The sequence below is a fragment of the Loxodonta africana genome, chromosome 12 (assembly GCF_030014295.1).
Source record: "Loxodonta africana isolate mLoxAfr1 chromosome 12, mLoxAfr1.hap2, whole genome shotgun sequence".
NCBI lineage: Eukaryota > Metazoa > Chordata > Mammalia > Proboscidea > Elephantidae > Loxodonta > Loxodonta africana.
Genome location: NC_087353.1, coordinates 50,684,220 through 50,756,308, shown reverse-complemented (window position 1 = coordinate 50,756,308; position 72,089 = coordinate 50,684,220). Strand labels below are relative to the sequence as shown.

The window sequence follows — 72,089 nt, the reverse complement described above, 5'->3', positions numbered from 1 at the left end:
GTTCTTTGAAAAGATCAACAAAATCAATAAACCATTGGCCAAACTGACAAAAGAAAAACAGGAGAGGAAGCAAATAACCCAAATAAGAAATGAGATGGGTGATATCACAACAGACCCAACTGAAATTAAAAGAATTATATCAGATTACTATGAAAAATTGTACACTAACAAATTTCAAAACCTAGAGGAAATGGACAAATTTCTAGAAACACATTACCTGCCTAAACAAACACAAACAGAGGTAGAACAACTAAATAAACCCATAAAAAAGAAAGAAAGAGAGATTGAAAAGGTAATTTAAAAACTCTCAGCAAAAAAAAAAAAAAAAAACGAAGCCCTGGCCTTGACGGCTTCACTGGAGAATTCTACCAAACTTTCAGAGAAGAGTTAACACCACTATTACCAAAGATATTTCAAAGCATAGAAAAGAATGGAATACTCCCAAACTCATTCCATGAAGTCAGCTTATGCCTGATACCAAAACCAGAGAAAGACACCACAAAGAAAAGTACAGACCTATATCCCTCAAGAACTTAGACACAAAAATCTTCAACATAATTCTAGCCAATAGAATTCTACAACATATCAAAAAAATAATTCACCATAACCAAGTGGGATTCATACCAGGTATGAGGGGATGGTCTGACATTAGAAAACCAATCAGTTTAATCCATCATATAAATAAAACAAAAGACAACAACCACATGATCTTATCAGTTGATAGAGAAAACACATTTGACAAAGTCCAACACCTATCCACAATAAAAACTCTCAGCAAAACAGGAATAGAAGAGAAATTCCTCAGCATGATAAAAGGCATATATACAATGCCAACGGCCAACATCATCCTAAATGGAGAGAGTCTGAAAGCATTCCCCTTGAGAACAGGAACCAGACAAAGATGACCTTTATCACAACTCTTATTCAACATTGTGTTGGAGGTCCTAGCCAGAGCAATTAGGCTAGAAAAAGAAATAAAGAGCATCCAAATTGGTAAGGAAGAAGTAAAAGCATCTCTATTTGCAGGTGACATGATCTTATACACAGAAAACCCTAAAGAATCCAGAAGAAAACAAGTGAAACTAATAGAAGAGCTCAGCAGAGTATCAGGATACATACATAAATCAGTAGGAATCCTCTACACCAACAAAGAGAACATCGAAAGGAAAATCACCAAATCAATACCATTTACAATAGCCCCCAAGAAGATAAAATACTTGGGGATAAATCTAACCAGAGATATAAAAGACCTATAAAAAGAAAACTACAAGACACTACTGCAAGAAACCAAAAGAGGCCTAACCCACCCCAGTGCCCTTGAGAAGGGGCCTACATAAGTGGAAAAACATACCTTGCTCACGAATAGGAAGGCTCAACATTGTGAAAACGTCTGTTCTACCCAAAGTGACCTGTAGATACAATGCAGTCTCAAACCAAATTCCAATGACATTTTTTTAATGCGATGGAGAAACAAATCACCAACTTCATATGGAAGGGAAAGAGGTCCCAGACAAGAAAAGTATTACTGAAAAAGAACAAAGTGCGAGGCCTCACATTACCTGATTTTAGAACCTATTATATGGCCACAGTAGTCAAAACAGCCTGGTACTGGTACAACAGATACATAGACCATTGGAACAGAATTGAGAATCCAGATATAAATCCATGCACATATGAGCAGCTGATATTTGACAAAGGCCCAAGTCTGTTAAATGGTGAAAAGACAGTCTCTTCAACAAATGGTGCTGGCATAACTGGACATTCATCTGCAGAAAAAATTAAACAAGATCCATACCTCACACCATGCACAAAAACTAACTCAGAATAGATCAAAGACCTGAATATAAAATCTAAAACAGTAAAGACCATAGAAGAAAAAATAGGAACAATGCTAGGAGCCCTAACACATGGCATAAAGAGAATACCAAACATTACTAACAATGCCCAAATACCAGAAGAGAAACTAGATAACTGGGATTGCCTAAAAACCAAACACTTGTGCTCATCCAAAGACTTTACCAAAAGAGTAAAAAGACTACCTACAGACTGTGAAAAAGTTTTTGGCTACAACATATCTGATCAGCATCTGATCTCTACTGCAAAAATGCAACAACAAAAAGACAAATAACCCAATTAAAAAATGGGCAAAGAATGTGAACAGGCACTTCACCAATGAAGACATTCAGGCGACTAACAGATACATGAGGAAATGCTCACCATCATTGGCCATTTGAGAAACGCAAGTTGAAACTACAATGAGATACCATTTCACCCCAACAAGGCTGGCATTAATCCAAAAAATACAAAATAATAAATACTGGAGAGGTTGTGGAGAGACTGAAACACTTATACACTGCTGGTGGGAATGTAAAATGGTACAACCACTTTGGAAATCAATTTGGCATTTCCTTAAAAAATAGGGCACAGGAATCCCACTCCTTGGCATTTATCCTAGAGAAAGAAGAACCCTCAAACAAACAGATACAGGCACACGCATGTTCATTTTAGCACTGTTTACAATAGCAAAAAGATGGAAGCAACCAAGGTGCCCATCAACAGATGAATGAATAAATTATGGTATAGTCACATAATGGAATACCACGCAACGATAAAGCACAATGATGGATCCATGAAACATCTCATAACATGGAAGACTCTGGAAGGCATTATGCTCAGTGAAATTAGTCAGTCCCAAAAGGACAAATATTGTATGAAACCACTATTACAAGAACTCAAGAAAAAGTTTAAACAGAGAAGAAAATATTCGTTGATGGTTACGAGGCTGGGGAGGGAGGGAGAAGGGTATTCACTAATTAGACAATAGGCAAGAACTATTTTGGGTGAAGGGAAAGACAACATGCAATACAGGGGAGGTCAGCACAACTAGACTAAACCAAAAGCTAAGAAGTTTTCTGAATACAACCAAATGTTTCAAAGGCCAGAGTAGCAGGGATTGGGGTCTGGGTACCGTGGTTTCAGGGGACATCTAGGTCAACTGGCATAACAAAATATATTAATATTCTGCATCCCACTTTGGTGAATGGTGTCTGGGGTCTTAAATGCTAGCAAGCCACCATCTAAGATACATCAATTGGCCTCAACCCACCTGGAGCAAAGGAGAATTAAGAACACCAAAGTCACAAGGTAGATGTGAGCCCAGGAGATAGACAGGGCCACATAAACCAGAGACTCCACTGGCCTGAGACTGGAAGAACTAGATGGTGCCCGGCTACGACCAATGACCACCCTGACAGGGAACACAACAGAGAATCCCTGATGGAGCAGGAGAACAGTGGGATGCAGACCTCAAATTCACATAAAAAGATCAGACTTAATTGTCTGACTGAGACTGGAGGGACCCCAAGGATCATGGCCTCCAGACCCTCTGCTAGCCCAAGACTGGAACAATTCCCAAAGCCAACTATTCAGACAGGTATTGGACTGGAATAAAAGACAAATAGATACTCGTAAGGAATGAGCTTCTTAGCTCAAGTAGACACATGAGACTATGTGGGCAGCTCCTGTCTGGAAGCAAGATGAGAAGACAGAGGTGGACAGGAGCTGTTTGAATGGACATCGGGAATACAGGGTGGAGAGGAGGAGTGTGCTGTCACGTTAGTGGGAGAGCAACTAGGGTTACATAGCAAGGTGTGTGTAAGTTTTTTATGAGAGACTGACTTGAAATGTAAACTTTCACTTAAAACACAATAAATTAAAAAATAAAGAGAGAGAGTAACAGAGAGGAGGTCTGACCATCGCCTCCTACTTCTACTCCCTGTTACTTGGAGAAATTGCTGCAGCCAATCCCCTGCCCCTTTCTTATTGATCTATCTATCTGAGCCTTTCCACTGCTAACGAAAAAGAAAAATGAAAAGACAAGTATATGATTTTACTAGGATATTTATTGTCACTAAATCACTAGCTAGTTTGTCAGTATCAATGCCTATAACACATTAAGCGGCATTACTTTTTGCTGGTAAATCAAAATAATTCAGGATTTCTATTGACTCTACAACCAGCAATGCCCAACAAATCAATTCAGTTCTTTCTTCAGATGCTTTGAGAAACAGTCTCAAAATAAAAGGGCTTATCGTCCCAAAGTTTTTAATTGAAACGGTCTGAAGCTTCTTTCCCTTTCTTCATCTGTTCACTCTAATGTTCAGTATCTGCAGATTCTAGTCCCAGAGTTAGATCAACCTGGAGAGCTTCTAATTTCTTGAACTCTCAGTTCTGGTCCGATTCCTGTTCCCAGAGAAATATAATGCTGCTTCTGGAATCTTTCTAAACCACACAAGGACATTTCGGTGATCAGTTTATGACTCAGAGCTTCTGAATATCTAAGTTCTAGTATCTGTTATGCTGCCTCTTGGTCAGGGTTGTCCTCCCCAGTTTCTTTATATTTCAAGTTATAGAAACTAGAACAAAGGATTGATGAGACAAATAATACTTGCAAATATAAAGCTGCAATGGTAAATTATGGTAATGGTATTTTAGAGAAGACAATAAATATGAGGGGGGTTAAATAATTCATATTTGGAAGCCATTTAGGAATTAACCCAGTGTTAACTAAGTACTTACTATATGCCAGGCAATTTCACATATATTCTCTAATTTAGTCTTTAAAGCAACCTTGTGACATAGACATTAATTATCTCTACTTTAAATGAGAAAATTTAGGTGAGGCTCAGAGGAGTAAGTCCCTTGCCCACTGGTAGCGAGTAGCACAGGATTTGAACTTGGGTCCTCTGACCCAAGTTCTTTACAACAGCAATTGAAATTTGTCATCAATCACCTATGAGCTTCACTAATATAAACCTAAGATAAATAATACATTCTTTTCTAATGTAACTTCAAAAGATTTCCTTATCTAGAAAAATGAAGTTGAGAGGGCCCTCTTATTCTTAGGATAGTTTCTCTGAAACAAAAACTGAGAAATGAGAAAGGTGGAATTTGTAGAGACTTGATGCTGTTTCCAATATCCTTTACATACAGAAATAAACCCCTATGTAATACAGACTACTTAATGCTCCCCTCCTTTTGGACTAAATGGGGCTCTTTTACTGAGGAAGCTGCTAATACGGCATCAAGCTATTAATGGGAAAACCATTTACTTTAGAATAAGAAGAGTGTAACATACAGTGGGGGCCCTCTGTGACTGGCTATTAGGGATGTTAATTAAATATTTATAATGTCTAAATTAGCATAGTGAAAGCTCAATTCATCAATTTGTTCTGGTCTGATCGTAATAGAAAAAAAAAATAAAACTCCAAATGCCCTTGAAGAAAGATGCTATGTGGGTCAATAGGAAGATGACTGAACACTTTATTATGATTCTGTGGTAGTTTTTATTTTTATTTTATTTAAAGGTACTTGCTGCAGCACCTTACCTTAAAGACGATTTACCACAGTCAATATACTGGAGGTCCGTGCATTATTCATTGCTACCCAGTGAAAAGTTTGCTAAGGTGCTTCAATGCTGAATGTCTGATTGATTAATTGACTGATAGTTACTTCCAAAAAGTAGAGACTAAGTTTAATGTTAAGAACTGGGAGCTAGAATCCAAAAGCCCTAGGTCTTTCCTCCGTTACTAACTAGCCTGCTAATAGACCTAGTTTTCCAAGTCTTAGAATGGTATCTTGCTAATAGAGCTGTTTTCAGGCTTCATGATTAATAATTGAGAGGAAAAGTTGGATCTTGCACTGAAAACTGCTATGTGTGGCTTCTTCTTCTCTGGTCTAGGGTGGGGAAGCCAAGCTCATTAACACCGAAATACCTACAGCCAGTGGATGCTTAATGAATGTATTTTATGAATTCCATTAATTATAATTATTTTTATCTTGTGGTATTATGGGATAGTCTCAAAAGGGAAAGGCCAATTGTCCAACCTATTTTCAACTACAAGTGAGGATGGCTGGAATATTTTTCATCACCCACACTTCAAATGGAGTTGTCTGTAGCTGGCTGATGATCATCACCACATCCTACAGTGTTTGGGTAAACATTCTTAATTATGGGAGGAAAGTCTGGAAATTTTTACAGATCCCTCCTTCCCACGTCTACTGGCCCAGTAGCGTACCTCTTCCCCAAAATTAAAAAATTACAAAATATAAGTTTATCACCCCCTTTTAGTTTGTTTTGCCTATAATAAACAGTTTATTGTTTTCTTTCATCTTATGGGTATATCGTTTGCTTGCCGATGGACAGGTGACAAGACATACGGTTTGGGCCCCTCTTTATATGGGTACCTCTGGTCACACTTTCCTCATTTGGACAAGCAGGATTTCCCCAGAGGGAGAGCTGGCGTGAAAGGGTTAAGGGCTCTCTGGTCAAAATGGCCCACCAGAAGGAGCCTGGCCAGAGTTGAAATCTAAGTGCTAATAACCGCTGCCCTCCACCCCTGTTGCTGTCCAAAAGCCGGACCTGCGGCCTGAGGCCCGGGGCTGGGAGGGGGGCACAATGTTCTGCATTTAACATTTGAACTTCTATCTGAGGCAGCAGGCCGTTTTGTCCTGGGGTCGCTGACCCCGGCTCCCCCATCAGCTGCCCTGAAACCTTAATTGAATGACAGATGGTCATCTTCACGGGCGCCAGAAGCTGCCGGCGGCCAGCAGCTCGGGGGCTGCGGCCCCCGGCCCAGGCGGTCTTGCCCGGGCTCTTCCAGCGAGGGGCGGGCGGCCGAGGCAGCAGGCGGCCTGCGGGAGTTAGCTGGCCTCCAAGGTGGGGCTGGGTTTTTGGCCTCCGCCAATTGCGCGGCCCCGCGCTCCCGGGGAAACCGGGCCTAAGCGCCGCCGTGGCGACAATTGCCTGCTCGTAGCGCCCCTACCTGCCTCCAAGGCTGCCGGTCTGACGCAGAGTAACCCCAAGGTGGGAAGCAGGGAGCCTCGAGGCCAGCCAGGAGCCGCGGCCTGGTCTCTGGCCTTGGAACGCGGCGGAAAAGGAACAGAACCTTTCCCCACCTAGGCCGGAAGTCCCGGATTCCAGCAGCCACCTGCCCTGGGCGCCAAGAGCAGGGGCCTACTCAACTCAGGCAAGTCGCCCAGCTCCGGGCCTGGCCTGCCGACTAGGGACCGCTAGCAGGCCGGGAAATAGCCGGAGCCCTAGCGGCACACCCCGCCGCACGCGGCCTGCCCGCAGCCTGTGCTTCCAAGACGGCTTTTCGCAAGCGCCATTCCCGGCCGGAAGCCACGCGGCCTCACGGTTCCCGGCCCGCCGGAGCTAGTTGCCACGCTCTCGAATCCCGCGCCCACCCCGTTGCGGAGAGTTTTCAGGGTTCCGGGGTAAAAAATGGGCGCCCCAGAAGGCCCCCGGAAGCATCGCGGCCCAGCCGCGCTGGAAGCGCTGCCTCAGCCGTCTGCCCGCGCCCTAGTGTCCTATTTCTTTTAAATAAAAGCTTCGAGCCCTACAATTACTGGGATTACAGTGCGGGAGTATTGATCTGCAGCCGGCATTGTAACATCAAGCGAGCAGGCGGAGACAGACATCGCCGCCCTCAGCCCCCGCCGCCGCCTAGTCCTGAAAAGCACTAGAAAAACCGTTTCTAAATGTAGTATTTCAGACGCGCCATCAACACCTGCTACAAAAGAATGATACCCCTCCATCCCCGCCCAAGCAGCCGCACCTCCTCCCTTTCTCCCTTGGGCCTTCCAGGCCCAAGCCAGCTACTCCGTCACCTTTAGCTTTTTTTTACTTTTTTTAATCACTGAGGGAAAATATACACATAAGCAGAAGAAGGTGGGGGAAAAACCTCCCTGGCAGGCGCTGGTGGGGGTGGCGAGGAGGCCGGCGAAGCGGTAATGCAACCCTAACGCGCAGATAAGCTGACATCAACTTCGGTCAGGCAGCTCCTGGAGATCGAACCTTTCGATTGTAACTGAACCATTTGCATAGTGATTCCCTTTCAGAGCTTTCCCGAGTCCATAACAAGCCCAGACAGCTATTCAAATGCAAGTTGCATCCCCAAATGCGAGGCTGGCCTGACCACAAAGAGGCACCAGACGCTTGGGAGAGGCGAGACCCGAGCTCAGGTTCTCATCCTCTTTTCTCCTTTTTTCTCTCTTTCTTTTAGGTTCCTGATTTAGCTGGGAGCTGTTTATTTATGGCTGCAAATGTGTGTGTGCGAGAGAGAGGAAACTCATCTATGCGTGGACTTAAACATGGAGCCGAAGGAGCTGGCGGAAATTTGGGTTTGTTTTTTAGGGCTAGCTCAGATCCTGGGCGCTAAGGGCGGGCCGCTCGGCAGCAAGCCCGAGATCTTTCTTCCCCGCACCTCTCACTCCGCGACCTTGCAGGAATCCAGGGGCTCAGGAGCGGCCAGGGGCCCGCCTGCACGAGGCCAGGCCGCCGAGGAAGGCTTCGCAGAGGGCACCCTCTGGTCCCTGTCTTTAAAATGAGCGCAATAAAAGTTACCACCTGCGACAGGTGCGGATTACTTTTTCTGTTGTGCTTTTGGAGGGGGTGATTGGTTGGGGGGGCAGGGATTAGGGGGTTCGAAATTCACCTTCCCAGTTTCCCTGTTTCTCATTTGAAATTATGCAGATTGACTCTCATTTACCCCCCTCTTCAGGACAAATCCTCCGCCGCGAACCTGACCGCGTGTCACAGAGGCAACCTGCCATGAAATCAGCTAATGCGCCGCTACTCGCCCACCGGGGTAAGCCAGCCTCACAGGAGCAGGCGCATGCGGCGCGGCGCGGCGCGGCGGGGCGGGTAGGGGGGAGGCCACGGCAGACGCTTCCTGGCGGACCACGCTAGTACTCGGCGGAGGTTGTGGTCACGCAAACGCTGTGGGAGCCAGAGGCAGGGGGTGGAGGGCAGCGGCTGCGTCTCCGCGGGGCAGCCGAATGAGGGCGCCCCCCTCCCAGCCTGCCTGCCCCGCCACCGCTGCTAACAAGTCCTCCCAGCGAGTTTAGCGTAGTGAAAAAGGGCGGAAAGGGGCCCTGCGCAGGGTGTAAATACCCCGGGCATTCCCAAAGCGGGTGGCAGATACGCAAGCACGCGTCTGTGGCTTGTGAGCGGTTCTACCGTGAGGCAGCTTGAGGCGGCCGAACCGCACCTGCATTTGTGGGCGTTGCAGAAATGAAGCCTGTGAGACTCACCGGAAAAAATCCCCATATTGGAACTTGTCTACACTTCTCTAAGCTGGTTCCTGGTTTCTGAATCTCCCAGGTTCCTAGGCTGTCTCTCCAGTATCAGTCCAAACCTGCCAAAGATGATCACAGGCCACTGACCTTGCAGCACTGACCGTTATTTTGGTGGCAGAACCAGCTCCTCTGGTCACAGGGCATTAAAGCGGCTGCTAAATTCGTGTCTCGTTTTTTTAATGGTGAAAAAATGTAGGTTTCATAAATCTGCAGAAGAAGCCAAATATACCTTACCAATCGTTCTTCGCTTACGTTGGTAAGGGTGTTTGGAAGCTGTCTGGCCGTGAGCTTTTTCGTTGCACCTGTTTTATGCAGAATACCCGGGATGTTTTTCTCATAGTTTAAGTTTTGTTGTGTTAAAATATAGAATGTTTCTCCGATAGTTTCCCAGTAGGTTCCTTAATGACCAGGTATGTAGCAGTGCTTTTGAGATTGAATAGTGAGAAAAGCAGGTTGGAAGATATAAGTAAACCCAAGAGAAATTGAAAACAAATTGAACAGATGAAATGATTTATGAAAGAAGATGGAGGAATTAGCTGCTCTTGAAGAAGTGAGTTTAAGATCTGAACTTTCCAGATTTAATGGCCACGTATTGTGAATTCAAAGGAATTAAATCAATTTCTTTGCCCCCATATGCACAACCAAAGAACACAGGCCCTATCTCGGGCAAATGTGAATTTTGAGGCATTTCAAAGGACAATTCAGCTTTGGAATGCTTGCAAAATGGCATACTATTTTTCTGTAAGCTATAGCCAGCTAGGTGACCTTTAGTGCTCATGGAAACCGATCTAAAATTTCTTTAGAAATAAAGAAAAATATTTAACCCTGGTAGTTATTACTGGCTTCTAAGGGGTTAATTTGGTGCAAATGATCTGCTCTGTTGTCAGCACTCAGGAAGGAAGGCAGAGACCTGGGCACCTGGAAGCACCAGCATAGTGGTGACAGTTATCTGCTTCACAGGCCTGAGGGGTTTTTAGAAGGCTCTGAACCTAGCTTTGGGTTTCTTGCATCCCTTTCGCTCTCTTAAAACAGTAACTCAAGATGTAAGTAAAAGTGTTTTCATTTTTTATTGATCCTGCTAACATCTTTCATTATCCAGTATGTAGCCACAGCAAATTATTGCGCATTTGATACTGAGAATTCTATTGACCATCACGTTCATTGGAGAGAGATTTCTAACTGCTCAGCCACTGTGTAGTCAGCCAGAAGCTGAGGCTGAGGATGTTCTCTGGCTAAAACTGAAGTAAATTGCGCCCTTTGCCTCCTGGAATTGATGGAAATGTGTTCATTACATTCGGCCATGTGGACATGCATAGAAATCTGCTTTTTACTCTGTGGGCCTGGCCCCCACTCATGGGAAGGTGTCAGCCCCTTTAGAACAGGCCTGCCTACTTGGAGGACTGAGCAATCTTTTCCCTGTCCTGAATCCCTTCTGGCAATTTCTTTCCAGCTCTGGCCAGGGTAGGGGCAATAGAAAGGAAGCAGTGCAGCCTACCCCTAAATCCTTTGGTCAAAGCCACCCCAATTTGGAAGCTTAGAAAATCATTAAAACCTCCCCCGAAAAAAAAGAAAAGAAAAAAATCCTAAAATACCCAGAAAAGTGACTATGTGGTCTGAATATTTCCTAAATTAAACCTCGACACACACACACACCCAGTCAAAACCCCATCTCACCAGAGAGGACTAAGTACAGAGTGTGGTGGGGCGGGGAGGGGTATCTCTGAAATCTGCGTCTGTTCTCTCTTTGGTTGGCAGTAGGCATCCAGCCGGGAATGACCGGCCGAATGACTCCTGCCGTGCAGGAAAGAGGCCAGGGCCTAGCAAAGACCTGACCTTTGCCTCTCTGGCCAGCGGCTCCGGGGCACTCAGGGCTGGAGAGGTCGGGGGAAGAGGCTGGGGAGACAACCCGGGGAGGGGTTGGGGAGAGACAGGCTCTGTTCCCCAGGAAGCTGGTGGCTGAATCTGCCTTCATGTTGAAAAGAGTTGGAGCTGCCCCACAGCAGGGACTATTGCCACCCCGACCCTCGGGCTATCCACCCCGTCCCCTGGGGCATTCTCCGGGAAAGGCTCGAGGGTGCGCTGGCCCCGCGCTACAGGGGTCGGTGAGAAAGTAGTCAGTCCAAAAGCAGGCAGCGGCTGAGCTGGTAGGGCTCGGCAACTGTTGGCCCAGCATCCGCGCGCAGCGTGGCCTGTCAGCTTTCCAGATAACTGGGGATGCACTTCGGCTTCTCTTTAAGCCCTGGACCCCGAGAGGAGGCCAGAAGGACCTTGGATGAGCCATGCCCCAGGGGACGCCATGGAGAGATTCTTTGGTTGGGTTTCATTTCCCCAAACTCCAGGCGATAAACCCTCTCAGTTCTAGAACAAAAGGAGGACAATTAAGGATTTTAACAGATGAGTCCGCGGCGTGTACAGCGCCAGCTCCAAATCTGAAGGCGCCTTTAGGGGTTCTAAGGACCCCGGTTTGGTAGTTATTTTTCTAATGGTGCTGTTAAGTGTGCGTGAAGCTGTTCGCAGTCTCTCGCAGGCGGCTATCCATGACCCCTAGCGCATTTGGGAGCCACTTTGTTCTAGAAAAGGCTGTGACTCAGGCTCCGCTTGGGGGATGGGGGGCAGTGGCATTGTGAGATAAGATGCATACGGTGGATTTTTTGCTTTTTCTTTTTGTTTTTTATCGTAGATAAATAACTCCTGGCGTCCGTGTAACCAGCGGGTCCTGGTTTACAGCCGTACTCCTCGAATACGCTCACCGCCCGCCACGCTTCGAGAATCCCGCCCACAGATGTTTCGGAAAATCCATTTTCCGAATTCCGGTCTAGATTCTGAAACCCAGCGAAACGGCGGGGAAAAGGAATCCGGTCCGGGCGTAGAAGCCTGCCGGCCCCCCCACCTTCACACTCACGGAGGGACAGGGTAGGTGCTTCGTAGGATTCGAGGTGCTGGCAGGACTGCTGTATGGAGTCTGGGAGACCGCAGCTAAGCAACCCAGGAAGACGCAAGTCGTCTGCACTGCCCAAGTCCTGCAACCACTAAGGCGGTGTGATCTTGAGAATTATTTTAGGGACCTGGGTTTGAGTTTAAGAAGTTGGGGAGAAGAGACAAATTGCTCAACATTTCTTTAGAACGAGGCAGAACTGAGAACTACCCATCTGGACCCGCATTACGGAAGACTGGAGATTAGGGGAATCTATTCTCCTTGCACACACATACACACCAGCGCACAAATCCGCGGACGGTGAGCTCACCCCTGTGCAGGGGGCCTCTGGCTCCGCGACTGCACTTCCCAACCACCCCTTCTGCCTCCTCCAGGTTTTGCCAAAGCAAATGAAAGAGCAGAACTCAGTAGTAAATTATTTTGTTCAGCCTTCTTTTTATGAAAATGAAAAGCAACACTTTGTCATTTTTAATCACATAAGCGGACATAAATCTAATTTCGATATTGATTTTTTCAGAATCAAGTGATTTTTTCACAGTGTCTGTTGTGTTTCCCTTCTGAGGAAGGGCAGTTTCCTGGCAAATTGTGTGGCCATGAGGCTGCTTCTACACTGGCTGGTGCTTCTCTGAAACATGTTTGATAGCAGACTTTTAAGCCAGACAGCTGGGAAAGGGGGCTCTTCCTTGGTAGCAAGAAGCTTGGTTTTTGCCTAATTGTCTAGATAATGGTTTCAACTGTGTCTCCCTGGTACACTAGAATAAATGTAAGGCTAGGCCAGCACTTTTCAGGGTCATGGCCTCAGAGATTCACTTTATTTAAAAATTTTTTGTTTGTTTTCAAAACAAAATCAAATCAATAAAAATGAAAACAACAACACAAAAATCTTGCTGATGTCAAGAGCCCAGATTGTACCATGCTGGGGGAAGGGGATGCTGGACGAGGCAGCGACCCTTGGAGGATGCTGAGCCTGAGGCTCAGGAAGGGGGTGTAAGTAGCCTGCTGCAGGACCTGGAGTTGGATTGCTGCAAAGGCCCAGTTAAGAAGCCTCTAGAAAGGCAGTTATAGCGAAAGGCCTCAGAGCCTCTGCATCTCACTCTTTTCAAGAACGGATTTTTTTTTTTTTATGCCAAACGGAGCTGGCGCCTTTTATATGAAAGCTTCCAGGCGCAGAAACATGGACCCGCCCCTGCCTAGCCATGGAAGGAAGGGAAGAAGGGAGGAATGGAGAGAAGAAAGCGGGGAAGGAGGAAAGAATAAGAAAGGAGAGGAAGGAAAGAAGGAAGAAAGGAAAGGGGGAATAAGGAGAGGTGAGAAGGGAAAGAAAGTAGAGGGATGGGAAAAGAGAAAGAAAGGGGAAACAAGGAGAAGAAGGAGAGATGAAAAGGGTGATGAACAGGAAGGAAAGAAGCGATAGAGGAAGGAAAAACACCTTAAAAGACCTGGTAACAAAAAAATACAAAATTTCCCGATTCTTGTGAGGGAAATTGTGTTTGCCCAGATGCACTACTTGGGCCTTTCCTGAATCTCCGGTCAGCCGCTTCTTCCCCCTTAAACACAGAACAAGTGACAGTCCCGAGTGTGAATTAAAAGCCCCCTAACTTCTCTAATCCAAAATATCAGACTCAGAGCCCCGGTCAGGCCAGAACTGCCACCCGCTGCCCCAGTATCGGGTCCAACCCCCCCCCGCCCCCTACCGCCCCATTGTGTCCAGGGATCGCTCCCCGCCCCTCCCCCCGCTTTCTAGGACTGCGACCTGAACTGGGGGAAGGAACCTGACAGCTCAGGGCCTTGCGGAGGATGATGGGACCTAGGACCTGCGAGTGACCCTAGGGCTGTGACCTTTTCCGCAGTCCTCTAGGGTCAGGATTTAGCCTCCCTCGCTCCCACCCCGCGGCCCTCGGGTAGGGGAAAATGGGAGTGGGTCGATATTTGGGGCTGGCCGGTGAGTTGCGGGCGGAGCTAGGCCGCACAGCCGGGAGATCGGGCCGAGACCCTTGCTAGCAATCCCTTCCTCTCGACCCGGAAAACCTCCTCGGCTGGATGCCAAGGCCAGGTTAAACCCCGGGCCTGGTAAAGAACCCCGCTGGGGCATGGGGGAGGAGAGTGGACGTTTTTCCCAGTTTTCCTGCTCTGTTTTCTCATCATCTAAAGCCTCCCGCTACCCGCCCCCCCCCCCCTCGCCCGCCGCCCCGTTCCAGCAGGTACCAGCCGTCGCCTGGCTTTGAGGATCTAGAGAGCCTTGGCCCGATGGGCTGGAGGCGACAGTGCAGAGCCAGACGTGGTTCCCCCTCAAGCCTGAAGCTTTTGACTCCTCTCCCGGAGCGGGTGCCAAGAAAACTAGTAAAGAAATCAGCTCAAAGTCCCAGGCCATGAAGCCCGGCTGAACCGGCTCCCGGTCCCCTCCTGGCCTGCCCTATTCCATAAACTTCCAAAGGCGCCTGCTACCTGCGCCCCAGAGGGCTCTCCCAGTGTGGACAGGGGAAGGGGGGCGGAGCTCTTCCCGCCCCCGTGGCCTGGGGTTTTCGCGGTCTCCCCAGCTGGAGCCAGGGCCGCCCTGAGCCAAGAGCCTTAGGTTCAAAAGCATCAAGGCTCTGAAGTCATTTATCCGGTTTCATAAATAATTTTCTTATTACACTTAAGACCGATTCCTGCTCCCTTCCCGTTTTTATTGCAGGGTTTCAGCAGCTAAAAAGTTTCTAAGTCGGGTGGGCCATTGTTTTCCTTTTTCCATCATTAACATCATTAATATAAGCTATCAATAAACCTGTCGTTCCAAGCCGAGTTTCACAGTATTGATCCACGCGGCTATTCATCTCTGCCCTGCAAGACACGGAATAATTTTCGCATTACAGTAGCTTGGATTTGCTTTTAATTCATATTTAAAGCTGCAACTGGCTCGGTGGAGCGCTCTGCGAAAGACTAGAGGCGCCTAATTAATAATAAGTTAGAAATGAAGGAAGGCATGGGTGAATAAATAATTAATACAGACATCTATGTCTCTTTGAATATTGCTCCTTTAAAAATTTAGACTTACCAGGACCATATTGTAAGTCTGCAATTTATATTGTGGGGTTGGTTTAAGAAAGCCATTTTTTCCCTTGAAATACAATACTAAATTATTTACAGTGTTTTGCAACCCTAAGTTCCTTCATTAGCCAGCCCCTCCGGTTTGTTTCTTCCAGGTGGGAAACACTAATTTTTGCAAATAATCCTAGTAATTGTAATAAATTTCTAAGAAGAACCACCAGCTGAGATTAGCTGCTGGTGAGGAGGATGGGGGCAGAAAGATGGGAAAGTGGGAATGTGGGGCCTCCTACTCTTGGGAGAGACTAGGGGCTGTCACACAGGGGAGTTGTTATGAGGGAAAACAACAAAAACTAAAGTCATTGGCCAGTGACTTTGGTCATCCGCTGGTGCCCATAGGAACAAGGTTTGAGATGAACTCAGGGTCTTCAAAGGGCTGTGGGGAGGGAAAAACCAAAAAACCAAACCCACTGCAGTCGAGTTGATTCCGACTCATAGCGACCCTATAGGACAAAGTAGAACTGCCCTATAGAATTTCCAAGGAGTGCCTGGAGGATTCAAACTGCTGACCTCTTGGTTAGCAGCTGTAGCACTTAACCATTATGCCACCAGGGTTTCCATGGGGAGGGAAGAGGCTGGAAGGGTCACCCCTACACACACACATACACACACACACACACAAACCCACCACCCTCGGGAGTTTTTAGAGTTGCTGAAAACCAGGACCAGGCCCCAGGTTGGTCAGGAGTGACCAGTGAACTAGGAAATAAAATTCAAGGGGTGGGAGTGACGGAAAATTGGCTAGGTTTTTTGTAAGATACTAGGATTTGTTAGCAATATTGTTAGCAATACTGATTTTTTTGTTACTTGGATTAACATACAGACATTAGTCAAGTACATTGTAATCATCTGTTGTTGAGAGCGAAGTTTCTCTGGTGTGTAATGGAGATCCGGGAGATTGAGACAGTTACAGGGGCATAGAGAGGTTCATGCTCAGGTTGGGGCAGCCAGAGCCCCTCGAGCTGAGGGTATGGTGAGGGGCTGGAGGTTTCACCACCAGTGAGCCCCCTCCCCTTTCAGAATTACAGACTCATTTAACCAACCCACTAGACGGTGTGTCAGCCGATGCCCTCAACTTCTCTGCTGACTTAAATAAATCATAGCAACTGAGGGGTAAAAATGTTCTTGGCCACACCGATCTCCCCAAATTGCTAACTGATCGCTGCCCGTCTTCCCCAGCCCCCCACAGCTCCACCTCCAAGTCTCTTTTTGGCCTTGGTGACTGTCCCCCCAGCCCTCTGAGATCTCGACCTTGGGCTGGAGGCTTCCGCAGCCCAGCGTTTGTGGCGTGAGGGCCCGGCGGAGCGCACATTCAGCATGCCTATTTAAAGACGTGCACACATATACCCGCACCTGTTAGGCCTGAAAAAGACGGGGCGGGTGTGGGGTGAGCCGGAGCTGCAATTCGGCTGCGCCTGGAGACTCAGACTCCCGGACACAGGGTCCTGGCCCGGCCCGGAGGGGAGTGCAGTGGAGACGACAGTCCTCTACACAGCTGTCCGCGGGGACTCCTTCCCGCCTTGCTTGCGGAGCCTGGGTCACACTCGCAGCTTTTCCTCTCAACCTCCCTTCTGCGTTCTGGGTCACCGCATTTAAGGTGCGAGACCGCTAGACGGCCATGCGAGCCCCGTCGAGTAGGTGACGGACTTTTTCTAGCTCCAGGGAAGCTAAAGGATACGCACAAGACCTCTCCGGCCTTGGCGGGTTCAGGAGGGGATGAGAGGTTGAGCACCAGGGTTAAATTTTCGAGGGCGAGAATTCGGGTGAAAGGCTTCAGGGCGCTCGGAAACTACATAATCCAGCGCCTGGACTGCGCTTGGGCCAACCGGCAGGCGCGCTTGGCAAGATCCCCCACTCGGAGTCCGACAACCACAGTAAGGGTGAGGCCGAGTCACACAACGCGGACAGGGCTTGACGAGTAAGAAAAAAAGGCAAAGTGCGAAGGAGGAAGAAGGCACGAAAACGGAGGGAAAGGGGAGGCTCAGTGAAGGCAAAATGCCCAGAGGAGGCGGGGCAGGACGGAAAGGGAGGGGGCGGCAGGGGTAGGGAGCACAGAACACCAGGATTCCATTTTTATATCTTCTAGGTGTCTGAGGGTCAAATAAAGACAAGGGCGGTAACGATTATTCTGTTAAATCTATGTACTTGACTGCGCAGACACTAATTGATTAGACACCAAAGTGATTTGTTTAAAGAGTTTTCTTCCCTAGTTGCAACCGCTCTCGGTCCGCAGTCGGCGTTACCGGACGAGGCTATGGGAGAGCTCGCGGAGAGGGCGGAACGCACGGCCTGGTAGGGCGTTGGTCCACGCCTGGCTGGCCTGAGGCTCCCGCTCTGCAGCTACCTGCGACTTCCACCGGCCCCTGTCCCTCCCGGGATAGCGGATGGTGCACCTGGAGACGGCAGTGGGACGTCTTTGGTTTCCACATGCTCTCTTTCCTCTGAGATTTGCGCACCCTAGGTCTCTTTGGTGCACTGCACTAGTGTGAGGGCCCCTTCTTCCCTTCCCTCTATCCTTCCCAGGCCCCAGACTGGCACTGTACCCTAGGCGCGCTGCTGTACCACTAATGCAGCGCAGAGCCCCAGAAGAGGAGCCTTAACCACAGCCCCAAATCTGGAAAATTCGTCGAGCCCTCCCTTGACCCAGGAAGGTCTCACTTGTCAATATATTTCAACAATATAGCGATATGAAAATACACCGAAGAGCTGGCGTAAAGAGGCCAGTCTGCCCCTTCCCATCGGTCTGGCTACATCCAAGACGGAGTCAATTGGCCAGAGCGAACCCGGGAAACTTGGACCCCTCCCGCAGCCCCAAGACATCAGAATACCCCTTCCTCCCTCAGAGCATTCGGCCTTGAGAAGCCCTCCCCGAAGTGGGCGACAGCCGGAACAAATATCAACCCAGGAACAGCCCGCTCTAGCGTACCCAAAGGCTGAGGAGAGCAAGTGTTTTTTTGTTTTTTTGTTTTTTTTTCTCTTGCCCGGAGATGTAACCAGAGATGCACGGGTTGGGGAAAAAAGCCCTGGCTTTCCTCATCTCCTAAAACAGGGGAGACAGCTGGGCTTGGCAAGAGCATCTCCTCTTTGGAATTGGGGAGAAGGGCTAGATAGATGTGGGAGGGGTAAAACACAACATTGTCATGGGCAAAAACCATAATGTGAGTTAAGAAGGAAAAGAGTTAACAAAAACAAATGAATTATACACACATACAGACATATATATATATATATATATATATATATATATATATATATATATATATACACTCCGTCCTATAGGGTCGCTATGAGTCGGAATGGACTCGAGGGCACCGGGTGTATATATATATATGGAAACCCTGGCGGAGCAGTGGTTAAGTGCTACGGTTGCTAACCAAAGGGTCGGCAGTTCGAATCTGCCAGGCGCTCCTTGGAAACTCTATGGCGCAGTTCTACTCTGCCCTATAGGGTCGCTATGAGTCGGAATCGACTGGAGGGCACTTGGGTGGGTTGGGTATATATATATATGTAAGATTGAATGAGGGAGCTAGAATAATTGGTTACCATATCCTTGGCCCACAAGAGTAGAGAGAAGTCATTGACTAATTTTTAACAGCAAATCACCAGGCCACCTCCTTCTGAATTTCTTGGTGTTCAATTCTAAGCCAACAGCAATTTTCTGAATAAAATTTCTCCAAAGATGGGAGGACTCCTGAAGGAAGACAGGGGAGCCTGGCATGAAAACTTTAGGACAAAATTCATTACCCCACAGTTATCAAGTGCCCTGCTATGGCCAGAAACCAAAGAGAGATTTCCTCACCAGCAATTTAATTCTAGTCTTGTAACAGGGATCAGAAATTCTTGTGAGTTAGGTCTGAGGCTCTGGTCAAGGGGTCTGCCTACTCCTGGAGTCCTGGGTTAAGAGCATCTGCCCTGACACCCAGGCTTGTTGTGTGTGAGGCCAAGAAATGGAAAATCAACACAGGATATTTCAGATGGGCTAGAAACTTTTCCTTGGAATGGTCCTGAAAACTGAGACTAGATCATAAGTTACATGTTTATTACTCACAAAGAGAACTAAAGTGGAAACTCTGAAATAGATCAAAGGTTCTCAGAGAAACTTGTGTGGCTAGCATTTGGAGGAATAGCCATATTTGTATTTCTTTCCTAAACTTGGCAGGGTCATCTGGCAAACTGTAGCCCATCCAGCATAGGAAAGATTATTCCCCCTCCCCTCCAGGCTATTCTCCTGACATTTGCAAAATAAACAGCCTGAAATTCTTGTTTCCAAGCAGAAAACATTGCCAGCAACAAGCATCCAGTTGAGAGCCTTATTTTCCTTTGTCTCATATATATATATATATATATAATTTTGTCATGGTGATTAACACTTTAATTTTTTTTTCTTTAAATTCCTTGCAGTTACTCAAAATCTAGGCAGTTGAAAATAATCCCTCCCTTCAAAGTTCTTGTCTGTTATCAAGAATTGAGCAGTAGTCTGGTATGGAACACACTGACCTACCAAGCAGTATCAAGGGGTCCCTCATTGGGCTCTAATTTGTTCTATTCCTTCATCTCCCATAATACACCTGATGGGTGCCAAGCATTGTGCTGGACACCAGAGAGTGGGTAGAGAGGAGGGGGACAATATATGACAAAAACTGATCCCAGCCCTCCAGCAGGTGGCAATTTGTCTATTGTCCCTCACCCCACACACATGCACACTTGCCTTAACTAGACCTAAGAACAGCATCCTTCTAACCCACCACACATCCTTGTTGTTGCTAGGTGCCATCGGATCGGTTCCAGCCCATAGCGACCTATGCACAACAGAACAAAACACTGCCCCAGTCCTGTGCCATCCCGTGTTGCTACGTTTGAGTCCATTGTTGCAGCTGTTGTGTCAATCCATCTTCTTGAGGGTCTTCCTCTTTTTCGCTGACCCTTTATAATACCAAGCATGATACCCTTCTCCAGGGACTGGTCCCTCCTAATAACATGTCCAAAGTACCATGCTCGCTTCTAAAGCATTCTGGCTATACTTCTTCCAAGACAGATTTGTTCACTCATCTGGCAGTCCACGGTATATTCAATATTCTTCCCCAACACCATAACTCAAAGGCATCAGTTCTTCTTAGGTCTTCGTTACTCATTGTCCAGCTGTTGCATGCATATGAGGTGACTGAAAATACCATGGCTTTGGGCTGAGGCACCTTAGTCCTCAAAGTAACGTTTTTGCTTTTTAACACTTTAAAGAGGTCTTCTGCAGCAGATTTGCCCAATACAATTAGTCATTTCATTTCTTGACTGCTGCTTCCATGGGCATTGATTGTGGATCCAAGCAAAATGAAATCCTTGACAACTTCAATCTTTTCTCCATTTATCATGATGTTGCTTATTGGTCCACTTGTGAGAATTTTTGTTTTCTTTATGTCGAGGTGTGATCCACACTGAAGGCTGTGGTCCTTGATCTTCACCAGTAAGTGCTTCAAGTCCTCTTCACTTTCAGCAAGCAGGGTTGTGTCATCTGCATATCAAGGTTTATAAATGAGTCTTCCTCCAGTCATGATACCGGGTTCTTCATATAGTCCATTTCCTCAGATTCTTTGCTTAGCATATAGATTGGATAAATATGGTGAAAGGATACAATGCTGATGCACACTTTTCCTGATTTTATATCACTCAGTATACCCTTGTCTATGTACAGGTCCCTCACGAGCACAATTAAGTGTTCTGGAATTCCCATTCTTTGCAATGTTGTCCATAATTTGTTATGATCACACAGTCAAATGCCTTTGCATAGTCAATAAAATACAGGTAAACATCTTGCACACACCCTTAGTAACAGGCAGATTTTCTGAAAGGTAGGATGAATAAGAACAAAATGTTGTTTCTGACAGAGAAATCACTCTCAGTCAACTACAGGAAAACAATGGTTAAGGAAAAGCTTTACATAACCAAGAAAAATTAAGAAGATTTGCAAACCTAAGCAAATTCTGTAAATGCATTAAAAATATATATATTTTAGAAAAAAAAAAGTCAAAGGAAGCATTAAACCAAGCAAGTCCAACACATATTATACATGTCCAGGTCTTTTCTTTGGCTCCTCCTTTAGGGACCAAGACCAAAGGAGGCCACCTTTTCATAAAGTTCCCTGGGAGGGGAGAGACTGAGCTCACCTGATCTCAGCCTTCTTTAGGTGGCCTCCAGGGGCTCAGCCTGGAGCCTCACATCAAGGAGGGTTTTAGGACCAAGTCTCTAATTAACTACACAAAGAGAAAATTATAAACAATTTGTACACTTGGTTGTATTTACTTCTTTCTTTTAACAAATTGCCTTTTGGGAAGAGAGTTGTTATAAGGGCAAATCAGTCATGGGGTGGGGGATCAAAATATAGGTGAAGCAGACAACACTTGAGCTCAAAGGCTGCTTATTACTTAACCTATTGTTTGGTCTCATTTAAGAGAGCCTCATGCTGGATGCTCCAGGAAAAGAGAACAGAACAGAAACAATAAGGAATCAAGGATGCAGCTTCTCCCCAACATATTGAGATGCACTAGGAAGAAAAGGGGGCCCTGGTGTGGCATTGGTTAAGAGCTTGGCAGCTAAGCAAAAGGTCAGCAGTTTGAGTCCCCCAGCCACTTTCTGGAAATCCTGTGGAGCAGTTCTCCACTGTCCTGTAGGGTGGCTATGAGCTGGAATTGACTGAACAGTGACAGGTATGGGTTTTTTGTTTGTTTGTTTTAGGCAGAAAAATATGTTTTATGCTTGTGTGTGTGTGTGAATAGATAGATGTAGATAAAAGTTTAAATAGAATAATTTTGTTCTCTGCTTCCTTTATGTCAGTGTATTCTTCCCAAACACCATTTCGTCTGTGGGGGCCCCAAATTCCTAAATGTTCATTGTGCAAGTAGACATTAAGGCCATTGGAGGCCCACATAAAATGTCCCCATGAGAATTGTTTGGACAAGATGAGACTGTCTCTGGTGATGAAGCCAGACAAATTAGTTGATCCTAGGACATGATCACTTTCAGAAAAGTCAGGTTGTTCACATCCACTGCCTTTGACCTACCTGGATCATGATGTTCTCCAGGTGGTTGCAGAGGCCTGGGCAAAGGGCCTACTCATTGTTCATACTTTAGCTGGTGAGGAGTTTCCCTCAATGGTTGGCTGGCCCAACCTTCTACCTTGGGGACCTAGTCACCACCAAAACCACCACACCAGCCCCACCCTATCCTACAATCTGGGAACATTTCCAGTAGAGACAGTGCTGGTAGGCTGTAGCCCCCTTGCCTCCGCAGCCAAACCTACAGTCTGAGTTTGGCCCAGCACAGGCCACACACTTTTTTCCATGTCCAGACCCAGCTAGCCCAAGTTCTCAGAGGCTGTCTGGCATTGTGGCCTCTGCTTGCCCGAGGCTGAGACTCCGCTCAGACCCTACTGTAACTGACAAAACCAGACAATGGGCACATCTCTCCTTTCTCCGAGGAATGAAAGCACCTAAAATAGACATGGCTCTGCCCTTTGTTTCTCTCTCTCTCTCTCTCTCTTTTTTTTTTTATATAAATAAAAGAAAGCCAAGGCATGTAGCAGTGGTGAACATCCCACACTGGGGGCCTCCTCACACACCCCTCCCGTCAGGCCCAAGAACTAGGTTCGATTCCCGGTTGGAGCATGATTGTGGGAAGAGGGTAATTGCAGCCGAAGCAAAACTGATTTTCAAATCTGGAGACTCCTCTTGAGACGCGCCGCAAAGAAGGCGTCCCTACGGGCCAGGTCCAAGCGGAAACTGACGTGCCCGCCTCCACTTTGTCCCTTCTGTTCCTCCCCTCAAGCTGCTGCCTCTGGGTGCTTTAGCAGGCGGGCCATGAGCAACTGCAGGAAGGGCCAGAGCCTCGGATGCCCCACCAGCACTGGAAGTTAAAGTGGGAACCTAGGAGGCCATCCTCCCCCCACCTCACAACGCACAAGCCGAGACCCTTGAGCCGCTGAGCATGAGAAGGACCCAGGCGGCAAGGTACAGCGAGGTGTGGCCTGGGTCAGGACCCTCAGCACCCACCGCTGCTCTCCCCCAGGGCATGGATAGGGGAGGGTAGGCAGAAGAATACTGGTGGAGGAGAGGGGAGAGGCGGAGGATGCCTCGGCAACTGCCACCATGCTGACCCAGGCCTTGAAGAAATTTGTGTCCCTGCCCCCCAAGAAGGATAAGCACTTGAGGACGGGGAGAGCGCAGACTCCCAGCAGCTATCCAGAAAATACAGTTTACTGGGCAAGAGAGGAAGGGATGATGACACCGTCGCCAGTTCCCTGAGCAGCCTGCGCCAGGAGGCAGAACTGGAGAGACAGAGAAGATGGCTCTCCAACCGTATCGCGCCACCTGGAATGGGAGGCTGGCAGGAGGGGCCCAGGGCTGGGAGGAGACAGCCCACCTGAGCCAGGGAGAGCGAGTATCCTCGGTCGCAGCAGCTACCCTAGGTCGCGCCCTGCGTCCGGCCTTAGCAGACGTGCTCGGTTCCGGGTTTGCCCGGCACCGCTGGGAAGGCATTTCCCCCCCCCCACACCGCACCCCCAGCCCCTTTCATTTGTGAGGGGACAACACAGGCCAGGGGGCGGGGCCACATGGAGCGCATGCGTACTGCGCCCGCCCAGCGGGCCTGAGGGCAGGCGGCAGTGGCAGCAGGGGCGGCAGCAGGGCGACCAAAGAGTCTGCAACAGTAACCGAGCCATGGCTAGAGCTGGCGAACCGCGCCGGCAGGCAGCAGCTGCTGCAGGCATACGGGTAGCATCAGGGGAGCCGGGGGGCTCACAATTATAAGAAGCAAAGAGGCGAGAGGAGGCCGGGCCGGGGCGGGGGGGGGCACCGCGCTAGTCCAACAGCGCGGATCCTTTTTGGAAATTAATATTAAAAGAAAAAAAAAAAACTGAGGAAGCCAAGGACGCAGAGGGGGAGGTGGGGGCAAGAGAGACAGAAACAGAGCCCCACAGTGAGAGCAAGGAAGGAAGGTAGCAGTTGCCGGCGGCCGGTGTGAAGACCGGACTCTGTGCGCCCCTCGCAGCCTCTGCCTGGCCACATCGATGTTGTGTCCACCGCCTGCTCGCCCTGATCACGATGAACGCGCAGCTGACCATGGAGGCGATCAGCGAGCTGCACGGGGTGAGCCACGAGCAGGTGCCCGCCCCCGCCGACCTGCTGGGCGGCAGCCCCCACTCGCGTAGCTCCGTGGCTCACCGCGGCAGCCACCTGCCCCCCGCGCACCCGCGCTCCATGGGCCTGGCGTCCCTGCTGGACGGCGGCGGTGATTACCACCACCACCACCGGGCTCCTGAGCACAGCCTGGCCGGCCCCCTGCATCCCAGCATGACCATGGCCTGCGAGACTCCCCCAGGTATGAGCATGCCCACCACCTACACCACCTTAACCCCTCTGCAGCCTCTGCCGCCTATCTCCACCGTCTCGGACAAGTTCCCCCACCACCATCACCACCACCACCACCACCACCACCACCACCACCACCCGCACCACCACCAGCGCCTGGCCGGCAACGTGAGCGGTAGCTTCACGCTCATGAGGGACGAGCGCGGGCTGGCCTCCATGAATAATCTCTATACCCCCTATCACAAGGACGTGGCCAGCATGGGCCAAAGCCTCTCGCCCCTCTCCAGCTCCGGTTTGGGCAGCATCCATAACTCCCAGCAAGGGCTTCCCCACTACGCTCACCCGGGCGCCTCCATGCCCACCGACAAGATGCTCACCCCCAACGGCTTTGAAACCCACCACCCGGCCATGCTCGCCCGCCATGGAGAGCAGCACCTCACGCCAACAACGGCTGGCATGGTGCCCCTCAACGGCATTCCCTCTCACCACACCCATGCCCACCTGAACGCCCAGGGCCACGGGCAGCTCCTGGGCACGACCCGGGAGTCCAACCCTTCAGTGACCGGCGTGCAGGTCAGCAATGGAACTAATTCAGGGCAGATGGAAGAGATCAATACCAAAGAGGTGGCGCAGCGTATCACTACCGAGCTCAAGCGCTACAGCATTCCACAGGCCATCTTCGCGCAGAGGGTGCTCTGCCGCTCCCAGGGGACTCTCTCGGACCTGCTGCGCAACCCCAAACCCTGGAGCAAACTCAAGTCTGGCCGGGAGACCTTCCGGAGGATGTGGAAGTGGCTGCAGGAGCCCGAGTTCCAGCGCATGTCCGCGCTCCGTTTAGCAGGTGAGCCGGCCTAGGAGCTGGGCGTGCTGAGGATTAGGGGACAGGGAAGCCAAAGGGACCGAAGGAGGGAGGGAAGGAGAAAGGGCTTCATTCCGCCACCCCTTTCCCTGAGAAGGGGGCCCCTGGGTCTGGAAGAGCTGGCACAACACGGCCCTTTCTCATTCAGGACTCAGCGCTTTGGGCTGTGGGAGGCTCTGAGAGCTAAGTCGGAGCGGCCTTGGCAACTGTGGGGCGCATTTGTGCTCGGGTACAGCGCTGGAAGCTAGCAAAGTCGGAGACCGAGAGAAGTCCCTCACTTGGCGGGACACATTCTCTCTGGGTTAGGCACTCCGGATTTGGGGAGAGGGAGGCAACCGCGTGCGTAAAATCGCCTACAGGTGCTCCCAGGCAATGCCCGTGGCACATACCCCGGCACTGGGCTGGAGCGAGCTGGAGGTGAAGGCTGCCAGCCTGGGTTTGGCGGAACTTGCTGCGGTGACCCCCTCCCGCGCTCACTTCATTGGCACTGGGCAAGCTCAGCGGGAACCGCACTTTGCACATACTAGCAAAACATTCTGAAGCTGCCAGCGGTGGGTGCACAGCGCGACACGGTGTACTGTTGGCATGCACTCTGCGCGTGGAACTCGCTATGAAAAGGAGAGGGAGGCAGACGATGCCGAGGTCCAGGCGAGGGCTGCCACCATCCCAGGAACAGGAGCGCTTCTAGCAGAACCCAGGGACGGCCTTTACAGTCGATTCACTTAGGACTTGGCTTTTCGTTTTATTCTGTGTGATTTTCGCCTGATTCTCCATGCAGAGGTTTCCTGGTCCCAAAGCTCGGGTGTTTCCGAGCCCAGGTGCAGGCAGCGCCTCTGGCCAACTCCTCCGAATTCTGTGGGCTGAAATACAGGAGGACTCTCTGGCTGGCGACTGGCGGAGGGGACTCCTGAGCCCAGCTGGAACCTCAGAGGGGTTTCAGGCGGATTCGCAGGGGTGCAGAGGCGAGGGCAGCCAAGAACTGACTCGGTTTGATGCGAATCGAGCGAAGTTGCCAAGCTGATTGACTCCGGGGTCCCGGCCCTCTCCTCCTCCCTCTATCCCCCCTACCCCATCTCAGCCCGGCCCCCAGGTTTGAGACCTGGCGAAAAGAAAGGTAAAAGCTGGAATGAGGGTTTGTTAATTAACTGATTGTTCTTCTTTAATTCGTCCCTGGAGAACGAAAGACAGCCAATGCATTCGGAGCCGGGGGCACTGAGCCACTGAGCCGTTTCACAGTCTAAAATCAACGGGAAAGGCCAGAGTCCCCTCCCCCCACCCCGACCTACCAATGAGAAGCTAGGGGGAGGCAGGTGTCCGCAAGCCTGCTGCTCCAGTCGGGTTGCGACTCAGAGCGCGCCAGGGTTCTAGGCGCTCGAGGCCTAGTAGCCGGAGCGTCGCGCTCGCTGAGTCTCTGCCCCGCCTGGTTTTCCAGCTCTGCTCCAGCTCGTTTGTGCCAAGCCAAGTTGCAGCTTGGGCTTCTGTAGCCGGAGCCCTGGAGTCAAGTAGAAGGGGTGGGACAGGTGAGGGAGAGAGAGGCTTACGGGGTTGGATGCCCTTCGGAATCCTGGACTCCCGCGCTTCCACTCCGGCGGGATGGAAAGAATGTTCTTTAGCCTATGTGCTGGCACCATTTCGCACCCCGTGGGCTGAGCGAGACCCAAGGGCAACCACGTTTCCAGAGGGGCTGCGAAAGAGCTGCTCCTAGCCCTGCCTGCTCGGTCTCTGCAGGCGTCTAAGGTCGTCAGTGTCTTTTCTCACACCCACGCCAGGCCGGAGCTTCCCGACCTTTTACTAGGCAGGGGCTACCGCGGCCGGCTAGCCGGGACAGGGAAGTAAGGGAAGGGGATGGAAATGGAAAGGAATGCACCAAGCTTCTTCACCCCCCAACCTGGGAAGTCGCGTGCCCCTGAACTTCAGTGGACTGCCTTACCCCCAATACCTCACGTTGTCCCCTGGAAAGACTGACAGGTTCTGTTCAGCGCCGACACTTAAGCCCTGGAAGCCGGTTTTAGCGTCCTGCCCTGCGCGAGCGACCACTGACCTCCACGCGTGGAAAGATGAGCTCAGCTGGCTCCGCTGTGATGGTGAGGGAAAGCCCTCCTGGGACCAGTGCGCGGGAGGTGCGGGGAGGTAGACAGGCACAGGTGGGGTGCTGGGCCCCCTGGGGGGGACCGGTGGCCATCGAGGGGACACCTGCTTGCGCACCCAACAGCCCATAGAGCAGTTCTTGGCGAGCCGTGCCCAGCCCTTAGCTCCAGGTACGTAGTCTTTTCCTCCGAAATGTGGAAAATCAAAGACAGTAGCAAAACACACGGTTGGTTTCAGACCTCAAGCGGCTGCGTCTTAAGACCGGGATGGACCGTCATCTTTTTGGCCGTCCTTTCTTTAACTTAATTAAAGGGGTGGGGAGGACTACGACTAAGGGCGCCATGAGGGTAGAGACAAGCGGTTCCTTCACACCGAGAAAGAACCGACCTTTTTAAAGTCATTGAAGAACCAGCCGCCTTGTTACCATTTTCATTAATTAAAAAAGAAAAAAAAGTGGGGGTAAATTTTCTGAACCCTCCAAATGATTTCTAGGAAGCCCTGAACGCTGGAGCCTTAAAACGATTGCCCGGCTCCTTGGCTGTGCAGCGGAAAGTTGCCGCTCCCTCTCTCCCCCCAGTTCCCCTTTCCTGAGGCAAGCTTTACCGCTTGGCACGTTTGATGAGCGCAAAGAACCGGACCTCGGTTCCCACCCCGGGGGAGGCCCCGGCCCACAGAGGTCTGCTCCTTCGCTCCGCAGCAGGAGGGTGTCTTCTCTAGGCCCCTTTTTGTCCCTCGGGCTCCGCGCGACCTGTTATATTGGGTCGGACCTCAGCGCACGCGCCGGCGTGTTTGGGTAGGCGCCTTCCGGTCACGAAATTACGTGGGTTAGTGGGAAACGGGCGACAGGACGAAACTCTCACTGAATTAAGTACTCAAAAAAAAATCAATATATGTCCCATCAGTGTGATACTATAGGGTCGCTGTGAGTCGTAATCGACTCGAAGGCAACGGGTTTTGGTTTGAATGTGATACTCGCTGCTGCCCCATGAGAGCGCAGGGCTACCAGCTCGTGCAGCGTCTTGTCCTGGGTCGGGTGGGTGGGTTGGGCTGTGCAGGTAAGTGGGTGCCTCTTTTCTGACGCGGGCGCCTATCAAGACACGAGGGGATTCGTTTCCGATGAAAGATTTCAGAAGGCCTCAGCTGCGCGGCGGGAGCTGCCAGCACCAGAAAAGGCTGTGAAGCGCGCAGATCAGCGGGTGCAGGCAGCACTGAGGACCCAGAAGGCGACAGTGCGCACATCTAGGGGTCGGGTGGGAATGCAATGAGGCCACACCGACTCTGCCCAACCTAGAGGCGCGGATGCCTCCAAACGGCCCCCCCCGGGAGTGGTCCCGGACTGCGCCCTCTTCCCGCCCGGGATTTGCTCCAGAGTGGGCTGGGGGAGGTCCTGAACCTTGGGGGTGTGGTCGGTCAGGAGGCCGCCATGAGAAACTCTTGCCCGGCTCAACCTGTGCAGTGTTTGCCGTGAGTGGCCTTGAGGCCTAGTTGATTGATAACTGGCCCCTGCGCAAGTCCATTTGCTTTTTGTTAATATTTATCCCGGCAGGTGACATTTCGACTGTCCCATCACTTCCCTACACCTCGGGGGGCAGGGCAGAAGGGGTGCGGGGGCAGGGCAGAAGAGGTGCGATGCAGGACCCTGGGAATTCTCACCTCCCGAACCCACAAAGGCTCCCGGGTCGGATCGAGAGAGCAGGACTAGGCGTATGGGATGCGGGAGCTGGAAGGATTTCTGGGCCTTAGGTGGCAGGAGAAGACGACAAGTGGACCGATTCCCTCGCGGCTCCACGAGGCGGGTCTTGGGCAGCGCAGCTGTTCCCAACCGGCCCGGGTGAGAACAAAGGACCGGCGGGGTGCGGCCAACTGGTCCACCTCGGGAGCCCGCGGAGGCGGGGTTGGGAGGAGGGTCGCCCTCAGGGACGCCTCTTTCAGAAAGCCCGGCTGGCCTCCTCCGGGCGTGGCCCGGGGGCAGTCCTGTTTGTCAGGCAGAGATTGGCATCAGAGAGCCCGCCCAGGCCTAATGGTGGCAGTGTATCCAGAGAGTCTGCTGGGGACCCGCCCCCCACCAGCCGACCGCGAAACCAAAAAGACTCGCTCTTGGGGTGAATCATCAGAGGGCTCTGCGAGGGCACAGCCCATGTCTGTTCCCTCGGGAGCGCGGGACAATAGTCCTCTCTGTGCAATTCCCACTTGGAAGAACAAGCCCCAGCGAGAAGAAGGGGTAGCTGGAGAAGCGTGCATTTGGTTAAGATTGGAGTCGCTAGTTTGGCTGGGGTGAGAGAGAGCTTCTTCTGGGGTTTGAGGAGGCCTGACGTCTGTTGTGTGGCGACCTTGATATCAGCGCAGCGAGGATACAGCCAGAGACAAACACCCGCGACCTGTTCGAAGGGTAACTGTCCCGCCAGCGCTGCAACCCCAGACCACTTGGAAGCGCCCAGAGCGATCGGGGTTGGCCGGAGTGGCCTGCCCAGCCCAGGCTCGGCTGTCACTAGAGACCCGGCCCCACCATCTGACCCTTGCGACTGACACTTAGAACGGACAGTGCCAAAGATAGCACTGTTGTGTTGTGTCAACGAAGCACTCAAAGCCCTGGACACGTATTCCTTTATCTTCAGGCGCGCGGCGGGGAGCCGAACTTCTGCTTTGCCCACCATTTGGACTCACCTTCCCGGTATTAGGGTCGCTATGAGTTGGAATCGACTCCACCGGAACGGGTTTGGTTTGATTTTGGTTCCTGGTGTAGGCGGACGGGCTGTGGTTTAGAAGCCACGCGCGCCCCCTGCGGGCCACTGGCGCCAGGTGCCCAGGAAGCCTCTGTGGTTCAGCCCGCTGCGAATAGAAAAGGGATGATTGCTGCGTCTTTGTATCTATAACATTGTTTCCTGGTGATTTTCATAACGGTAACTATCTTAGTAAGAAGAGGGTGTGGAGGATAAAGAGAAGGGTATTTAGTGTATCCATTTGGATCCCCAACAATGCCTGGGTATTACACCATTGTTGGAGTCAAAACTCCTGTCCCTCCAAAGTACATCCCTACCCTAGCCTCCCCAAACAAAATGCATGTTGGGATTTTCTATCCAAATTGTATTTTTTCCAGCATGTTTCTATTTGAGAAAAGCAAGGTCAGTGTAGAAAAGGTGACTCAGGTGGTCTCAAGTTGGAATTTGGGGCTGAGAGATATGGTAATGGCCTGATCAGTGGTTCCTTTGTTTTGTTGTTTCCCCTTCCAGGGAGCTGATCCGAGTCAGGAGGCAGTTCTCAGGCCTTGAGCTTGGAGGTCTTTGTTTTGTGTGGGGTGGGCGAAAGGGCGTTCGGAGACCAGCTGACCTGGAGCCACTCCACTGCATCCGCTGCATCAGGGCCCTGGACAGGGCCCTACCACCTTGTTGCCTCGTCCAGTTTCTCTTCGCGCTTGGAAGGTGGCTAGGATACCTTTAAAAAGTCATAGCAACTAAATGAAAACTAAGAGCCAATATTCCAAAATTTATGAGAAAGTGTGAGGACCCTCCAGGAGTATACACTGGTGGAGTCAAGTGATGGAAAAGATGGGATCTACTAGAGTCAATCAGGTGGTTGATCTTTTGGTCCCTCCACAACAGCTTTGTGTGTGCATCTGAGTGCACGTGCACACCTGCTTATAAAATCAGAATTCACGTCCCTTATGCGTGACAGGGGTTGGATCATCAAGCTAAAACATTCAGTTTACTCCCTTTGATCCGTGCTGGGGGAAATCTATAGTCATCTCTAATCTACGAGATCTTTAAGGAGGTTGTTACACGAGCTGTTTTGATGTCATCATTTCCACATCCATGGCAAATTCAGCTAATCAAACAGGCAGTGCTGCTCAAAGTTCTTGGAAGAAATAGTTCTTATGGGGCATATCGGTAAATTATTTCTGATTTCCTTGTAAGAAAGAAAATCCTCAGGTTAATGAAGGCGAGTGATTAAAACAGAGTCTCTCAGGTGTTTGTTTCTCAGCTTCCATAATCAGAGGCCTTGCCCGTGAAGTGACAGTAGTCAGTGCTCTTTGTGAACTCCACGTATGGGAATATTTAAAAACTAGCAATATTTTAAATCAACCAAGGAAATTGTTAAGGCTGGATGTTGGATAAGAAACAACTAGTTTCATTTTAGTCCTCATTAAAATAGCAGGATTTTCACACTCTTGGTAAAATTGAATGGTCCACAGCCTAGGGTAGCAAAAGAAGCAGCGTCTTACTGAGGTCATAGTTCTTAGAAGATAGTTTTCTTATAATGCTAGGTAGCATTTACCAAATAGTCATTAAATATTATTTTTATTGTATCTCTATTTGGATATGAATAAGCACCCCTGGGAGAAGAAAGCCACATTATTTCCATGAAAAATGTCAACCTATAGAATCCAGTAAAACGAAAAAAACATATTTCTAATGTGAATGAATTTAGTGCACAATCATAAATTCTTATTTTCTATCAATAGGTTTGTACAGGCTTTTGTTTTAACACATGTATTTTAATACGAATGAAGGCCTACTTCTCTTCTGAAATGATAGGATTGGGTAAGGTGACTAGACCAATCACCAGACAATCTGATTATTTTGATACAAGCGTATGAAATATTTATGACAGTGACTTGCTATAGAGTTGTCTACATATGTCCTTCACAAAAGATGTCACATTATCATAAAATTGGAACAAATACGCTTCTAGAAATTTTCTTCTCATTTAGGTGAATCAATTTAATAAGACAACAGCTGAGCAGAACTAGACCCTAAAACACAACCAATCAGATTTGTCATAGCAATTGAGAAAAAAATGAGCTTAAAATTGTTGTGCACATACGATTTGTCAGGACTAGACACATAGATGTTCTCATATAATACTTCTATCTATGACAGTGGTTCTCAAACATTGCTACACATTGGAATCACTTGAGGATCTTAAAAAAAAAAAAATTGATGCCTCACTCCAGCCCTAGATATCCTGATTGAATTGGTATGGGATATGACCAGGGCATTGAAATTTTTTAAAGCTTCCCAGGTGATTTTAATATGCAGCAAAGTTTGGGAACCACTGGTCTGTGCGATAGTTACCATCGTTTCCTCTCCTCAGTGAGGTTAAATAATTTTCCTGTGGTAACACAGCTGGAATGCACTGAAGCTTTAAACTCGCTTTCCCAACTCAAAGTCCAGAACCCTCGTACCCCCCACCCCATGCCTCTATTCCTAGTACAGGTCCACCAAGTCTGTAGACCTAGATTGTGATTCACTGTCATAAACACCGAATCTAGAAAGTATCTGCATAATAAAGGTCTTGAAATTAGACAGTGCATGTCCTCTCCCCAGAATTCTCAAAGAGAGTTAACTTATGGAAACTTATTTCTTTTTTACTCAAGACTTACAAGAGAAACCTTTTATTGCCGTTTTTTGAAGCAGTAGCCAGAGGGAACGCAAGGCAGTAACAGAGCTAGACCTGGAACCCAAAATTTCCCCATCCATTTGTTTACTTAACAGTTATTGATGGGGAAGGCTCATCTCACTAGATGTGCTCCCTGTGGATAGGACTGGCCCACTGGGACCCATGACTAGAGGAGTGCCTAAGGACCCATGTACTTCCATACTTCCAGGAATCAGTATTCTGTTCTGCAACTGGGCAGCAATTACAGATCTTGGCTTCACATCAGCATCTATCTTGCTATTCCAAAGCTTGCCTGTTGTTACTCATATTTTAGGACCCTGCACAGAAAAATAATAAATTGACTTAAACTCTGTCTATATGTTGGTAAACATCCAGAGGACAGCTTACAATTTCAGTCAAACCCTTTGTGTTTCCACATCCATATTTCTCATCTTCCTTTTCATATGCCATAGGGTACTCAGAATCAACAGTTTCTGAAATCGCTGCTTTCGTTTTCACATCTGGTAATGATCTCATAGTCCCAAACAGAGGTTATCAGACGAGCGCAATAAACTATATGTTTTCTCTTTCTTTCCTGTTGTTTTCTAAAACAGATCAATGGGGGGAAATTAAATAAACGGGCGAAGCGCGCCACATCGTGGCCGCTGTGTTCACTGCAGGCTCCGCGACTGGAGTGCGTGAGACGAGGGTCTAACGCGATTCCAGTATTGATGGAATCACAAAAATCATTCATTAAGGCAATTTAATCTTTGCTATTAAACGTCCTTTCAATTCACTCGGTGTAATTAAGATGCAGTTAAAGTGATTAAATTCTTATTACTTACTCTAGGCAAAGACATATTTGTCACACTAATGTGGTTAACTAAGGACTCAAAGAAATTTAACATTTACTTCAAATGATGCAACTGGAAAAATCAGTTCCTCTTTTCATCATTAATCCAGTGAGCTGGGTGATTATGTAATGGGGCACTACAAGCTCATTGAATAGGGGAAGTGCTGATTAAAATGACTGCTAGGAGGAAAACCTGAACCATTTTTTCAGCATTCTTAGGCAAAATTACTGGGTGCTCCCTCTCCCACCCCACCCCAGAGTAATAAACAGCTCCTGAGTTTTATTCTGACATTAAGAAGAGGGACATCTTACAGAAAGCGTTTATTACCAGACAGCAGATGTTGTTAAACCAAAAGATATGTTTAAATAGTAAATGGATTCGAGGCATAGGGAGGAAAAACATAGATGGGCAAGCATGGGGAAGAAGAAAAGTCCTGAAATAAACAGCTCCAGAATAAAAATTTCCACTCGCAGGCTTTGGAAGTCAGTTTCCTTTGCACAAACACCCTTCCTATTAGGCAGTCCTCCTTGCCCAACCCAGTTCCAGTTTTCTGCCTTCCATGGATGGGGACAGATACCTCTTCCCAGAATCATGCCGCATTTGGTTATGATGCACATTCTGAAGAGTACCTCTGCTGCAAATGGGTCTCTTCTCAATGTTTCTCCACATTCACATTAGATTATAAGCTATCATCGCTGAAACTCTTTTGCCATAATCTCCACAAATAACAGTTCCCAGTCTCTTATGATAGCTTAGTTCTGAGTGCTCATAAAGGGAGAAAGAATTGAAAAAACTAATAAATTTAAAATTTGCCTTCCTAAAAAACATGGCTTTTTAAATCAGTGCCTGGCTCCTGCCTGGGGGGATGATCCATGGATAAGGGTGTTCAATCAGATAATTGGAGATTGTTTTCCCCAGGAAACTGTCAACTTTGCATATTGAAAATCATGATTGTAACAGTTGTATTTTTCCCTTTTATTCCTTTGAATAATTTTACTCCTATGCACTTCACAAATATGAAGCTAAAGTTCCCAAATTCATCAGTTACTTAAATAACTACCTTAGAAAATGAACTGGTCAGTTATTTTAATATTTACAGAGTCATTAATTTTATAGATCATATTATGCTATTTTAAATTACTAGGAAAGATCCTGAACTACGAATCAAGCATCCTGGAAACAGATTCTTGAACTAATTAGCTCTGACCTTGTCAAGTCATTTAACCTTTCTGAGCCTGTCTCCTTCAATGAGGAATGAAGGGTTTGGCTGTGGGGTTCCTTCCAGCTCCCACCTTCTATAATAGATTGCCTTCTGTGAGGACTGCCTATCCATGGCAGAGCCCGGTTGGCATCCTAGTCTCTTATTGCAATTTAGTGCTCTGTCCCCGACATCAGGATTTAGTAAGGTGTACGGCCCCAGGGGAGGGGTGGGGGATAGTCTCCTGTCAGGTTATCAGGAGGAAACAGCCCATCCAGTTGGGAGTGCTGCCTTCTGGCACAGAAATGCTTTAGTTTGAGATTACATTGTCTACATCCTAGGTGAGGATGCGGATCATCAGGAGCTCTTCACATTGCTGCTGGGAATTAAAAAATTAGTTGGACATATCCAACAATTCTACTCTTTGACATATTCTCTAGAGAAACCTCAAATGCTGCAGGAGGCATGTAAAGATTATTCGTAGCAGCATTGTTCTTATGCGTGAAAAACTAGAAACAGACCAAATAGCTGATGAGGAATGCATAAATTATGATATATTCATATAATACAATTTTATACAGTGATAAAAATGATGAAACTACAACTGTACACAACAGAAATGAATCCTAGGAACAGTGCTGAACTTTTTAAAAGGTAAGCGATAGAAGACTACACCAGAGCAACCCCATTTTTATAAAGCTCAAAAGCAAATGATGTTGAACAACTTAGTGTTTAGAGATACATAAATATGTGGTAAAAAAAAAAAACTTTTTAAAAAACCAAATGCATAATTAACACAAAATTCAGGAGAGGAGGGGAGGACAAGGAGGTAAGAGGAGAGAAAACACCTTTGTATCTTCAACAGCTTGTTGGATAGTGTGTTCACAGGTGTTCAGTTTATTACTATGCTTCATATCTTACCTATCTGGCACAGATTGCTTTGTAAGTGGTAGTGTTAGCTGCCATTGGGTCAATTCTGAGTCATGGTGACCCTGTATGTGCAGACTAGGACTGCTCCACAGGGTTTTTAAGGCTCTGACCTTTTGGAAGCAGGTTACCAAGCCTGTCTTCCAAGGCATCTCTGGGTAGGTTCGAACGACCAACATTTTGGCTAGTAGTTGAGCACTTAACCATTTGCACTATTCAGGGACTCCATTTATAAGCAGTAAATAGTATTTAATTTTAACGTTGAGTAGAAAGAAAGATTGTTTTTGTCTGGTTCCCCAATCCAAACAATTTGGAGCAAACAAACTCTAAGATGTTTTCTACTGTCATTTAAGTAGTTCAAATTCTTGTGCTAAATGTCAGCCTTGTTATGAATTATTGATTCCTAGAACTTGGGCCTGGAGTCCCTAAGTGCTTGACTTCAAGCCAAAAGGTTGGCAGTTCAAAGCCACCCAGAGGTGCCTTGGAAGACAGGCCTGCCTATCTTCTTCTGAAAGATCACAACCTTGGAAACTATATGGAGCAGTTCTACTCTGCACACATGGGGTCACCATGAGTCAGAATCAACTCGATGGCAACTAACAACAACAGCACTTAGGCTGATTGTGGACAGGGCATGAGAAGTAAAAGGAGAAATTTTGTTAGATATAGAAGGAGGGGTTCATTTCTTCATTGCTCTAGCAGGTTCTGTGCTCAGTGCTAGAGATGGAGTGAATAGCAGATTTGGCTCCTTGCTCCCTGGGAACTCACAGTCTAGTGGTAAATACAAGGGAATAGCTAGCTACTCAGGTATTTCTTTTTGGTTGGGTTTTTTTTTTGTCGTTGTTGTTCCAAGAAGGATAACTTCAGGGTGTGATGACCAGTACCAGTTGTCATGGAGTCAGTTCCAACTTGTGGTGACCCCATGTGTGTCAGAGTAGAACTGTGGGTTTTCAGCAGCTGATTTTTTTGGAAGTAGATCTGCAGACTTTTCTTCTGAGACACCTCTGGGTGGACTCAAACCTCCAACGTTTTGGTTAGCAGCCAAGCATGATACCATTTGCACCACCCAGGGTGTGATAAATGGGACAAGTAATTGAAGATCTGGAGGATGAGGAGGACTTGAGTCAGAAATGGAGGAAGAGGGAGGAACAGTATGTGTGGAAACCCTGGCTGAAACCCCTTCCCAGATTTCTTAAATCTGTATTACTGTATAGCTGAAAGCTTGTTCCTCCCCAACACAACTCAGTAATATGATACATTCCCATCAATAACAGGAGGATTCTCCAAGGCTGTGTTTTCATCAGTAGGGGAGGGGTAGGAAGGTGGTTTCATATTCTTCTAGGACAGCAAATTAGTTTGGTGGAAAAGAGGCAGGGGCAGAATATGTGTTGTTTAAAAAGCCTCTTAGGTGATTGTCTACAACTTGAGAATTATAATGCTGATATTGAGAATTTAAGAGCAAATGACTTTTCTTTTTGCCTCCTTATTTTTTTTTTTATTTTACCCTCATTTCTGGAACAATCTATAACTTCGTAACTTACCATATGTGGTATCTTTTTTTTTTTATGGTGATTATATATTATATATATGTACATGTGTTACATATATACATATACACACACATGTCAGAGTAGAACTTCGTCTTCTTCTGATCACTTTTGAGATCAAAGGTTCACCCAAGAACTCAAGATTGAATTCAAAATTGGTTCAAGATTGGAAACACACACTTTTCCATCTAAAAATTATCACTGTTCTGTAGGTCCTTGCTACCCAAAGAGTGTTTCACAGACCAAGACCAGCCTCACCTGGGAGCTTGTTAGACATGCAGAGTCTCAGGTCCCACCCAGACCTGCTGAATCTGAATCTGCATTTAACGAGACCCCTGGGAGATCCATATGCACATTAAAGTCTGAGATACCATTGTGAGCCACATCACATCATTCCAAAGTTCAATTTCCCTTCATTGCCAAACATGAATTGGGTGCCTCCTGTGTACCACACAGTGGGCTTAGTGGGCTGGAAAGAAGAGTGATGGAGTCATACCTGGAGAAGCTCATAGGAAGGGAAAGCATAGTAAATACTTAACACGTCTCTGATGGGTGCTATGATCTAGGGATAGATAAAATTCTGTGGGCACAGGAAAGGAAACTGGAGAGAAGACTGAATAAAATTATAAAGGACCTTGTGTGCCTGTGTGGGCCAAAAGGCAGGAGGAGCTCAAGGAAGTTGTGACCTGTAGTGGAGCAAAATGATCAGACTGTGCTTTTGAAAGCATACTGGTAGCTTGAATGGAAAATAATAGGAGAAGAAGTAGCAGGGGCCTAGCTAGGAAAGGTGGCAATAGCTTGTAAGGGTCTAGTTGTATGTCACTGCCAGCAGAGATGAGAGGTGGAGAGATGGTGGGCAAAATTTGAGAGGTGTTTCTAAAGTAAAATTGAGAGGAGATCATGGGAGGTGAGCATGAAAGAGGAACTGGCTCAGTTGTTCTACTTTGGAAATATGGTGGATCAACATAACCATAGAATAGCCCACTCTGTCAAGCATATTCTGAAGACAGGTGGGCTGTCTGGCCTCTGCACAGATCTGAACATGTCACTTAATAAGGAAGACAGGCTGTTAGTGTGATGCTAATAAGGTGAAGACTGTGGGTTCAGTCTTCCTGTTTTGGCTTTGGCTTCCCAGTGTTGGTGGGCAGTGATGGCCACTCTCAACCCAGCCAGTTGCCTGCCATTGGGCACACAGGAGCCACAGAGAACCAGTGTGAAAGATTAGCTCAATTTGTCCCTGCTGTTAGAGGAGCCTTCTGTCTGTAAGCCAAGACAACAAGAGAAGAGATGATCCACTCAGCTGGACACTTGTGTTCTCCAAAAGAAGGGCAAACAAGTGTTAACAAACCTTGGTTTTAGTCACTTTCAGATCAGTTTACAATGGGAACCAACATTCTGAAGTCAAACATTCTCTTAAGAAAGAAAGTTTAATGTAGTTATTTTCACAGTGCCACATGAGCCCCAAATTTTAAAAAGGAATTTTTTAATTAATGTATGTTTGCTTTTGAATACATAATACATGTACATCATTTTAAAAATTGAAACAGCATAAAAAGTTGTACAGAGAAAACCAAGTTTTCCTCCCAACTATTCCCTGACTGCCCAGTCCCCCTCTCTAGAGGTAACCCCTGTTACCAGTTTCTTGTGTGTGGCTTGTTAAGTGTGTGGGAATGTGTGGTGTGCGTGTGTGTGTGTGTGTGCACGCGCACGTGCGTCCCTCTTAAAATAATCAAGGGCCTATCCCATCTCTCAGAAGATAACTTTCTAGGGAAAATAGCAAATGGCTCTTGCTTCCTTTAATTCTGCTCTTTTGGCTGATCTACATTTGCCTTCCAAGAAATTATTTACATGCCCAGCAAAGTGCTACCCAGTGCAATTACCTCAGCAATGAAATTAGAGAAGTAGCCACAGGGTGACCACCCTTCTGGGTACTTCAAAATGGTCCCAAGTGCTTAAATGGCAGTCCCCTTAGCTTTTTCATGAAAGGCAATTCAACATTCAAAATTTGTTCAAAATTTAGGCTTATGTAATGTATACTACCTACCACCCAGCCTCCCTATTTTAAAGTAAGACATCACCCAGACACAGCTACTATATTATTGTAGAGCACTGCCTTCAACACAATGCTGGAGATTTTTGCCAACTAGTTAATTATTGTCCTGTGTATATACAATTTTGGATCCTGCTTTCATCATGATATGAATGGAAGAAAGGAAGGAGAGAGGGAAGGAGGGAGGGAGGGAGGAAGGGAGGAAGGGAGGAAGGGAGGAAGGGAGGAAGGGAGGAAGGGAGGGAGGAAGGAAGGAAGGAAGGAAGGAAGGAAGGAAGGAAGGAAGGAAGGAAGGAAGGAAGGAAGGAAGGAAGGAAGGAAGGAAGGAAGGAAGGAAGGAAGGAAGGAAGGAAGGAAGGAAGGAAGGAAGGAAGGAAGGAAGGAAGGAAGGAAGGAACTTGTTCAGTCAATTCTGATTCATGGAGTTGAACTGCTCAGGTTTTCTTGTCTGTAATCTTTATGGAAGCAGATCACTAAGCCTTTCTTCCACAGAGCCACAGGGTGCCTTTGAATTGCCAACTTAGGTTAGTAGTCAAGGACAAACCATTTGCACAACCTGGCCTTAGTATTTTTTTTTTCTCTAACCGTTATTTGTTTTGTTGTTGGAAATATACATCAATTCAACAGCTTCTACATTTACCATTTGCTAACATTGATTACGCTCTTCAAGTTGTGCAACAACTCTCACCCTCCTTTTCTGAGTTGTTCCTCCCCCATTAACATAAACTCATTGCCCTCTAAGGTTCCTTTTTAATCTTTCGAGTTACTGTTGCCAATTTGATCCCATATAGGTAGTTTTTAAAAGAGGGTAGCATTCAAGGCTGACCTTTCTTACTGGTTAAGCTAAACTATTGTTCAGTTTTAAGATGACTTCAGGGGATATTTTTGATTTAAGGTTCAAAGATTATCTCAGGGCAATAGTGCTAAGGGTTCCTCCATGCTCCATGGCTCCAGAAATTGTAGGGCCCATGAGAATTTTAAATTTTGTTCTACATTTTCCACCTTTTGACCAGGATTCTTATATGGAATCTTTGATAAAAATATTTAGTAACGGTAGCCGGGCACCATTCCGTTCTTCTGCTCTCATGGCAAAGGAAGCAGTTGTTCATGGAGGCAATTAGCACACATTCCATAGCCCTCTCCTTTCTATTCCTGACCCTCCTTCTTCCTCTGTTGCTCCAGGTGAATAGAGACGAATTGGTGTGCCTTGGATGGCTGTTTTTAAGACCCCAGGCACTACGCAATAAAGTAGGAGGTAGGACAGAAGCACTAAATACATTATTAGGCCAGTTAACTGGAATGTCCCACGAAACCATGACCTAAACATCCAAACCAAGGAATCAAATTTCATGAGGTTTGGGTTGTACATAAGCAGCCTTAGCAGCTACTCTTTTTTTCTTTTCTTTCTTTTTTTTGGTCATTGTTGTAAACATATCTATCACACAACTTTTGCCAATTCAAAATGTTTTTTAACTTATTTACAGCACTTAAATAATCATCTGTGCAACCCTACCCTCAATCAATGCAATTTTTCCATCATCATTAACCACTCCTTTCCCCCTGCCTCCCGCCTCTGGTAACCACTAATAAACTTTGGTCTCTGTGTATTTGCCTTTTGTTTTAAGTGAGGTCATACAATATTTGTTCTTTTGTGATTGGCTTATTTCACTCAGCATAATGTCTTCAAGCTCCATCCATACTGTAGCCTGTATCAAGACTTCATTTCTCTTTCTAGCTGAGTATGATGTACCACATTTTGTTAATCCATTCATCTGTTGATGAGTATGTAGGCTATTGTGGCTAGTGCTGCAATGAACACTGGTGTGCAAGTTTCTTTTTGAACCTCTGGTTTCAAGTCTTTTGGGTATATACCTAGGAGTGGAATTGCTGAGTCATAGGATAGTTCTATTTTTAGTTTTTTGAGGAACTGCCACACTGTTTTCCACAATGGCTATACCATTTTGCATTCCCATCAGCAATGAATAAGGGTTCTAATTTCCCCACATCCTTGCCAACATTTGTTTTTTTCGTTTTTTTTGCTTTTTGTTTTTTGTCTTAACCATCCTAGTGGGAGTGAAATAATATCTCATTGTGGTTTTGATTTGCATCTCTCTGATGGCTAATGACGCTGAGCATCTTTTCATGTATTTGGTGACCATTTGAGTGTCCTTTTTGGTGAAATGTCTATTCAAGCCCTTTGCCCATTTTATGATTGGGTTATTTATCTTTTGTCATTAAGTTGTCAAAGTTTTATATATATACATATTTGGTTATTAAATTCTTGTCAGATGTATGGTTTCTGAAGATATTCTCTCAGTCAGTGGCTTGTCTTTTCACTTTTTTGGTAAAGTCTTTTGATGGACAAAAGTTTTTAATTTTTTTGAGGTCTCATTTATTTATTTTGTGTTTTGCTGTTCGTGCTTTTGTTATTGTGTTAGTTAATCTATTGTTGAAAGCCAGGCCTGATATTGTTGCCTCTGTTTGTTCTTCTACGAATTTTATGGTTTTAGTTTGCACATTTAGGTTCTTAATCCATTTTGAATTTATTTTTATGTATAGTGTGAGGCATGGATCCTGTTTCATTTTCTGTATGTGGAAATCCAAATTTCCCAGGACCGTTTATTGAAGAGACTCTTCTTATCCCTATCAAATGGATTTAGCACCCTTGCCAAAAATCACTTGACCATAGATGTGTGGGTTTATTTCTGGACTTGTCAATTCTATCTCATTGGTCTATGTGTCTATTGTTATACCAGTATCAGGCTGTTCTGATTGCTGTAGTTGTATAACCTATTGCCATTGAATAGATTCCAACTCATAGCAAACCTATAGTATGTTTTAAAAAACCTATAGTATGTTTTAAAATCAGGAAGTGTTTTTAAAAACCTATAGTATGTTTTAAAATCAGGAAATGTGAGTCCTCCTACTTTGTTCTTCTCTTTCAACATTGGACCACTTGCTATTCCATATAAAGTTGAGGATTTATTTTTATATTTTTGTAAAGAATGGAATTGGAATTTTGATTGGGACATCTTCACTTATATAAGTCTTCTTTATTCTCTTTCAGTGAAGTTTTTTAGTTTTCAATGTATAAGTCCTTTACATCCCTGGTTAGATTTATTCCTAGGTATTTTATTCCCTTAGATGCTATTATAAATTGGAATTGCTTCCCTAATTTCCCTTTCAGATTTCTCACTGCTGGTGTTTAGAAACCCAAATGAGTTTTGTTTGTCAACCTTGTGCCCTGAAACTTTGCTAAATTCCTCTATTAGCTCTAGAAGTTTTCTTGTGGACTCTTTGGAGTTTTCTGTGTACAGGATCATATCATCCACGAATAGAGGTAATTTTACTTCTTTTCCAATCTGGATACCTTTTATTACTTTTTCTTATCATATTGCTCTGGCTAGAACTTCTAATACAATATTGAATAGACGTGGTGAGAGCGGGCACTCTTCTCTTGTTCCCAATTTCAAGGGAAAAGCTCTCAGTCTTTCCCCATTAAGTATAATGTTGGCTGTTGGCTTTTCATATATGTCCTGAATCATATTGAGGAATTTCCGTTCTTTTCCAACCTTCTTTAGGGTTTTCATCAAGAAAGGGTGTTGGGTTTTATCAGACGGTTTCTCTGTATACATAGAGATGGTCATGTGGTTCTTTCTCTTTGTTCTGTTAGTGTGGTGTATTATATTGATTGACCTTCTAATGTTGAACCATCCCTGCATTCCTGGAATAAATCCCACTAGGTCATGGTGTATGACTCTTTTAATATGCTGTTAGATTCTGTTTGCTAGTATTTTGTTGCAGATTTTTGTCTCTTATTCATAAGAGATATTGGCCTGTAGTTTTCTTTTTTTATGGTGTCTTTGTCTGCTTTGGGTATTAGGGTTATACTTGCTTTGTAGAATGAATTAAGGACCATTCCTCCTTTCTCTATCTTTTGGAGAGTTTACACAGTATTGGTGTCAATTTTCTAAATATTTGGTAGGATTACCCTGTGAAGCTACCTGGTCCAGGACTTTTTTCGTTGGAAGGGTCTTGATCATTGATTCAATCTCTTCAACTTGTTATGGGCTTAGTAATTTTTTTTTTTTACCGTTTGTGGGATACCTACCATGCTCAAGCATCTTGAATCTTATGTTTTTATAATTTATTTTTTAGTTCCAGTGCTTAAAAAAAAAACCTCTTATTGTAAATGTGGTATATGCTAATAAGAAAAAAGGAGACAACAAGAATCGTCCATAACACCCATCACACAGAGAAAACCATTATTACTCTATTTTAATATTTTCGGTCAATACTCTTCCAGTCTTTTCTCAATGGGATGATATATACAGACTGTTTCATAACTTTTTAAATTTTAAATATCATATTACTAAATTTATTATAGAATGTTTGATAATACGTTAAGAGAATAATGGAGACAATAAAAATCCCAGGTAATTCCTTCATCCATGTTACCCCAATACATTTAGTTTAGCATACTTTCATTAATTCATTCATTTAGCCAGCATGTGTAGGGCAATTTACAATGTGCCAGGCAATAGAGAAAGAGGCAAAAGCCATCCCTGTGTTCCTGGAGCATTCCATATCAGAAAAATTTTATAAATTTTCTATTTTATGACGATGCTATAATTTATTTAACCAATTTCCTAATTTTGGACATTCAGGTTGGTCTGTAAATTGGTATGATAAACATAAATTTTTGTGACTTTATAATTTCTAAGGAAATACCATAATTTATGTAACCTTTCCAACACTGTATTCTGTCATTGGCCATTTCAATCTTTTTCAGGTTTTTTTTTGTTTTGTTTTGCTATTATTAACAAGTGACACGACAATCAGCTATCTTATACATAAAACTTTACTGAACTTTTTTTTGTTCTCCTCTTTCAAAAAATAGTTTTCTCTATTAATAAAGTAATACATGCCCAATGTAGAAACTTTGGTTAAAGTGGCACATTATAAGAAATAAAACCAAATCAGATATCCATAATTCCATAACCCAGAGACAGACTCTGTTTATATGTTGGTTTGCTTCCTTCCAGATTTTTAAAAGTACATATCACAAAATTGAAGTCATACAGAATTTACAATTGAATATATCTCAATATCATTAAATATTCATAAAAAAATAAGCATGATTTTTTTTAACTTTTTATTTGGAAATTATTTCAAATGTGTAAAAAGTTACAAAAGTAAAATAGTACAAAGAATATCTGTATGCTTTACCCACACTGACTAATTGTTAATTTTATACCATTTACTTTACCTTTTGCACTCTCAGCCACCTGAGGATAATTTACATACATCATGGCCCTTTTCCCCTAAATAACCCAGAGTGTATTTCCCAAGACTAGGGATACTGCCTTATGTAATCCCAGTTCAATTTTTGTCATTTGACTTAATAATGTCTTTTATAACCATGTTCTCCCTTCAGCATAGGATCCAGTCTAGGGTTTAGTTGTCATATCTCTTTTGCTTCCTTTAATTTGAAACGTTTCCACAGTCTTTTTTTGTCTTTAGAACATTGACAGGTTTAAGGAATACGATTCCCTCTTTTTAATAAAATAGTTTTCATTTTGTGTTTATCTGATGTTTTCTCGTAATTAGATTGAGGTTATGCTTTCTCACGCAGAAAACTACATGGGTGATGATGCGTGCTTCTCAGAGGAGCATATCTGGAGGCCCTTGATGTCTGTCTGTCCCTCACTGATAGATTAATTTTAATTAACACAGCCAAAAAAATAAAAACCCAAACCATCTGCTGTAAAGTATTTTACAGGAGCAGAGGCCTAGCCTTTCTTCCACAGCACCCCTGGGTGGGTTTGAACCACCATCCTTTAGGGTAGCAGCCAAACGTAAACAGCTTGTGCTACCCAGGAACCCTTAACATAGCCATAGTGTTGTCTAATTTCGTCACTGTATAATTACTGTTCCCTCTTCCCTGTAACTAATAAGCAGTCTGTGGGGAAGCATGTTAAGACCATGCAAATACCGTACTCTTCATCAAAATTTTCTTGTTGATTTAGCATCTGTTGCATAGCCACCCTATGGGTCAGAGTAGAACTGCCCCATAGGGTTTCCAAGGAGCAGCTAGTGGATTTGAACAGCCAACCTTTTGGTTAGCAGCTGTAGCTCTTAACCACTGCACCACCAGGGCTCCTAGCAGTGGTAGTAATAGTAGATTCTTGCCTGATCTAATCTTTATCACGATGGTTGCAAAATGATTATTTTCCATCTCCAGCACTCTGGCCATGTTTAACTATCAGCCCTCAGCTTGCTACTGTAAGCAAGACCCCTCCCTTCTCTCTCATATACTTATCCATTTATTATTGGTATGGACTCATAAACTTCTTTTTCCCAAAGGTTTATAATTCATAACTGTACTTAACTATTTTGGTCCTCTCATTGTCCCAGGTTTAACCAGTGGGAGTCCCTTCAGTCTGGCTGCTATGTCCTTGTGACATACGCCCATCCTTTTTTTTTTTTTTCTTTTAGCACTTTCTAGCATAATAACATGTTCCAAGTTTATCTCGCACCACCCCTGCTCCAGTCCTGGAATCTGTAACTCCTCCATTGAGCCCTGGTTTATTTTAGTAGGGAATGGTATTGGAGACCCAGACCTGGTCACTAGGTGTGCTCGTGGCTGCTGGGGTGACTTTGCTTTTGGGCTTTCTCAGCAGACAAGCTAGGAAACATATACATGTATTTTACATATACATACTTGCAAATATATATGCACATGTTCATATATACATACTACACATATGCACTTAAACATGCGTACACCCATGCTAATGAACGTATTGTGGAGCCCCTGGGTGGCAAAAATAGTTAAACACTCAGCTACGAACTGAAAGGTTAGCGGTTCAAATCCACCTATAGGCACCATGGAAGAAAGGCCTGGCAACCAGCTTCCAAAAGATTACAGCCATTGAAGACACTCTGGAGTGCAGTTCTACTGTGAAACACACAGGGTCCCCATGAGTCTGAATGATCCATCAGCTACTGGTTTGGTTTGGTTTTATGCATATATTTTAGAAATCATGAGCTCACACCAGTGTTCCAATTCCAGTCTACCCCACAGGATTCTTTCTTGCCTTCATTCCATATTTGTGTGTCCCTTTATCCACAGTGAAGCCCTGGCTCCCAGCAACATCAATTTGTCTCTCCCTCTCTCTCTCACACACATACCACACACACACATATTTACTCATTTGCTCAATCCTGTAATACATCTAAAATAGTTTCAAAATTGTTTTGTCCATACCTATAAAATAAGCAAAACCACTAAAACAATTTTAGGTAGGATTTATTTGCAATTCCTCCCCCTGCCCCCCACCCCATACATATGCCCTAGCAATCACTTAAGAACTTATTGGAAATCCTACTGATTTAGAAATGCTGGAATAGAGCCCAGTAATCGGCATTTTAACAAGATGTCCATGTGGTTCATACTTATATTCTGGTTTAAGAAGCAGTGCTTTAGAGTGATGGTTCTCAACCTTGGCTGCACGTTAGAATTGCCTGGGGAACTTTTAAAAATCCCAATGCTTAGGCTGCACACTGGACTGAATAAGTCCATTTCTCTGGGGCGCGGGACCCACGAATCAGTGTTTTTAAAGTTTTGGGTAGATTCTGTTGTATAGCTAAGACTAAGAACTTCTGAAGGTCCTTCCAGCCTCTCCCACTGCAGAATCCATGCCAGCTCCAGGGTGAGAAGGGTGACACCCTCATCAGGTCACCAACAGCCAAAAATCCCACCCAAAAAGCCCAGTGACTTGGCAGTGACCAAAAGAAAAAAACAAAATGGTATTTCATTTCACCTTATTTTTAAAGCTTTCTTCATCTGAGTTCTTCAGCCCTTAAATTTGAATTTTTCTAAGACTATTTCCCTAGGATCATCTCATTAATTTATTATTATGGTGATATTATGATTCATCTGCCGACATCCGTAAATCTTATCCTTCTCTCCTCTGTATTTGACTAAGGCATACATGGAGTAATCACTACCCAGACTTAGCAAGGACAGACACAGAATACCAGTGTACCAGCGGCTGCCTCTGCCCTCTGGTACCCAGTGCCCTCACATGAGTACTTTTTCTGGGTAAGGCTGATGAATCCATCTTCCAGCTTGTTTCAGTGTTCCAGGCCAAATGCATCCTGTTGGCATCTTTTGCTCTTCCAACTCTGTTACTCCAGTCTTCTCCCTATCTGACCCCGACCACCTTCTGACTCAATCAGAGGAGTAGTAGCAATACCAGCTTCCTTGGCCTGATCTCTCAGTGCCATTCCAGAAACATCCTCATGGTGCCATTAAACTGCTTCAAAATAATTTACCCAATAAGGGTTTAAGGATTCTCATGCAACTTTCTTCTTTGTACACGTATTTGAAAGTTAAAGACTTCTGTCTTGGGTGTCTTCATTTTGTGTGGGGCCACGTTCAACTTATTTATCCAACGGGGATGCTGAATATGCCAAAGAAATAATGCGTGGTATACTCTCATGGAACCTATAGTGGCCAGTGAGAGAGATGGGAGAGTAGACAACTATAGGTACAGGGACCTATAGGAGACAGAAAACCTCCCTGTGTGGGAGAGGGGTTGGAGAAGAATTAGAAGAAAATGAGGTGTTGAGCTGGGTCTTCATTACATTAAGGAATTTTTATATGGAAAAGAGAGGGCAGGAAGGGCATTCTGAGTGGAAGAATCAACTTGAGCAAAGGAATAGAAGTATGAAAGTTCATACTAGTGATCAGTGTAGCCAGAGTGATGGGTAGTGGGTGGGCAGTGATGAGAGAAGAGATGGTCAAGGTCCTTGAAATCATGGTAAAGTAGATTCCACGGGCCTTCATCTTGGGCTTTTGGGAGACCCCTGTGAGGCTGATTGCATAATGCATGTTTTTGGGTAAACAGCATTTACAATTTAATTCTACACACAACTTTCCAGAAATGTAAATAAGGAAAACTTAACTGATTTGAAATTAATTGTAGAAAATGCCTGATGATTTAGTGAAGAGTCAAAATTCTAGATTATTTTTTAAGGCATTCATTTTATAAATTTCAGTTGCTGTGACTATTGTAAAGTAATACACGCAGCTATTAATTGAAGAAATGGGATTAATAAACCTAACAATCCACAATAGACCTATATGAGATAATGCACAATAAGCAAGTAATTCACCAAATTTGCCATTTGTTTTGAATATTTTGTGGAATAGCCATTGTAACTAGGGCATCAATATCACATATTTCCAATTATTGAAGTCCAAACTATTGAGGGTTTTTAATTGTTTTATTGTGGTAAAAATATATATATAGCAAAACATCTACCAATCTAACATTTTTCACAAGTATAATTGATCACATTCATCATATTGTGCAACTATCACAACTATCCATTTCTAAATTATTCTGTCATCCTTAACAGATGCTCAGTGTCCCCCCCCCCCCCTTCCTCCCACTCCTGGTAACCACTGGTAAACTTTGGTGTCTATATAATTTACCTATTCTAGATATTCAGTGGGTATATTTCATTATAAGGGGGATCATACAATATTTATGCTTTTATGACTGACTTGTTTCACTTAGCGTAATGTTTTCAAGGTTCATCCTTGTCATAGCATGTATCAAGACTTCATTTCTTTTTATGGCTGAGTAATATTCCATTGTATGTATATAGCACATTTTGTTTATCCATTCCTTTGTTGATGGATATGCAGGTTGTTTCCACCTTTTGACTATCCGGAACAGTGCTGCAATGAATTTGGTGTCCAGCTTTCTATTTGCGTCCCTGCTTTCAGGTCTTTTGGGTATGCACCTAGGATTGGGATTGCAGGGTCATATGGTGTTCTATGTTTAACTTTTTGGGTAACTACCAAAGTGTTTTCCACAGCAGATGTACCATTTTGCATTACCACCAGGAATGGATGAAGGTTCCAGTTTCTCCACATCCTCACCAAAACCTGTTATTTTCCTTTAAAAAAAAAAAACATTACCATTCTAGTGGGGCTGAATTAGTATCTTACTGTGGTTTTGATTTGCATCTCACTTCAACTCGTAGGGAAAAGGTTTGGTTTTGGTTTTTAAAGACTAGTGGTATTGAGCATCTTTTCATGTTCTTCTTGGTCATTTTTGTATCCTAGTAAAATGCCTGTTTAATTCCTTTGTGCATTGTTTGATTGGGTTGTTTGTCTTTTTGTTGTTAAATTGTAGGAGTTTTTAATATATTCTGGATATTAAACTTTTAACAGATATGTTGTTCCCTCAAGTTTTCTCCCCGTCTGTGGGTTGTCTCTTCACTTTGTTGATAAATTCCTCTGACACACAAGTTTTTAGTGTTGATGAGGTCTCATTTCTCTAACTTGTCTTTTGCCACTCATGCTTTTGGTGCCATATCCAAAAACCCATTGTTAAAAACTTAAGGTTTTGTTTAGTTTTTTAATTTGGAAATGGATAGTTGTGATAGTTGCACCACATAATGAACGTGATCAATGTCACTGAATTATACGTGTGAAAAACATTAAATTGGCAGATGTTTTGTTACAGATATGTAGTAAAACTCCAGAGGATCAGGTATTAACAGAAGTTTGGGAATTTAAAAATCAGAGCTCCTGGGCCAACTTTCAGAAAGGAGCCACTTCATTCTCTCTTTCCCATCAAACAAGGCAGAGGCTCCTGTCTCCCTGCTCCTTTGAAGCTGCACTGCAGGGAGAGGGCTTTGTGGAGGGGAGGGTTAGGTTCGTGGGTGTCTCTTCTGTGAGTATAACAAAGCTTGAGCCTGTGTTCAGGAAAGTGTGCGCATGTGTGTGTGAACACCTGGGCCAGCAAGAAGACAACGCAAGTATGATAGTCAGGGGTACGGAAACGCACTCATTTGAGAGCTTAACTGTCTATCTTGGGCTTAGCCTGAGCCAGAGGGAAACAGAACAAATCAGGGAAGACAAAGATTGTGGGGAGAAAAACTAAGATAGAATCACACACAAAGGACTGTTTGAGGGACCATGGAAAATGAAAGCTGATAAGAGTCTATGCTTCCCTGCCTCCCACCCACCCCTCCTCATATGTGCCTGAGGGATACCTGGACTACACCTCCTGGTCTCTCCAATACTAGATCCTGCACTGGCTCTGGTGTCAAACTTGCTGTTGTTGTTTTTAGTTGCCATAGAGTCAGATTTGACTCATGGCATCCCCACGTACAACAGAATGAAACATTGCTGTGTCCTGCACCATCTTTGGAAACCCTGGTGGAGTAGTGGTTAAGTGCTATGGCTGCTAACCAAAGGGTCCCCAGTTCGAATCCACCAGGTACTCCTTGGAAGCTCTATGGGGCAGTTCTACTCTGTCCTATAGGGTCGCTATGAGTTGGAATCAACTCGACAGCACTGGGTGTGTGTGTGTGGCACCATCTTTATGACTGTTGGTTACTATTCAGGCTACTGTGCAGTGCCTTCTGACCTAGGGGGCTCATTTTTCAGCACTTTATCAGACAATATTCTGTTGTGATCCATAGAGTTTTCACTGGCTAATTTTTGGAAGTAGATTGCCGGGCCTTTCTTCCTAGTCTGTCTTAGTCTGGAAGCTCCACTGAAACCTGTCCACCATGAGTGACCCTGGTGGTATTCAAAATACCAGTGGAATACCTTCCACCATCACAGCAAAGACGCAAGCCACCACAGTATGACAGACTGAAAGATATGTGGTGCAGAGTCAGACCACGGAGGCTCAAATCCCAACTCCATCATTTACTGTTCGGTAGACTGTGGGCCAGTCCCTTAACCTCACTGAGCCTCAGGTTGCTCATTAGTAAACTAGAGGTAATACTGTCACCTTCCCTACATGGTTGTCGTGAGACTGTGTAAGATGATGTGGGTATGGGGCTCAGCGTAGGGGAAGCGTTCATCTGTTTCAGCTGATTCTGTCCCACCTTTCCCAGGGCTGGTTGATAACTGCCTTCCTTTGATCACAAAGTCCAGTTGCCCCCTCCTTTCCTGGGCTATAGCTGTGGGACTTTACCTGGAGAAGAGAGCTTGGCCAAAATATTTTATTCTCTGACCCTGAAAGACTGCAGGCAGCAGATGGACGGAAAGCAGGTCTCTGTCCTGGGCAGCTGTGGGGGGGACTGGCAAGAGGTATGAGTGACCTTTCCAACCTGAATTCTGTGGAGCAGACAGACCTCTCCTGCATTACCCAAAGTCCCCTGCTCCCCATCTGTCCTTTCCCTTTAGGTCAGCTCAGTTTTCCTCAACTTCCTCTCAAGCGGTTATCCACATGGAGTCAGCTGCCCCATGCTCCCTGCACCCCTGGTGACACCAGACTCACTCTGCCCCTCTCCCAGGCCAGTGTGGGTGTGCTGTTCACCGGCTGCCCCAACTCCCTCCGCTTCAACTTACCAACCAGCCCACTTCTCTGGATGGAGCAAACACCAGTCCTTTCAGCCACATGGAGACAGGGCTGACTGGCAAATTGCCTGCTGTCTGGTTGGGCAACTGCTCCTGTACCAATCACCTTGGCATTGGGGCTCTCGGCTACTGTTTCACTCTCCAAGGGGAAGTCTTCATGATGTGTCCACCATGCTCACATCTGCCTCTAGGGCGCAGTGGGAAGACCTGAGTTAGACGATGGAGTTGGAGGCCCAGGTCTACCACCAACCAGCTGTGTATCTATAGGCAAGTCACTAACCTCTTTAACATTCAGTTTCTTCATCCGCAAAAATAGAAATGATACCCATCTAGGTTTTGTGGGGATCACATGGAAGGTCTTATGGAGGTGTTTTAAGCACTGCAGAGTCCTTACACAGTGCAAATGATTAACGTGTTTGGCTGCTAACTGAAAGGTTGGAGCTTCGAGTCCACCCATAGGCTCCTTCGAAGAAAGGCCTGGTAATCTACTTCCAAAAGAATCAGTCATTGAAAACTCTAAAGAGCACAGTTCTATTCTGACACACATGGAGTTGCCATGAGTCAGAATTGACTTATGGAAACTGGTTTGGTTCATATAAGCTCTGCAAAGGGAGACACGGATGGGACTTACTGTATAGTGATTATTCCTGGCTGAGAATTTCTGCTCTTAGCATGTTTTTACTAGGCCTTTCATGCACATGTCCAGAAGCCTTGCTCCAAGTTCACAGACACGCAGCAAAGGTAACTTGAGTTCAGGGATCGTACCGGCTCTACTTCCCTCTGCTGGGAATCAGTTTCCAGACAATCCCTGCAGGAGCTCACTTTCCATGCACAGTTTGCACTAGCATCACTTTTCAAATTGCACAGATTCCATTGAAAGCTGCCTCATTCCAAAAAGAATTTGGGGCCTGGTTTATAAAAATACAAACAATGCAGCAAAATAAATTGAGACAAAGTAGATAGCACTATGGTCCAGGACTCCTGCAACCTGAACTCCAGTGCTGAAGCTGTCACACTCAAGCCACTGGTTCTTTAATCTCCGTAGTTTGAGTATTGGCCTGGAAAATGGGCGCAGTAGCAGACCTGTCACATTTACTTCCGTAGTGGTCCCTTTACTTATCTCTCCCTATCCCTGTCTTATAAAGATAGAAAGAAATGTGTTTTATTTGTGTGCTTGCTCCTCCACATCTGTTGTTTTGTGGGGCTTTCCTTGAAAAGCAGCTTCAGCTGTCAAGAGAGGGTCTTTGGGGGCTCAGTGAACATGAAAGCCACCTACCCCTGTCCTGCCGCAACCCAGAAGAGGCGCCATCTTGCAGCAGCTGGAGTGAGAGCAGAGGTTCACCCTGAGTACTTGTCCAGCTGTTTTTATTTTTAAACAGCTTTTTTTTTTTATTGAGACATAATTCACAAACCATGGAATGTAGCCATTTAAAGTGTACCATTTAGAGGTTTTAGTATATTCACAGAGTTGTGCAACCATCACCACAATCAATTTTAGAACATTTCCATCACTCCAAATATAAATCTCTTACTCTTTAACAGCCACTCCCATTTCCCTCCTCCCCTCTAGCCCTAGGCAACCACCAATCTACTTTTTGTCTCTATGGATTTGTCTGTTCTGGCCCAGCTGCTTTTGATCCTTTTTTCTCCTACCCTTAAAGCCCTGAGCTCCCCTGAGCTGGGTATGCAGGGATGTCCCTGCCGAACCTGTCAGGAGTCCATGTAACTGCCACTGACTGGATCCTGAGAATTTAAAGGTGTATCTCTGCCTTACCAGTGCACCCCCATCTGTCTCCAGAGGCCCTGGAGTAGTAAGTGAGCTGTGAACCTTAACAACTGCCTGGACCTTCCTTCCCCAAATCTAGGCCAAACCTTACTTGAGTGACTTGGGGCATCAAAAGCTTACCTGCTCAAGAGTACTTGGCCCTACAGGCTGCTGAGGGGCTGCAAGTTTCTGTATTGGCATTGGCCTTTAGGTTTAAGATACTAGTTTTCTAACCAGTTGCTGCCAAGTCAAATGCAACTGACCATGACCCCATGTGTGTCAGAGTAGAAATGTGCTCTCTATAGGAATCCTTTTTTTTTCTTTCTTGTTTGCATTCTTAACAGTTTTTTTTTTCTTTTATTTATTTTCCCTTGTTGAGAATCTACACAGCAGAAGCTTCACCAATGCAACAATTTCTACATGTACAATTCAGTGACATTGATTACATTTAAGTTATGCAACCATTCTCACCCTCCTTTTCTTAATTTTTCCTCCTCCATTGACATAAACTCATTGCCTTCTAAGTTTCCTATTTAATCTTTCAAGTTGCTGTTGTCAATTGGATCCCATATAGATTGTTCTTTTTCTTTTTTTACTTAAAAAAAAAAAAAAAACTAGCTAGTGTTTATTTTCAAGGATATTGAACAAGGGACAGTTGGCATCTCTCTTGTGTCCTCTGTCTCTAATGTTCTTGACAAGAGATAAACATGGACTACACCGTTCCTTCTTTACTTTGGGGCCTGAAGATAAATCTGGATGCAAAATTTTAAAAGCTACAAATTGAAGTTAAAATTCTCTTTACTGGTCGATTTGTTGTTGTTGTTGTTAGGTGCCTTCAAATCGATTTCGACTCATAGTGCCCCATGTGACAGAGTAAAATTGCCCTATGGGTTTTCTTGGCTGTAATTTTTACAGCAGCAGATCGGCAGGTCTTTCTTCTGCCATATACATAGTTCTCAAAAAAGCATAATGCTCAAGGCAAACATTTATTACCAGTTAAGCTACACTGTTGTTTGGTTTAAAGATGACTTCAAGGGATATTTTTGGTTTAAGGTTTAAAGGTTGTCTCGGAGCAATAATTTCAGGGATTCATCCAGCATCAGTAGCTCCAGAAAGTGTGGATTCCATGAAAATTTTAAGTTCTGTTCTGCATTTTCCCCTTTATGATCAAGACTTTTCTATAGAATCTTTGATCAAAACATTCAGTAGTGGTAGCCAGGCACCATCCAGTTCTTATGGTCTCTTGGCAAAGGAGGTACTTGTCCATGGAGGTAATTAGCCATACATTCTATTTCCTCCTTCTATTCCTGACTCTCCTTCTTCCTCTGTTGCTCCAGCTAAATAGAGACCAATTTTTGTACCTTGGACGGCCACTTGCAAGCCTTAAAAACCCCAGGAATGCATGAAGCCTTCTTTTTAAAACCAAACAATAATTTAACTTGCCTTGTAAAAATGTCTGCCTTGAGCATTACGCTTTTTTAAGAACAATCTATCTGGGATCAAAGTGACAACAGTAACTTGAAAGATTAGACAGAAACCTTAGGGGGGCAGTAAGTATGTTAATGGGGGGAGGAACAACTCAGAAAAGGAGGATGAGAATGCTTGCACAACTCAAAGAACGTAATCAATGTCACTAAACGATACGTGTAGAACCTGTTGAATCGGTGTATGTTTCACTGTGTGTATTCTCAACAACAACAAAATAAAAAAAACAACTAGGTACTACACAATGAACTAGGAGGTAGAATAAGAGCACAAACATGATATTAGGCCATATAGGGTTTTCAATGGCTGATTTTTCAAAAGTAGGTTTCCAGACCTTTCTTCCAAGATACATCTGGGTGAACTTGAACCTCCGATCTTTGGGTTAGCAGCTGAACACATTGACCATTTGCACCTCCCAGGAACTCCACTGGGTTTCTAGGAGACCCCTATTAAAATAATGCCAACCTGTCTTTAGATGGCAAGGCAGTTTCACAGTGCCCTGGAGTTATCGAACCCTTTCCCTCGACTTTCCTGTGACCCTCCTCCCCTGCAGTGACACTGGGACAATCCTTGGCTACAGTGTAAGGACTCATAGGGTATAAACCACATACGGGTGGGCAAGCTCTCAGCATCTAGTGTCCTTCCTCAGTTCATTGGGTTCAGACTAACAAATAAATTGGATTTGAAATCGCCCAAGCCTGGTTCTTCCCTGGACCCCCTCATTCCTTCTGCCCTGCTTCTCTGGGGCTCTCCCTCAAGACTTCAAGGCTGAACTGTCCTCTCCTCAGTTATTTATATCCCAACTTCTGTTTCTGTCTTTCTGGGAGAGGGTGGCAGTTACCACTTTGGAGCCACTGCTGTACGCCAGAGACTGTGGCAGGTGCTGCCACACAGGCCTTGCTTGGTTTTCAGAGAAGGCTTCAAGTTAGGTATCATCCCCATTTTACCGATGAGGAAGCTGAGGCTCGAAGACAGTTACCCAAGGCCTCACAGACGCTAAATGTCATAACCTCCTCTTTGCCACCACTTGTCTGTCAATTTGTTGTATTATGGTGGCTTGCATGTTGCTTTGATGCTAGAAGCTTTGCTACTGGTGTTTCAAATACCAGTAGGGTCACCCTTGTTGGAGAGGTTTCAGCAGAGCTTCCAAACTGACAGACTAGAAGGACCTCTTACTGCTCTGCCAGCCCACTGTGCCTGTGGAGAAAATATTGTCATTTCTTTTTGCCTCTTCAGGTCTGGAATTTGAGACCAGTGAGCGTGCATGGCTTCCTCTCACACCCTAAATAGTAATATCCCTTTATTTGCATCAGTCTCCCAGACCAGTTGTCCTTTTACCTGAGCCAAAAGGCCCATCCACTCCTCAGCCTTGCTGCCCATTCCCAAGAACTTCATTGTGCCTGATCCAGTCACATCATTTTCTTTCCCTCCTCAGTTTTCTGTAAGGAGCTCTTGTGACACAATGGTTTAGCACTGAACTGCTAAACAAAACCAGTAGCGATCTGCTCCTGGAAAATTACAGTGTAGAAAACCCGGTGGAGCTGTTCTGGTCTGTCACATGAGGTCACTATGAGTTGAAATCGATTTGATGATACCCAACAACAACCAGTTTCTGTAAAAGAGTTCTCCCTGTTTTTCTGTCCCTGCCTTTCTGAATGTGTTCATAGTTTAGCAGGTCCTCTTCTCTTTTCAGAAGGACCCCTTGTGGCACAGTGGTTAAAGCACTTGGCAGCTAACCAAAAGGTCAATGGTTCAAACTCACTAGCCACTCTGTGGAATAAAGATGTAGCAGTCTGCTTCCCTAAAGTTTTACAGCCTTGGAAACCCTATGCGGCAGTTCTACTCTGTTCTATAGGGTTGCTGTGAGTCAGAATAGACTCCATGGCAGTGGCTTTGTTTTGTTTTTCTTCTCTTTTCGTCTCTGCCTCTACTTACATACCTGGTGGCACAGGAACCATCCTCACTGAGTCTATCTAAGCCTCCATCCGTCTTTTATAACTTAAACAAAGAAGTTATAATATGACCCACAGTAAACACCACTCATAGCACATCTCTTAAAGCTTTCTCTGATAGTAGCACTCTCAACAACATTGCCTGCAAAAAGAAAAGGGAAGGTGGTATAGGTCACATTGGACTCCAGTGAATTTTGACCCCGATGGCTCTCTGTTGAGCAAATGATACTGTTTGTAAGGAAATGGGGTTGAGGATATTGAAGGTTAAAGTTTGCAAGGGGGGTTCCCAAAGACTTGTAGTTTCAGTGTCCCCACCCTGACTATACATATACCATGTTTTGAATGAAAGTAACTGGGAAGGAGACAACTTTACATTAGTAAATGGGGCATATATTTTTGTCGCCTTCTTAAAAAGGTGACAGAACTGTCTGCAGTGCACCTTGTGGGAAGTGGCCATGTGGACACCTTTGAGAAGAGTGTTACAGGTGGAGGGAGGAGCTAGTGCAAATGCCTCAGGAGGGCACTTGCCTGGCCTGTACATGGAGTGTCTAGGAGGCCAGCGTGGCTGGAGCGGAGTGACCAGGGGGCTAAGTGTAAGAGATGAGGTAGGCAGGGGCTGAAGAGGAGGGCCTGGAGGCCCTTATAGGACTCTGGCTTTTATTCTGAGACTCATGGGCAGCCTTTGGGAGGTTCTGAGCAAGGAATGCTATGATATGGTCTGTTTTAAAAGGATCACTCTGGTCTACCTTCTTTATTTAGAAGGATGATTGAGTCCTGTGTGCTTTCCATTCCACCTGTGCTCCCTGTGTTTCCACATGCGTATGTGCCACTGGTGATGTGCAAGATGATGTTAGGTCATCCACAGACTCAGCAAGGTGATTTTAGGTGGTTTACAGGCCCAGCAAACCAACATATGGGACTCAGCAATGTAGCATTGGATCTCATAGTGAGAAAATTATTCCCTCTTCAGTTATCGTTCAGTCCTGGTTTTGACAAAATGAGGCTCCGGTTGGTGCTAGTAGGTATTTAACACCTCTCTGCTCTCCTTGTAAATGAGTTGACCAGAAGCCCAGAGCCTTTGGCAGGCAATAATACTCAGCTCTGATTACATGGCAATGTTGTGCTCATAATTTTTATTTTTGTACTTACTTTCTGTTTATGGCAAATAATAATGGTTTCCCATTTAGTAGTGATATCCAGCTTATTTTTAATAATTATGTATGAGTAAAAGAATGGAGCCAATCTAAAGAAAGACATTAAGCCATTTGAAGTGGCAGTGGTCAGTGGACCTTGCAGGAACGGTGCCAGTGATGCATTAACAACTAGTGTAGGGCTGCTGCACTGCACCATGCTGCCTCTTCAAGCCAAGGGGTTGTCAGCTGTCTTTTCATGAGCACACACAAATTCAATAAGGCTTAGCTGGAAAGAGCCCCCTGGGAGAAACTGACTAAAGGGGGCAGGCTCTCATGGTCCCTGACTTTCTCCTTCTGTGGCATTGCCTCCCTCTGGGGGTTCTTGGCCTGGGCCTTTGTGAAGACTCTGGAAAGAACAGGGGGTGGAGTTGGACAGGGGTGGTTTGATCCCAGCTTTGTCTTCTACTGGCAGAACAACCTTGGTGAAGTTACTAAACTTTCCTCAGCCTATTAAATGTGATACCTGCCTCACAGGGCTGTTGTGACAATTAAACGATGTCTGTAAAGTCACAGACACATGGTTATCATTCATTTGGCTCAATGGCATCTTACCCCATCAGATACCATGGCTACCTGGAAGTGTCCCAATCCCCAATTTTCACCTGTCTGTAGGTGCACCTGCCCAGCCCTCCAGAATACACACACACACCGCTTTGTGTTTCTCCTTAGTATCACTAAGATAAGCTAGAATTTTCAAAAGGATCTTTACAAATCCTGTGTAAGAATAACTCAATTTAAGAAGCCTGGTTTTCTAATCTTACAAAACCTGGTGACATTGTTTACTAAGTACATATCTCGTTCCCTTTCTCTGCCTGCCATGAGTGAGGTTGAGGCAGTGGTAAATGGATAATCTAACAAAAGACACTTGAGAAGTTGCCCAGTTGAACTGATACTTCTCTGGTACCCATTTATTACTGAGAAACCAGTAGTCCTGTACAGGGTCCACACTGCCTGCTGCCTCCCCTTGGAGTGATGCCGAAGGCTGTTTACACACACCATGTCATAGAGCTGCACCTGGAAGGAGCCCAAAGTCACCTAGTCCAATCTCTTTACTTCACAGCTAAGTAACATGGATCCAGACTGGTTAATAAATTTAACCCAATCATTCAGCTAGTGAATGACAGAGCAAGCCAGAACTAGAACCCAAAGCTTCCGACAACTAGTCCAATGTTTTTTCCATTATACCACCTCCCTCGTAGACTAGCAATATAGAGTAAATAAACCCATTGCCACTGAGTCGAATCCAACTCATGGTAACCCCATGTGTTACAAAAGTAGAACTGCTCCATAGGGCTTTTCTGGCTGTAATCTTAGTGGAAGCAGATTGCCAGGGTTTTCTTCCACAGTGCTTCTGCGTGGTTCAAACCACCAACTTTCAGGTTAGTAAAGTTGCGTGCAAATCGTTTGTACCACTAGTACGCCATGATTATACACAGACCTCGGTGTACTTCCAGTAAGTATGTAATAGCTCTACTGTACCCAAGAAGAGAACCTTACTCTAATCCACAATTCCATCCTGTGTGACGCACCCAGCACTGGGACAAACATACCAAGAACATCAGGAAGCACGTGAAACAAACTGTTCTGTAATTTTCGTGAGAAAGAAGAAACTCAGTACAAAATACATAAAGTACCTAATGTTTAATGGCTCAGAGACCCTGAGTGGTACATATGGTTAATGTGCTTGGCTACTTACTGGAAGGTTGGAGGTTCGAGTCCACCTAGAAGTACCTCAGAAGAAAGGCCTGGTGATATACGTTCAACAAAACAGCCACTGAAAACCCTGTGGAGCACAGTTCCCCTCTGACACACTTGGGAGTGCCATCAATCAGTTGACTCAGTGGCAACTGGTTGGTTTTGGTTGAATGGCTCAGAGCCCTAGAAGGACAAATGCTTATCTACTTGCAGGGTCTGTGGTTGTTGTTTAAATCTCTAAAGATGGTAAGTTCTAAGCAGCTGTGGGGAGTGTGAGTTTATGTTTTCCCACCTTCATTCATATGAACATGGAGGTAGATTGTTTGCAGGACTGGCTAATGTCCCTGCAGAGCCATTACCTGCTCTTTTTGAGAAGTCATAAAAGATGGAGAGGATGCAATGGAAAGGTCAACATACAAAAAATAACCCGCTGCCGTCAAGTCAATTCCAACTCATAGCGACCCTATAGGATGGAGTAGAACTGCCCCATGGGGTTTCCAAGGAGTGGCTGGTGGATTTGAACTGCCTACCTTTTGGTTAGCAGCTGAGCTCTTAACCACTGTGCTACCAGGGCTCGTGTCTATATATTTACAGAGAGAAAGACTACCTTGGCAATTTTTTAACAGAGGCAATAATAGACTTTGAAACTAGGAGGGACCCTGAGACTGTGCATTCATGAACTCAGAAGGCTTTACAGCACACGGGGGCCTTCAGATGGAGTTTGCTCTTTTAAGGGATATAGAAAAAGAAATTAAGTTCATACTACAAGTTAGAGAGAGAGCAGGGATTCAAGCTTGATATGTACATTCAATGTTTACACTTGCGTGTTGACTAAAGAAAGGAGGAAGGATCAGAAAATTAATTTGCAAACATATAGACTCCTTAAGGTTTATAGTTTTCCCAATCTCTTCGACATATTTTATCTTGTTTAATGCTTATTCCAATCCTGTGCAGCAGGAAGGCCGTTGTTCTTTATGTTGCAGCTGGGAAAACTAGAACTCAAAGAAGGCAAAAGACTTGCCCAAGATCACACATCTCTTGGTGGGCACAGAGCTAGGACTTGAGCTTATGTCTTCTGAGTCCAGATTCATTTTAAGAAGTTGTATCATAAACCTATCTGGCTTCATTCATTTCTCCCAGGCCCATAAGTCTGTGCCCACATATTGCCAAATTCTTGGCAGACGTTTGCATAACTTGATTAGCACTTTCCAAGTTGTAAAGTCTGTGTGATTAAATCAGAAAAATGAATGTAAATTGACATGAATGCTTGGCTGACAACCGATCCTAGGATGTTAGTGTATACTAGTATTTGATAAAGTAAGTTTTAAGGCAATAATGAAGGACTAGTTGTTTGTTTGCATTTAATTTCCAATCTTTCATGGACTAGTACTTTTGAAAATACAGTAAAAAACAAATTATTAGAAAAACAATCACACAGTTGAATGTTGCAGTAATGTCAAATGGCCTTAAGCATTTCTACTTGCTTATTCTCAGTTTTCTGCGCTAGTCTTGTCTCAGGCCAGTAACAGTTCTCAGACCAGCACTGGTCTGCCAATCACACTTTGAGAAAAAATGTTCTAAGGGATGCCATTCCTGAGAGAAATTCCCTGAATAAAAAGATTCTTGAACAAAGAAGTTAGGGTGACCCCATAAGCTAGAAAGCCATCAGTGCACATTAGCATATTAAAGCTCCGAGAAATCCTACAATAAAGAAACTTGTTTAATTATTAATTAACTCAGCATATCCCAAATTGGCTTGACTTTATACGTACTGTTCATCTACACTATGGATGGAGCTGGAAGACATTATGCTGAGTGAAATAAGTTAATCACAAAAGCACAAATATTGTATGACCTCACTTATATAAAAAGACAAGAAAAGAAAATGTGTAGGGAACAAAGTTTATTAGTGGTTAACAGTGGCTGCATGGAGGGGGAAAGAAGGACTTAACAGTGATGGAAATATCACAATTGATTAAGGATAGGTTGCATAGCCGATTACTGTAATTGCTGATAATAAATTGTACACCTGTAAAAAGCTGAATTGGCAAAAGTTGTGTGATAGATATATTTACAACAATGACAAAAAAAGAAAAGAAAGAAAGAGCAGCAGCTGAGGCTGATGATGTACAACCAGAAACCTCATGGGATTTGGCTCCTTGGTTCAGATGTTTAGAGCCATGGTTTCATGGAATACCTTTTAATTGGCCTGATAACATGTTTAGTGCCTCTGTCCTTCCTCCTAGTTTGATGCATAGTGCCTGGAGTCTTAAACACTTGCGATTGGCCATTTAAGGCACAACAGGTGCTGTCTATTTGCTTGGAACAACAGAGGAAGAAGGAGAGTCAGGAATAGGAGGAGGATGTGGAATGTATGGCTAATTGCCTCCATGAACAACTGCCTTCTTTGCTATGAAACCGGAAGAACTGAATGGTGCTTGGCTATCATTACTGAACATTGTGATCAAACATTCCATAGCACAATCCTGATCAAAAGGAGTAAAATGCATCACAGCATTTCAAATTCTCATGGACTCCAGACTTCCTGGAGCCATGAAAGTTGGATGAACCCCTGAAACTGTTGTCCTGATATAGTTTTTAAATCTTAAACAAAAAATATTCCCTGAAGTCTTCTTAAAACCAGAAAATAGTCTAACTTAACTAGTAAAAAATGTCTGCCTTGAGGATTAAGCTCTTTTAAGAACTATCTATGCAGGATAAAATTGACAACAGCAACTAGAAAGATTAGATAGGAACCTTAGGGGCAGTGAATTTATGTTAACCGGGGAGGAACAACTCAGAGAAGGAGCGTGAGAATGGTTGTACAACTCAAAGAATGTAGTCAGTGCCACGAAATTTTACGTATAGAAACTGTTGAAATGGTGTATGTTTTGCTGTGTATATTCTCAACAACAACGATAAAATTATATATAAAGAAAAAACTTCATTTTCCATGGAATACCTTCCAACATCCTATAGAACTTATATTTGTTGAAACATGCTTGGCTCTGTCTTGCCTACTGTGGGAAAAGGGCAGTCCCCAGACATGCCTGAAATGAAAGCCTCCATCCTTTGTCCACACCATCCTCATGCTCTAGCTTTTACCATGTTCCATGCCTACTTCTGCCCCCTGTGTAGTGCTCACTATGGGCAAACTCAGCCATGTTGCTGTTGTTGTTAGGTGCCAATGATTCAGTTCTGACTCATAGTGAACTTATACACAAAAGAACAAAACAGCACCCGGTCCTTTGTCATCCTCACAATCATTCTTATATTTGAGCCCATTGTTGCAGCCACTGTGTCAGTCCATCTTGATAAGGGTCTTCTTCTTTTTTGCTGACCCTCTACCAAGCATGATGTCCTTCTCCAGGAAGTGGGACTATCTGAGATAGGTGACACTGATCTTCTGTATGGCTGAGGTAATTGATGGACAATCTCAGCCATACAGAAGATCAAAGTCACCTGTCTGAGACAGCCCCACTATACATTGCTGCTGCATCCTACAAATATACCTGCTTGCCAACCTTCATGGAGGTGACTCGTCACAGGTCTTCTTCCTCTTCCATACTATCTTCACAAGCAATAGGAATCCCATTCTCCTTACTCCAGCTCTATGATAAATATTTCTGTTATTAATTGAAAGTGTACACTCACACAAAAAGTATAGCTTCCACATAAAACATATGCTTTGCTGTCACCTGAGCAGCAGTACCTCTTATCATGCTCCACTCCTACTCCCTTATTCTCTCTCTCTATCTTGCACACTTGTGTGGAATTTCATGACCTCCTGTTGGCATTTGCGTACCTTATGATGGGCAATCTCTACCCTGAAATTAAGTCCATGGAAGTTCCAAAGTGTTGCTGTCATTCATATTATCTCAACACTTCTAACAACTATACTCCTGTCAATGCTTCTGGAAGTGTGACTTTATTTTTGTGGGTTGCTCCTCCTAGCCTCCTCTGGTCACCCAGTAACCCTAACAAGCTTTAATCTTCCCCTATTGTACTAATATCTCTGCTCTCTTATTTAGCAGCTCCAACTGCTGCACAGAGTTCTCTGCAGATATAGCCATATCCATTTATCCACAGACCACCCCCCTCAGTACCCACAAGGCTGAAGACACTTCCTTTATAGCCAGGCACTATGTGAGGAGGCCTGGGAGAAATAGAGCCAACCAAGGACCCTGCTTCAAGAGAATCTTACTTCCCAGGTTCTGACATTGTGACATCACCAGTGCTTGAGGGCTTGAGGCAGTGACTTCCAAATTGTCTGAGACATTGATTAACAGTCTCCTCTAGAAAAGGTTCTGGGGTTAAATAAATTTGGGAAATAGAATTGCTTGTGCTAACACATACTGTGAATTTCTAGGAGGGTTTTTCTAAATGTATTTGACTGCCAAACTTCCTTTTTAAGGAACTCCTGTTTGAAACAGTATCATTCCCCTCAAGCCATTAGGGAAACGCTGGTTCAAGGGTATTCTTAGCCCACTTAGTCCTGCCAACTGTTAAAGACCATATTTAAGTCATTGATACATACATCTTGGTTAGCTGGAAAATGAATATCTCTTTGTGATTTCCTTTAGCTCTGTCTTTTAAATGATAAATAAGTCAAGTCTTCACTCAATATTCAGTTATTTGCTTTTCCATAGGTATATGTTCTATGTCATCTACCATCTAGAGCCCTAATGACTTATAAATCTATATCCCTGTCCCTGAGCCTCAGACCCCAGACATCCTGCTGTCTGCTGGACAGCCGCCTACTGGAGATCTTTAATAGAATGTCCAAAAAGCACTTCAAATGCAATTTGTCCCACAAGAAGGTATTGCTGCCCTCATAAAACTCACTTCTCCAACCACATTTCCTAATGGCCCCATTACTGCCAGCCAACCAGAACCCTGGGAGACGTCCTAACTCTACCCTCCCAGCCAAGTCATCAGCAAGTTCTCTTCATTCTACCTTCCAAATATCTCTTGGATCTGGGTCCTCATTACAGTAGTTTTCTAACTGGCTTCCATCTCTGGTCAGGTTTCCTGAGAAATGGACGCTAAGTTTCCGAGATTTGCATGCAAGATTATTGGAGAATAACCCCTGTGAGGGGGTTGAAGGAAGTAACATTGAGCAGAAGGAAGAGCTGAACTGCAATGTAGTTGCAAGAATAGCCTCAACAATCCTATGGGAGCTCTGGAACTGTATGGCCCTTCAGAGTAGTCCCAAGTTGATGCAAGGGGTCAGGGCAGGAGAGGCCTTAAACCAACAGACTCCCATTCTTCTCAAACCCAGCTTCCATCCTCCCATCCCTTATTCCCCACACACATACCTGCATTGGATGTGGTCAGTCCACCCACCCTAGAGTGGCATAATTTTTGCCCAAGGGCAATTGCTAGAATGGATGTCTGCTGAGAGTCACCAGCCACCAACTGCCCACCAGCTGGAGGAATGAGTGCCTCCAGGGAATCAGGGTGGTGCACCACAGCATCCACAATAGTGTCCTTGTCCCTAATCTTGCTGCTTTCCAGGCCATCCCCCACAACACCACCAGAGGAATTTTTCTAAAAACAAATTTAATCACACTATGCCTTTCAATAATTCCTCCTTGCCTAATTAAAGGAAAATTCTTCAGTGAGCCCTGCCCCCGTCTGGTACGTGTCTACCCGTGAAGCCTCATTTCTCCCACAGCTTTCCTCCTTGCATGCATTCTTGCAACACTAAAACCTAGCTTTCAACCCTACATGAATGCTGCTCCCTCTGATGGGGATGAGTTTTCCCCATTTCTCTCCCTGGAAAACTCCTGTTCATCCTTTAGGGCCCAGTTAAGCACCTCCTCCTCTGCAATGCTTCCTTAATTTCCTCAAGCAGAGGTAATATCCTGCATACTTTTTTATACTCTTGCAGTATTTGCTTAACCTGACTACTAGACTGAGCTCTTTAAGAGCAAAGCCAGCATTGTGCTTATTTTTGAACATGAGTAACAAGTACATCAGTCTTACATAAGGTTGCATTTACATGGACTAACTCAAAAAAATTGGATTGACTTCACTTTAGTCAGCCATTTTTCGAGAACTTAATCTAGTTGACCAGTGAGGGCTGTAGACCCCTGCAGAAAGGGACTCTTTTTGGAGGCTCTCACCTGGTACAGCATATACAGTTCAACGCTCTGAGGGAATTGGATGTTTAATAAATACTTCCCATTATGTTGATTTTGCCCCACATAGTGGGCAAGAGACATAGCCAATGATCTGTGGGCCATGTCATAAAAGATACCATGAAGCCTGACTTGCCTAAAAATCTCTCTTTTATGAATAAGGTCTCTTTCATGTCTATAAGGTCGCTATGAGTTGGAATCGACTCAACGGCAATGGGTTTGATTTGGTTTGGTTTTTTATGTCCATTAGAAAATTCCTACCCTTCTGTTTACTAGTAGTTGGACCAGTGGTTCCTTAAGTGGGGTGAATGCACTCTAAGATTGGGGGAAATTGGTGCATCTGTACAGGAGAATTTCTATTTCTATTTTACTCCTTTAAAATTTTCTTATTTTGTTTATGTTTTATAATGTGCATAATATGTTAGCACAATAACAATGTGGATAATTTATAAATAAGGGAGTTTATACTCACAATTTTTTTTACTATACTAGTACATCATCAGAAACGTTTGGAGATCCCTAGATTGGACCCCAAAGACTGGAGTCTTCTCCAGCCTTTATCCATTAGCTCTTCAGCTGATCTGATTGCTAAGGTAATTTGTAATACCATTACTACCTAAGGCCTTATGAGAGCTCTGAAATGTAGGATCTGGAGTAGAAAGGAATGAAAGGCAGGAGCAGGCAGAAGAGCGGGCTACCTGGAGGCTGAATCTAGCCTGAGGTAATGAACCGTCTAGTAAGCAGCTGAGAACCCAGAGGCTTAAGGTGAAGCAGGGGGCAGCAACAGGCAGGGCAGCCAACTGGAGGTGTGAGCAGGTATGAAAGAAGGACAGCCCCTACCTCCACCAGGAAGCACGTCCCATCCACCTCTTACTATGGTTGGATCTCATGTCAGAGCGTAGCCAGGCAGATATGAAGGTGGCAAGGTGGCGGTAGCTACTCTAGAATGCCTAGTAGGGGGGCAAGGGGTAGCAGTCTGATTGCAGTTGAGCCCAGGAGACCTGTCTTAAAACTGTGTTAGCATAACCAGAGCACTATTTTTACCTGGGTTGTACGGTTATTTCAGGATAGCTGCAGAGATTGGTTGGTGATGGAGATTGGGACAGGGGTTGTTCCCAATGCAGCCATTAGTGCCCCTTTGGCAGGTGGAACCTAGTGGGCCTAAGGTGTGCAGAGTTCGCACCTCTGCAATTCCTGGTTCCACTAAAGAATCAGTGGAAGATGGTGTTGATGAGCATGGCAAGATGCTATGCACAGAATTTCCTGGAAAATAATAAAAATCAGAGAGGAAACAGGTGTGGTTTCTTTTTATTTTGTTTTTAGATTTTCAATTAAGCTGTTAATATTCTACCACCACCAGACCATAAACCCTTTGAGGGCTACAGCCACATCCAAAACTAATAATATTTTGCATTCGCAAGGCTTTTCAGCTTACGTAAACTTTTACTTAACTATTTCACATATCCTTACCACAACCCAGCAAGGTAGGTATTCTTGTGTCCATTTTGTAGATAAATAGTTCAAAGTGATAAATTTATTTAGCCAGACCCTTCCTTCTACAGAGAAGGAATCTGAGGCCCAGGTAGGGTTAATTGACTTACCAAGAACAAAGAGCAGATACTCATGAAAGCCCAGGTCAAAGGTCCCAGCCCAGGTCTCACAGAACTCCAGCTGCCTTGCACTTCTACATCCTTTTATTACACCCCTCTGCCAGCCCACCATGGTGCTTAACTCAGAGGTCAGCAGGCCATGAGCAATGACTAACAAATTCTATTGGCCGTACCTTTGTACTTTTGTTTCTTCCAGGTAGTTGATCTAACACTCTCTGTGCTTCCTTGCAGCATGCAAAAGGAAAGAGCAAGAACATGGGAAGGACAGAGGCAACACACCGAAAAAGCCCAGGTTGGTCTTCACAGATGTCCAACGTCGAACTCTACATGCAATATTCAAGGAAAATAAGCGTCCATCCAAAGAATTGCAAATCACTATTTCCCAGCAGCTGGGGTTGGAGCTGAGCACCGTCAGCAACTTCTTCATGAATGCTAGGAGGAGGAGTCTGGATAAGTGGCAAGACGAGGGCAGCTCCAATTCAGGCAACTCATCTTCTTCAACAAGCACTTGTACCAAAGCATGAAGGAATAACCATGAACTGAAACCTCGGTGGAAAAGCTTTAAATAAATTAAAAAATTTTTTTAAAGACCAGGACCTCAAGATAGCAGGTTTATACTTAGAAATATTTGAAGGAAAAAAATGTTATTTATAGTTCAAAGAAACCAAAGACTTAGCTCACCTGCGTTCTGACTTTGGAGACACACACTTCAACGGGGCGATGACTTGGCAAGAAAATTTATGAGCGGGAAAACACTACTGTGTCTCACACCTTCAATCCATGATCATTCTCGCTGTGCTTGGTGTTTAGTGGTTTGGAGCTATTGAGTAGACATCTTTTAAGATCAGACTTTCTCATCTGTTCCACCACGCCATGAAGGTGTATGGTGTCTCAGTACTGGGCATGCGCATGGGCACGTGTGCACACACACATGCACACACACACACACCCCCACACACACACCCACACATACACCCCACCACTACCACCACCACCACCACCACCACCACCACCACCACCACCACCACCACCAATGGTTAGGGACTTAGGCAGGGCTGGTGTTCAGGAAGGGTTGTGCTGTAAAAGTACAGTCAACATAGTGTGGGGTTTTCTGAGTTCATGGGATTCAAACCAAACCCGTTGCCAGCAAATCGATTCCAACTCATAGTGACCCTGTAAGAATGTGATTTCGCTTATCTAGCCTAGCGTTTGAACCTGCCAGGCGCACAACCTAAATGCAGATTCAAGCCCAGCAAAGGAAAATTGAATGACACCTAAACCAGTGCATTCTCTTTGTTTGTTAAGGAATGTTCAGATATATTTTAAGAAATGAAACAAGAGTCCATCCATTAAAAAAAAAAAAATCACCTAGGCACCAAAGAACACACTTAATATTACAGTGCAGGTATTTTATTGCAATGATTTTAATAACAAAGCTATTTTTAAACAAAACACTATGTAAAGTTGTACATATGAACTGATCTAGGTGTAATACACAGGACACATAGAATCATGGCTGTTATTTATGACTCTTGAAGCATTTGAAATATTAGCTTTCAGAACTGGCAAGAAAGAATGTATCTTCAAAGAACCAGTTAATGTCATGGCAATGAGGTCTCTAGATGGCACACTCCATTCAGGATCCATAAATGTCACTTAAGCACAGATACAGACATGATTCCATGAGGAAACCTGGAGATCCTTCCAAAATAGGTTCCCATTTATAAACTAGAAAACTAAGTTTAACAGGGCAGATAACTAAATTAGAAAATTTGTTCGAGTAATTCTTTTTAGTAAAAGGCTACTAAAATAAAGAAAAAGAAGGACATACTTAGATTAATTTGTCTTAAATTTGTTTTATGCATTGGCACCAAATAGATTTTAAAATACCTTAAAAACACATAAATAAAGTAAGGAGACCAACGTTATTACTAAAATGAACTATCCAATATTTGTAGCCAAACTGAATTTATTGCCAATCCGAGATATTTTATAGCTTGGACAGCAGGTACAACTAGAAATGGTGGAATTGGTGGAAATACATAGAAAAACCCAGAGTTCTAGTGGAAGACAAGACTTTTGGTCCTAGAGCTATCAAGCTATTTATTTCACTAAGCATAGCCTCCAAAAGATACTATATTCTTGCTCCCACATTAAGCCGGAAATTTTATAACATAGATTCCACTTTCTAACAGGAACACACACACACACAAAAATAGACCTGAACTTTCAAATACAGAAATTTAAATTTCTATTTTCCCAAAATCACTTAATCAGGGCTATAGAAATCAAGACAAATTAAAACAAAAATAAGATAACAAAGTTGTACTAATGGTCCCCAGTGAATCGCTTGATTCCCAGAAAAATTCTCCCTAAATTCAGTTGAATTGTAACTAATATAAATGGATGCCTGGTACTCTTAGTTAATTGCCACATCTAACTAGAAATATAAAATTAAATATTATCCCAACAATAAGTTGATTACTGAGATTCAATAAAATGCTAAAGGAAAAAAAATAATAAAAGCGTCTTGACTAACACAATACCCAGCTTCTAGGACCAAATCTCCGCATCTTGTCTAGGTCTAGAAGAGACAAGTACCTAGAGAGGTGAAGCTACACCAACAAGCCATCTCTGTCTCCTTCATGTCTGCGGTAGAATAACAAAAGGAAACCAACGTATACTTCTCTTTTGATAAAATAGCCCATGCATTTGCCTTGACACATTTTGTCTTTGTATTTTTTTTTATTTCACCCCAAATTCCAGCTTAAAAATTTCCCTTCTAAATATGGCACAATTGTGTTCAGCTATTAAAAGAGACCTTTTTAATAGATGTCCTTCAAGATTTGCTAAAAATATAATCTTGTCAATGAAATAAACACAAAGGAAAGACTGACCAATGTTTTCTCTCTTCAGAAACGTAGGAGCAGAGCAGGGGAGAGGGCAAACAGCTATATAGTGTATCTATAATTTAGCAGGGAGAAAAGCCTTATTAATTTAAAACATGAGTATTTTAAATGCAGGGAATTTCAAGCTGTGTCGGCACGCAGTCTCACCAAACTCAATACCCTAGGAAAAACAAAAGTTGAATTCTGACAGTGATCTTTTCTGCATTCTTTTTACCACATAATAATCCTCCAAATAAAATCCATTACATTTTATATTTTCAACCAATTACTTTGGTACTATGTAGCCATGATCTCAAAGAATATTACCACATTTTTAGTAATTCCAACCATAATGGTTTTTTTGAAAAATAACCAGTTACCCTACTTGCTAACACCAAAGATAATTTCCATACCAGCATTGAATTTGCACCCGTTATAAATTTCAGAGCCTAGATATATATTTTCTCATAAACAGATGCACAATTCAGAGCCTGAAAAGCTATTTTTTACTTGACTGTTTAAGCATATTCACAATCCACTCTTTTAGAAATTATAACGGACAAACTCAGCTTCTCACAAGCAATATGCTTACTACATCTTGTATGACTGATTCTTTACTTGCTTCTGAACTGGCATGTAGGAAAAACCATTTCCTTCCCTGTTTAATGTAGCCGTCACTGATGCCCGATGGCTTGGGTTTTTTACCCTATCACATTCAACAGCGAAGAATACGTGCCATTTGTCCACCCATCGTTTCTCAACTCTTTAGCAAAATTCACCGGGAAAGTTAGCCCACACTTATGTTTGTATGTTTGTTTATTCCAAAACTGCACTTCGAATAATACTTTGTTTGCTTGATAAAACGGGAGTTAGTCTGTTTCTGGCCCTAAGTCATTCAGGTCCTCTCATGACTGGAAGCTTTCCTAAAAGGTGGCAAGTAAGAGAGTGGGAGGCGTGATGTGTGGATGCACCTAGAACCCAGACTTCAGTAAAAGTTCAGTACAGGAATTCTGGATGTCAGGAACTGAGTATTCCAGTCCCTGGCTGCAGGTGGGATAGACCATAAAGCCCAAAGAAGATGTGTGGGGAATTTCAGAAGTTCTAACTAAACATGTCACTCACAGTGCCCAACAAAAGCATAGTTAATTTTCCAGAAAAATAAAAAGACTATGCTACTTTTGGACTCATCCCACTCCCATTGCTACCCCAGGTTAAATGCAAATTTTTCTATACCAAAGAGTCTTAGGACATTTTCAAGTAGAGCTATAAAGGCATTTTTCCTAGGAAAGGTCCTTCCTTCTTTGTACATAAAGGAGGAATACTATGCATTTAGCAAACAAAGAGAAAGCACTTCGCCCTTTTCTATCTAGTTTAGGGTGCATTCAAAAGCCAGAGGCTGTTTTGAGACTTGCTTGGCCTTCTGGATTATTACTGTGGTGTGGTTAGCTTTACAGTATATTTGGTAACTATTTCCTAAATAATAAGGACAAAGAAGCAGAGGTAAGAAATAGCTACTTCCAAGCATTAAAAAAAAAAAAAAAGT

The 72,089-nt window shown here is 44.8% G+C and overlaps 1 protein-coding gene across 1 annotated transcript; it reads left to right on the top strand.

The window, feature by feature from the left end:
* The first annotated feature begins 24,249 nt into the window (after positions 1–24,249).
* Positions 24,250–68,189, top strand: ONECUT1 (one cut homeobox 1). Its single transcript, XM_064295251.1, has 2 exons — positions 24,250–25,357; positions 67,890–68,189. The coding sequence occupies exons 1-2, from the start codon at positions 24,250–24,252 to the stop codon at positions 68,180–68,182; spliced, it is 1,401 nt and encodes a 466-aa protein (XP_064151321.1). The 3' UTR covers positions 68,183–68,189.
* The last annotated feature ends 3,900 nt before the right edge of the window (positions 68,190–72,089 follow it).

What these genes read in the sequence shown, in the direction of transcription:
- ONECUT1 (XM_064295251.1), top strand. Translation starts at nt 24,250, where the DNA reads ATGAACGCGCAGCTGACCATGGAGGCGATCAGCGAGCTGCACGGGGTG. An exon ending in GTCCGCGCTCCGTTTAGCAG is followed by an intron (nt 25,358 to 67,889) that starts GTGAGCCGGCCT and finishes GCTTCCTTGCAG; the next exon opens with CATGCAAAAGGAAAGAGCAA.